We start from the raw sequence: 72,089 nt of genomic DNA on the forward strand, positions 1-72,089 counted from the left end.
AGGAGTGTAATGAATGACTTTGGTCTACTGGTAACTGGACTCAAAATGTTACTTCGTTAGTAAACTTCTTCCAGAAGCTCTCCAGACTTGATGCAAACCTGAGATATAATTTTGGTGTAAATATTTCAAGCCTAATAACTACAAAAAGCATTATCTTCATTGTGCTTTACAGCAAGCAAAGCTGCGCTGGGACTAGCCAAGTACAAAGCTTTCACGTAATATGGAAATAGAGTAACAAAACCTGTAGGATCAGGCTCTTCCTCTGGTCAGAAATCACAAAAAGCAAAGCAGTCTGCCTCTACAATGAAAATATTTTATATCTATATATTAAGCTATTTTAAAATATTTTTTTCCCAACACATTTCATTCAATATGGTTAGGAAAAACCTTTTCATTTTTTTTCTTAATGGATTGTATGTTAATTATTCATTTAGCCTGGCAAAAAAGCTTAATGAAATATGCTATTACAGTAAGACTATCTGTACCACATGCAATTGTTTCTAATTCATGTAATACATTACTGGAAGTGCCCTAATAGGTTTGGGATTTTTTTCTTCTTCTGGCTTTTTGTGATTAATTTGGGTTTTTTTTAATAGGCAACCAAGCTGCTGTTTGCAGAAAGAAAGTAGAGTTGTCAAATGAATGTTCTTCATCCAGATCTCTACAGTTACAAATTTCACCAAATACAATAACCGTACCCAGGCATCGACCTTCTCCACAACTGAATCAAACTTACTATGATAGTATCTTGGAAGAATACCAGTCTGCAGATGAGGAATGCTCCTGGAACAATGTAACTCTTGCAGACTTGTATCCAGTGATGGTAGAGATACTTACAAGGCTCATGACAAAGCAGTATCGGAGAAAAGAGTTAAAATACATATTTAGATACTTAAGGCACAAAAGATGGCGTTCCAGAAGACCAAAGTTCAATGTCACTGTAGACAAAATAAGAGGGTTTAGGCCTCCTAAACTGAAGCAAGCACTACTCAGCATATGCAGCAGCAGAAGTGAAGACATCCAGAATCAAACTTTTGGAAATGAGAACAGAGAACTTTGTGATGACAAATGTTCCACTGATAATTTATCTGGTCTGGCACCTTATTCTTACATTGATGCAAATGAAATCGAAATGGACTACTCTGACTCAAGTTTAGAACATCATTTGTTATCTGGAAAAGGCCAAAAAGTCTCCAAACAGACTGTTTTTCCTAGTGTTATGGCTAGAATGGGAGAGACATTTCTAGTTGAAGATGGGTTACAGACCACTGTCTCACCGAAGAATTCAAAATGCGAAGAAAGTGAAAAATTGGCTTACAAATGTTCCTCAGAGTATGGTTTTATAACATCTACTGCCAGTTCAGGGTCAACAGCACTTCATCTATTAAAAGAGAGTAAAACTCAAAAAACTGACTTTCCTGGTGGTGATACCTCAGAGTTGTGTTCATCTGCTTGCAGGTCCTACAGCAATAGTAACACTTTTACACTGGTCGCAAACTCTTCTCTTGCAAGATCATCAAATACTTTGCTCATAAATCCTGAAAAAAATTCTGAAAGACGAATTTCTTTGCAGCGCAAACACTCGTTTTCCTCATTGTATGTGAAGCAGAGTCCTTCAAAGATGCCTCAGAAATATGAAGATGCATTTGAAAAACTCTACTACAAACTGTGTTCCAAAGAAATCCAAAAGCCTTTGACATTGACAAGACCTCTTTCAAATTCACAAAGCCTTGAAGAGAAAGAAAGATTAGTGAAGAGTAATTTAAGTGATTCTGAGAGGTCTGATATACAGTATGATAGAGAATTTGACAGGATCTATGAGCAGTTGTGTAGTGAGGCTGTTCCAAAACTTCCTGGGTTTCAGAGAGCTTCAAATCTAAGGAAATATGAAGGAATACAGATGTCTGAAACTGTAAATGCTCTCGTTAACTCACCTGTTCGAACTTTATCTGCAATTCCCAGAGTTAAAAGACTAGGAAATTTTCAAAATGATTTTCTTTGTTCACCAGTAAAGCGACTGAAAAATATACCAGAACGTTATTTTCCGTCACCAAAATGTCAACAGATTTCTCACAGAAAAAATGTTAATCTTCAGACAGTTGGCATGGATTTTTTGAGCACATACAATGGCAGTAACACCAACTTTTTGACAGTCACAACTGTCAGAGTCAGGTACTTAAGGACCTTGTAAAAAAAGTGATTGTATACTTTTTGCTGGTATTTGGAGAAGGGCTTAAAAATGGAATAGAGCTGGAAGCTGTTAAAGCTAGTGACAGCACGCTTCTGGTGCTATTTGTTCAGTAGGGTTGGTTTACAGGTTTGGGGTCTTGGGGATTTTTGTTTACTAAAATATAAGTTGTATGAAGTCTCCTGGATCATATGAGGAAGCTCACTGTATTTAATAACCTTGAAAATGGTTATACAATACTCAATAAAAGATTTTGTTACGCTTTAATAGACTGTGTCACTGGTTAAAATAATCTCAAACTGTGACCCTGTTAATTAAGGTGGTGTCCTCCTGAAATAATGACTTTTTTTTTTTCATTTTATAGATGTACAAGGTGAGGCAAACAAGCTTTACTAAGTTCCATTGGAATCGTTAGACTTGTTGATTTAAATATTAAATCAGGCCCTTATGTCCAGGTTCTCAGTCACTTTTGAGGCAAGCTGTGAAATAATATGTGAGTTTTTTGCACCAATGTAATCTGGTGATTCTTTATTTTCAGGACTCTGGATTTCATGCCTCTTCAGATAAAACTTTTCTTGGTATTCCTGGTACTTTCCTGCAAGGTTAGTTTCAGAGACTTTCTGAATTACTACTTTAGCAATATCAAGCACTTCTTCAAAGGGTAAATCTACAGATGTCAATAGACCACTGTCTAGGTTACAGCTTTTCTTCCTCAGTAATAATTGGGTGTGTTTAAGTGTTCTTTAAGGAATCTATACAGAAAAGGGTTTCCTGAATCTCATGTTAACAGCTATTTAAGAAGCTTTTCTTTAGGTTAACTAGGACTTTTCCTACTAAAGTATTCCTTATTATCCAATGGTTTTCTCTCTTCCTTTTTTTTATTTTAAGTTTGCTGTTGCTTTTACTTTCTGTATCTAAATATTCAGCAGGAAATGCATAGTTTGTTAATCCTGCACTTCAATAACCAGATGCTTTTGTTTGGATTCTTCAGCTTTACAAAAACTTGCAACTGAGCTGTTGCATGGGTACTATTGCTTGCTTAGGTGAATTAGTTTATTAATCTGGATAATGAGGCATTTGCCAGTTCAGGACAGTAGAACTTTATTATTAAAAAAACACCAAAACTACATTAGTTTAAGACTTTAGATGCTACTTTTTAGATTTCCTTTTAAAAATCTGATTTTGGTTAAAGTATGTTTATAACATAACCTGAACTTTTTTCCTGCTAAGTAAAATCACCAATGTTTATTATCCATATTTTATTTTTATGAACCTTGTCATCAAGATAACTAATGTGTAAAGGAAAATACCGAAGAAGGTGACTTGAAATATTGTCAACTGGTATACAAGAAGAAAATGGCAAAAGCAATGCATTTGTTTGCATGGTTCTTGCCTTGTTGCATTTTCATTACCAATTAATTGTAGAGAATTTGATTATTTGAGGTAGACTTATCCCATCTGTCTTATTTTGTCTTCCTCAAATTTTAACTCATACTTTGTATTACGTTTTTTTGATATCAACAGTTTCTTCTACCTTTTTCCAATGTTGATAAATTGTAAGCATTTTGGAGAAACCTAGCTTATAGTTAAATATATTCAGTGTATAAAATGTATTTGAAATTTATTTTTGCCAGAACCTTTTGCATTAGAATATTTTCATAATTAAGTTTGCTCATTGAATTATGCCAATGAAGTATTACCAATGTCTTAGTAGGCTAATATTTTAACAACATACTGTAGTGTCCACGCTACTCAGCATTGTTCTTACACTCTTCATACTACTGTTTCTCATCACCAGAATCTGGGATTGCAGATGCCCACTGTGGTTGGGCTAGGGAGATGAAGAATTACAGCTCTTCTGGAAAGGCACAGAAGTGTCACCAAAGGTAAGTGCCTTTTGAGAAAAGAAATTTCAAAAGAAATTCTTGCTGCTCTACATATACATTAAAGTTATGGAGGTTGTCGCTTACATGCGTACTTCTAGAATGAAAATCAGCATGGATGCTTTAGAGAGCCCAAGCTAATCAAATCTGCTGACTTGAACACTGGGAGGCAAGAGTCTGTGGGCAAAACTAGCCAGATTCCAGCTTAGATGGCCAGTGAACACAAGCTAGTAAGATGGCCTAACAGAATAGTTACTCTAGTCCTTCATTTGTGTTCATTATAATCATTTGTTATTTAAATAAAAAGCAGCTGCATGATTTAAAAAAGTTTCAGTTTAAGCAAAGAGAGAATTAAAACTTAGAGGCTTGGCTTACAAATATATAGCAATATCGATAAAGATTGTATTTAGATCATTTTTGATATAATGGAGGATTGGAGGGAAGCTGATGAGTATACAAGGATGTTTCTGTGATGTTGAGTATTCCCATTTAGCTGAGTAAATTTCTGCTTGGTTCTTGGATTTCTACCTTTTCCCCTCACTTCTTTTTCCTGACTCCATACAAAATAGCCCTCCCTATGAGATTAGTAATTGTTCTGAAGGAGAAGGTTTACCTTTCCTTAATGCATGTAAGTAGAGAAGTTTGAGAGAGTAGGAAATCAGGATTTCACAGAGTGCTTTCTTGTCAAGCCATCTTTGTTCCTTAATTACACAAATGTATGTTTGCTGATTTGTAGCCGAAACGGACCCTCAGCTGGCAAGCTTCCTTAACTATGGTTCCCAGCAGTGTAGGTGCTCCTTAATGGCTTCAGAGCCCTCAGAAGCTTTATGCTTAAGCCATGTGGCAAAATGCTGTATGTTGTAATGAATCGTGGAAAGAAAAGGAATAGTGTCATCTTGTCTGGAACTTGATTGCCTTTATCTAGAAGATGATTATGAAAAAGATATTTCAGAAAAGGAAATGTTCATAGCTGATAAATTTTTCTTCAGCTCTGTGTAAATGCTGTCCTACAGCTATACTGCTATACTTAATTGTCAGATGTAAACCAAAAATAGTTTAAAATAGATGTTAAAAAATAAATTATGCCATTTCTAAGTAATACGCAAGGAAATAAGTGTATTCTCACTTGTATCTTTCATTTTTAGCTATTTGTGAATACATTCAAAGATTACATCTCAAAGTTTAATAGATATTTATATAATTTAGGTTAATGTACTAGCATTACTGAGACATTAAAATGACATAGGATGAAAAGCTTTTTCTCCAGCTGAAAGCCCATAGGAATGCAGACAGGGAGTCCTGCTGCTGTTCACACTCAAGATGTTCAGATACCTTGCTTTGGTAATTTGTTTAAATTTCTTTATATTCATCAGAGTTTCAGCAAGCATAGTATTTTTGAGTAATTTATCATCTAAACAATTCTTTTCTGTAGGGTATCCAGAAAACTAAGCTACAGTGATGGGAAAGACCAAAATCCTAGCAATCCCTTGAATGACTTCCTGGTCAAAACTCACCAATGAGCATTCATGGACAGCTACAGAGAAAACACCGTTTTATAAAGTTTCATTTTGTTTTGTTTTTCTTTGTTTTTCCAAGAATCAAGGATGTATTATATGTATGTAATATACAATTAATCCTGATTTATACTTCCTGTAATATAAATCTTCAGGAACTGCTTCGTCCCTTCTGACAGGGCATTTCTTACTCCTTTGGCTTCATCAGGTATCGCAGGGAATCAGGGTTCCTTTCTATGGTTAAGTTTAAATTACGTATTTAGTAGTATTTATAATAACAGAATGTGATCTGTATTATCATTTTATCTGCTGTGATAAGCTTTGGCTCTTAATGTATTAAGAATAAGATATATAACAAGCTCTTTCTGATGAATTTCTACCTATTCATGCTATATAGATGTATCAGTAAACTGGGCTGGATGGTCCAAATGCAGTATTATATGCTATGACTTGTAATATGCCTGCTATGTAATTTTAATGTTAAATTTTCTAAGTAACTCACCAAAGTTGATTATTCAATAAAATTTTATAACTTTTAGTGGAAATGATAGTTATATGCTGTGTTCTGACAAAATTCTACCTGACACAATATATATTCTAAATAAAAACCTGTTCTGAACAAATAACCTGCTTTCAACATTTTTTTTAGGTATGCAAATTCTCAGGAGTTTGTATACCTACAGCACATACATGAGAATGATGTGGCAGGGCTCCACAGATTTTTTCACTGCTGTGTTCTTTCTTGGCAAGGAGATTTAGTGGTATGTGTCAGGTCAAGTACACTCTGTTTTATCAGTATTGCCCTTTCTCAGCTTTCTGAGCTCCAGAAAAGGAAAAAATAATTTTCATAGAATGGTTTGGGTTGGAAGGAACCTCAAAGATATCTAGTTCCAACCCCCCTGCCATGGCTTTACTTCATTTACTTTGTTACTTTGGCTTTACTTCATTTCTGGGCACACAGGAGAGTTTTACGATACTTTAGCTCTTAAAACGAAGATCTTGTCTTAAGTCTTGTTCTTGAATGAAGCAAGAAGTCAGCTTCAGTGAGGTTTACTCCACAATAAGACAAAAACTTCTGCAATATACACACACATGTATTCTATCCCTCGTCATTTGTATATTATATTTTCTACAACAACAGCAACAACAGATCACCTTTTAGAAATGCTTTTGTGGCTCATTTTTCTTCCTGTTCCAGACATGGATGAACTGTAGGGAATATGCTACCTTCCCCTTGGATTGTTGAGGTAATTATTTCCCAGCATTTCTTGATACACCAGTACTGAGAGATTACATAAACTCCATTAATGTTTTCTGTTCTTAAAGGTAAACTGGAATTGGGCTTGGACATGCTCTGACTCTAGATGTGACTTCTACATGGCAACCTGAATGCAGGCTTACCCAAGTAGGAAGGTAAGTTTAGTTAAACAACATAGCAATAGTTCATTGTATCCATGAAAATTACTCTGAAAGAATTTTAAGAGGTAGTTCTTGAAAAACCTTGAGGCATTGGAAGATAAGCTCATCCCAATGCCACCTTTTTGATGCTAGCAGTAGCAAAAAATGGGAGAAAGTTACACATTTGTTTTTAGAGTTTGATCCTCCAGTATCCACTTGAGTCGGCAGACTCTTAAAAGTACGATACAACCAAAAGTCTGTGGTGTTTTTCCTGGCAATACTGTTTAAACAGATGTATCTGCAGTGATTGTCAGATGTTATAATGATTGCTGGAGTAGACTTACAAAGATTTTGTGGTGCTACTTGGCGTCTCCTCTGGTTTGAGCTCTCTTCTTCCCTTCCACCCAGTTTTTCTTCTTCCACCATATTTCTTGTTTACTCTTTCTTCATTGTTCCATTGAACTGGTACTTGAATGCTAAACTTACTGTTAATAAAAACAGCTTCACACTGCTTCCCTCTGCTTCAAAATTGTAAAGATCACTGGAAAAACAGGCTAGGTTACTGAGACAGTATAAACGTAAACCTAGTATCTCCTTTTATTTTCTTGTAATTAGTTGAAACTTTATGTATAAACTAATGTTATAACTTATGTTTAACTAATACATGATATTTATGTAGGTCTTTCTCTAGTGCCTTGAAGACAGTGCAATATTGAACATGCTCTTTCCTGTAAGAATTCAGTAGTCATTTAAAAACTATCCCAAAAAGTCATTAAAAAAATAGCTCATTCAGTTGCTTATTTAAGCAGGCAGAAGGTAAAGAGCTGGAGGAATAAAGCTAAATCTGGACTGTGGCAGCATTAGAAGTGCCTTGGAAACAGTTGATGGGCCATTAAAGATGGTCCTGAAGTGGAGTCTGTGAGAGCAGCAGTGAATAATGGAAGCAGCAATTAGATATAGAAAGGAAGTATATATTGAAGGAGAATATTTACAAAAGTACCCTTCTCTTTTAGCGAGCTATGTTGCAAGGGAAAGCAGCTGCTGAAAATTGGCGTAAATAAATAGCTGAACTAAACAATGAAGTCTAAGAATACAGAGGAAACTAGATGTACCTAAATCCCATGAAGTGGACTTATTGTTACACGTACATTCAATGAGAAGTGTGTACTTCATTTCCATTAAATTAATGATCAGGCTGAAATGACAGGTTGAATTTATGTAACTCAAAGTTCTTTGCCTTTGGAATTTTTAGAGGAAAGGTATAATCAAGAGTGAAAATGCTGTGAGAAAATTGGGAAATAGCAACTTTTGTACAAAGTGTACACAAATTGTATTCAATGAAAATACAACATCCCTTGTTTCATGTATAGTTTGGAAAATAGTAACAAATAGACTCTTGGGCCTGTGCTTATTTGGTTGAGAGATTGTTTAAGAAAGCTTTCTCTTTTAATCATCTCAGAGGGCTGAGTATGGCATCTGATTGGTGCCAGCTAAATTGAAAAAAATTATATAAATATTTTACGTATCAGTGTTATTCAAACAATTTTGATCTGTGAGTCTAAGAGTATGTTGATATGTATTTTATTACTTAATTTGTTCCTACAGTGGAACAAAGTATAATTCCTTCCAATCTAAATAAAGTAAATTAGTACTTCATGTGCTGATACCTTGGTGTTAGCTTTGGACCTTTGGCTTTGGATTTGCCTTCCTCCTTTCCCCCCATAGGATCTTAGGCAGGATCATCATTTAATGTGGTTCTCCATTGAAGTGATTTTTATCAATTCTTCAAGCAGTATTTATTTTTGCTTATCCAACAGTCTAAGACTGTGATAACACAGTCACTTTAATTCCAAGTCTGTCTTGTTTCTGGGATGCAACAGCCAAACATATGTTGACTTGATCTCTGCGCACAAAAGCAAGTGCTACCACAAGATAGGCAGTGACACTGGGCAGCTTTGGCTGCAGGGGTTGGCCCCTTCCTTTTGGTCTAGCATAGAAGTTAAGGCATGTTAAAGAGCCTCATTATTTAGGAGCTAAACTAAACATGAACCAGGCTGTCAAAGAGCTGTTTCTTTTACATTGGGTTTTTTTCTTCAATTTGTCCCATCTCTGGACATGTCCATCCACTTCTGCTTTTAGAAGAGCTTCTTTGTACTATGGACTTTTCATTTGTTTGGGGTTTTGTAACTGCTTTCAGTGCTATCTCCTTCAGGGCCCAAAACACTTGCAGGGCTCCATATGTGCTTGACAGTTTCAAGTTCCTTGACACTGTGCTTGGCGTGGATTTTAAAGGCACTAATACCATTTTTTTGAGAAGGCAGAACTGTCTGACACCTAGAGGTAGACGTATTACATCAACATGCCTTACTGTTCCCTGCTACTACTACTTAATGACTCCCAGAATATAAAAATAAATCCCCACTCTATAAAACCTTACCATCTGATGAGTTTAAAGTCTTAAGATGAATGTGCACACAGTATGTGAATTATTTGGGGAAATAAAAAGCTCTTTTTACTTTTGTAAAATAGTTGGTAACAACAGCAATGTAAAACCCAACAGAAATTTAAACATCACATAGAACATTAGAAGGAAAAAATCTTCCCTAGGAGACTTATTGTTACAGATCATTTGCCAATATTTTTGTGGACTCTTGAATACATCTGGATACAACATAACGTTAGTAGAGGCGTCGAGATTTGAGATGTATTCTGGTATTGCTCACAGAAGGAAAATAAAGATATATAAGGATATTGTTAAATCTTGTGAGATGTACAATCACTACTTTAAACAAGCTGTTAAATTATTCTCCATTTAGTTTTAGATATATTGTGTTATTACCATTGGCCAGTCACAGTGAGGAAGTACACAATGTTGAACAGCAGAACAGTTTTTAATTGGGAAAACAACTAAATCATTAAGTGTGCAAGCATGAAACACAATTTCCTTCCAAAAGTACCGTTAAAACCTATATAGAAGAATAGTTATACTCTGCTAGAGCTTTACAGACAACAGAGTGCGTCTTCTGGGACTGTTTGAAAGTTGATGGTTGTTTTAAACAAAGAATTAATTCTTACTGAAATCAACACTGTGTGAATGCTGAGATACTAGCTTCTACAAACCCCCTTTCAAAATGTCTTCAGAAGGGCAGATCCTTCAAAGTGGCACTCTGGATCTTAGTTCTTGCTTAGCTCATGAATGTGCTTGGAAGACACTTTGGAACACTTGTCCATTTTATACCATCGTTTGGTTTGTCAGTTTGCCAGGATATTATCTCTAATCATTCACTGTTCCACCAGAATGAACAAGCAGATCTCACTTTACAGATTACGTATTTGGCTCGTGAAGCCATTTCAAATATTCTCTCCTTTTGTAGTATGAATCAAACTTGTTTATCTGATGGGATCATCATGAATGGCTTCTACGTTTTCAGCAGCCAGCTGCTCGCTATTGAGGTAAATGCTAACTTTGGAAGCCATCGTGGTGGGGTTACATGATCTATCTTCTTCATCCTCCTCTAATGATGTGTCTTTCTTTCTCCTTGGTTTTCTGCGTTTTCCCTTGATGCTGTGATCAAGTGAGGCATAACACATCTGATTGGCAGACTCCACCTAGAAGGAAATTCACTGTATACTTAACATTCAGTAGTTATGCTTGCTTTAAAATTATGTCTAAGACTTTAAGTATGTCTACGCTGTAATCATAATAGTGGCTGAAGTTTACCCAAACTAGCTGTAAATGAGCTCATTAAAATTACAAATGATTAAGCTGTGGCAGCACAGAAAACAGACCAACATAACCTAATGGTAAAGGACTCATGGTTTTAGGATAATGGCAGTAAGGAAAAAATCATCAAGGTTATTATTGGAAAGATTCTCTATGGTATTGAGGGTAGCTTATATGCAGACCAAGTTCTTTGGGATGCAAGACATTATTTGATGTGGTTTTCTTCCCACTTGTTATTTTTTAAATTAGAGTCTGGTTATTAGTAACAACATTTTTCACAGGCTTTGTGCAAAAAACCAAAGATGGGTCATTCTTGTCTGTATATATAATCTCATTTCCAGTGCAAAATGTATACTTTGTGTGTTTTTTCCCCTACCTCTATTTGTGTTTTTCAAGCCAACTTATCACTTTTGACATGGGAATTTTTAAAGATTATTTTGTTTCCATATAAGTTAATGCTGAGGGGGAGGAGGTTGAAACCGGGAGTGAAGTTAAGCCCAGGAAGATAGGAGGGGTGGGGGGGAGGTGTTTTAAGATTTGATTTTATTTTCTCACTCCTCTACTCTGTTTTGCCTAGTAATAAATTAGATGAATTTTCTCTCTAAGTTTGGTCTGTTTTGCTTGTGACGATAATTCGTGAGTGATCTCTCCCTGTCCTTATCTCGACCCACAAGCATTTCGTTATGCCTTTTCTCCCCTGTATAGTAAAGGAGGGGGAGTGATAGAGCGGCTCTGGTGGGCACCTGGCCTCCAGACAGGATCAACCCACCACAGTATATTAATGATAATTCTTAAATATGTGATTCACAGAGGGGAGGGGTGGAATGTATTGGGTTTGCGGGGAAAGGTTTTGGTAGTGGGGGAAGGGGGGGTGGTGGGTTACAGGGGTGGCTTCTGTGAGAAGCTGCTAGAAGCTCCCCCTGTGTCTGACAGAGCCAATGCCAGCCGGCTCCAAGATGGACCCGCCGCTGGCCAAGGCCAAGCCCATCAGTAACTCTGTGGTAACATATTTAAGAAGGGAAAAAACAAGTTAGAGCTTTTGCAGCCAGAGAGAGTGAGAAGATGTAAGAAACTCTGCAGACACTCAGGTCAGTGCAGAAGGAGGGGGAGGAGGTGCTCCAGGCACCGGAGCAGAGATCCCCCTGCAGCCCGTGGTGAAGGCCATGGTGAAGCAGGCTGTCCCCCTGCAGCCCATGGAGGAAGGATGAGGGGGTGTAGAGATTCCACCTGCAGCCCGTGGAGGACCCCATGCCAGAGCAGGTTTGCTGGCAGGACTTGTGACCCCGTGGGGGATCCCACGCTGGAGCAGTCTGCTCCTGAAGGTCTGCACCCGTGGGAGAGACCCAGGCTGGAGCAGTTTGTGAAGGACTGTAGCCTGTGGGAAGGACTCATGTTGGAGCAGTTCATGAAGGACTGTCTCCTGTGAGAGGGACCCCATGCTGGAGCAGGGGAAGAGTGTGAGGAGTCCTCCCCCTGAGGATGAAGAAGCAGCAGAAACAACGTGTGATGAACTGACCGTAACCCCCATTCCCCGTCCCCCTGTGCCGCTGAGGGGGGAGGAGGTTGAAGCTCAGAGTGAAGTTGAGCCCGGGAAGATGGGAGGGGTGGGGGGAGGTGTTTTAAGAGTTGATTTTATTTCTCATTGCTCTACTCTGTTTTGTTTAGTAATAAATTAGATGAATTTTCTCTCTAAGTTCAGGCTGTTTTGCTTATGACAATAATTGGTGAGTGATCTCTCCCTGTCCTTATCTCGACCCACAAGCGTTTCATTATACCTTTTCTCCCCTGTCTAGTGAAGGAGGGGGAGTGAGAGAGCGGCTCTGGTGGGCACCTGGCCTCCAGACACGGTCAACCCACCACATCTAGATAAAAAAAAAAAAAAAAAAGATATTTCCACCCCCTGGAAGTATCCTGAGAGAGGCTGGAAATTGGTCCTTATGAAATACCTGGAAATCAACTCAGGAGATTGATGCTAGGAGTGCTTCAATTACAGACAAATTTCAGTTAAAGCTTGTATGCTTTTAGGCATCCAAGTAACTCAACAAAATACAAATCAATAGAAAAACAGTTGTCTTTCATTTGTTAAGGCAGATAGATTTTGTGCTGGGTAGGACAGAGTCAAACTCATGATTATCATGTGATCTTGTTTTTTCACTTGGTTGATGTCCAAAATAAATAAAACTAATTCTTTACATAAGCCTTAGCAGTAAACACAGGCTTAATTCAGCCTGATCTGCATGCCTGTGACTGAGCTTTATCCTGCCATATGGATGTGAATGAGCTGTCTATAATTCTCCTGCTCCCTCATTAATGACCCAGATTGAAGAAGGGTCAAGTCTGCTTAAATTCCCTGATGAACTGAGACACTAACGCATGGTAATTTTTTGTGATGAGCAATGTGAAGATTTTTCTTACATATTGTCATGGGCTAAACATGAGAACTCTGAGACCACATTACCCTAATACAGAAATCCAGAATTAAAATTAAAGATACCTGTAGTTGGTTAACTGGCCTTTGAGGCTGGGACTTCATCTGCTCGTAACAACATTCCTCTAGAATTTATCAAAGTAGAAAAATGTTTTAGTTAAGACATGCTACTGAGTCTTAAAAGATCAGATCAACAGATCCTCCCTGTTACAGTAGTAACTCCCCGCAGTTTACTTTGGTAGAAGTTTGTTTTGTTTTGAAATCACACACAGATCTCTCCTTCTATTCATAGAGGGGCAAACAGGTAAGAAATTCAGACACGCATACTGTGAAAAAGAAAATAATTTTCTGTTCATATGGAGGCTTCTCATTATTCACTAAGTGGGCATCCATTTAGACTCCTAGGAGGACATTTTGCAATTCGGGGGGTAACCACCTACCGATGTATTTTTTGGCATAGGCAATCTTTCCTTTGGCTGAGAAAGAGGCTGTGAGTTGCAGCAGCTGGTGATTAAATTCTATTCCTGATTCTACTTCCAGTTGTCTCTAAATTTGGTGCAAGTTATTTTCTCATTTTAACCGTCAGTAAAACAGATTACTTCCTTACAGTTTTTAGGCTTTTGTAGAGTCAATGCATTTGAGTGTTGGCTTACTTAAATTTATGCAAACTCTATATGAAAAAGTTGGGTTTGTGGTTTTTGTTCTCGCACAGTTCAAGTACTTTAGCTCAGTTTTGTTTAACCTCAAATAAGGCTAGCACAAAAGTTGTTTTCATGTTACTTAAATACTGCTTTAACACCATAAGGGCTTTGAGAGACGTACCCTCAGCATATCTAGCTCTAGCTGCAGTTATGTGATGTTACTGCCTTTAACGTGGTATTTCTCTGCCAAGGATTATTAACTTCAGCCCAGTAAAGCAGAGAAAAAGCCATGGTTGCCCACCATTCAGCCACTGGGCTTGTTTCAGCATATTTGTCAACTGCTGCTGATCTGTGGATAGCCACAGCAGAGAACTGGTATGTGGCTGTTTCTGCCAGCTTCTGTGGGAACATTGACTTTGGGCAGAGAGTAACGTGTGTCTTAGATTGCTTTAACACACATGGATCAAGCTGTTATTTCAATTGGTGCAGCTTTACATGTAGAAATGCTCTTGGTTTTGAGGGATTTGGCTGTACAGGACCATTTGGACTGTAAAAAATCAAATTTGGTATGAGATCTGGTCTTACAAATAGTAGAGCAGTATGATGGTTTGCAGTTCTACCCCAAGTAGGTATTAATACCATAAATGAAAAGGGGTAGATTCTCAAGCTTGCTATTGAGAAACACAAAGTATCAGTCAGTCAGCTTTTAACCATACACTTATTATAGCCTCTGAACAGACACATGTTCTTAAAGTGAAGCTTACCAAAAGTACCTTGATTGAGATTGCCATAAACTGGGTCATCTTCTGTGTAATAGTCATCGTAGCTAGAAGAGGAATGGAAAAATACTTTTAATTCACAGAATATGCTTTATTTAGGACACCACTATTCTACTTTAAACATTTTACACACATATAGCAATAGCGGATTGTATGTGATCTAAAAAAGATGACCAAAAATATCGGGGAGAGGGGGGAAATACCAGTTTAGCAGAAAGGGAAGAAATGGCAATATCCATGTTCTGAAGAGAGATTTGTTATCTAGCCAAGAATTGAACTCTTCTGTCCTGTAACTTACTTAAATATAAAACTAATCTCAAAACTACTAAGCTACTGTTTGATATAGTGCTGGAAATATTAACGATCATTGAAAGGAACCCAGTTCATGTCCTCGAGACCACTTTGCTATACAAACTAATGCACTAAAGGAGTCTTTTGGGGAGGTGTTCTTAAAAAGTCTGCTCTTGATTCAGCTAAAATGCTTAGGTCAACACAACTAGAGAAGACCAAAGAAAAGTTCAGCTTTGGATATTTAATGGTATTCTGTATTTCATTATCTGATGTTGCTTGAAAATGTTTTTAAGCATGTTTGTAAAGATGGTAATTGTTAGTGGGAAGCACTGTATAACCTTGTTCCTATTACATCCCTGTACTTTGCTTCATCAAGGGAATGACATGATGCAATTAACACCACTGTTTCAGTGGTATTTTTCAACTAAACAGGCAGTAATAGACAGACTTCCCAACTGCAGGTAAATTTGTAATTGAGGATTGGTTTTTGGGGAACAGGTGAAGGCTTCTACATTTTTATTTCAAGGGCCTTCTATATTTGGGCTGAGATGAGACTCTTTCAATCTTTCTAAAGTGTGGTTTGGGGTTTTTTTTATTTATTTATATGGAATAAGAGAAACAGACTTGTAACAGATCATGAGTTAACCAGCAGCTGTAAACAGGCTCCATTTTACTGCTTTTGAATGTCATGTATAAAAGAAAGGCATGAAATGTAAATACATATAAATTATTGCTCCAGAAGTATTAAATAGACTATAATTTATCATTGTTTTCTGAGAGTTGTTTTTAATTATTATAGATTTATTGAGTTTGAATGATAGTAAATACTGTTTTAGCTCAATATCTTGCAGTTCCTTCGGTATATAAAATTATGACATTAGCATGCAATTATTTCATTGTTGATAAAATGACTGGAGTACATCTCTCCCACATGATTTTTTTCCTGATTTTTTTTTTTGAAAACTTTTTTTGCATAACCAACCTGCTCTCTGACATTTCCATGCAGGCTGCATGAGATGTTGGATTTTCTTCTATGCTATTCCTCCAAAGCCGTCTGTTATTATTCATTGCTTATTTCACCCTTGCCAGAAGGAAACATTTTTTATCCAACTTACCTTGGACAGTTGTCTTCATAGTCTTTATACACTTTAGCTGGAAAATTTGTAAAAAAAAAAAAAAATAGTCAAGTGAAGAGAAAATGAAACGTGGTATTTTAGAACACTTCAGATAATTGTATTAACTGACATGCTTTTGATTTCACTGTAGAGAGTAAAATTTAAAGCTCTTGGCTGTCAGGACCATCAGTTGTCCCCCTGCTTTTCTCAAATCCTTTTGACTAATACAAGAAATGCTTGTGTTACGACTCTGCTGTGGCTTCGCGGTCTATGTCAGTTGACAAGACCCAAAAAATGTATTGTAACACATGGGATTTAATTCCTTATTTCACCCTCCTGCTTCTACCTCATCTTTTTCTCTGCCTAGTGAGGTGCATCATATGTTTATATTACAAGGCGAAGGGTTAATTTATTTAACTAGTTCTGTTGCTTGTATCTTTGAAAGAGAGATATCCTGTGAGCCACACAGATGAAGAAACTGAAGCAGGGAGGGAACGGCTACAAAGAGATTTATTGCTAGAGGCTGATTAATAACTCAGGAATGCCCAACTTTCTATCGTCAGCTCCAAGACTCCAGAATTTACCACGGTAAGCTCCAATTCCATGAACAAAGCAGCATCAGCCACTCTGACTGAAACTTTGCTCAAGGTTAGTTTTGTAAATGACTGCGATTTTTTCATCATAGAACTATCTGCCTAGTAGCACTAAAAGACAAAGTAAACCAAAAAAGGCCCACCCCCCTGCCATCCCACAACACTCCAGCAGCTCTTTTAATATCCTGTAATAATCTAATTCTCTTATACTTGCTGTAAGCATAGGCCCTCTGTTTATGTAGATTATGTACGTATGTGTGTTTAACATGGTTGAATCCACCAGTGTTTGCATGCCCACTCATACACATACAGCACAGGCGCAGTTTTCCCTGTGTAAAGGCTGGTTTTTTTCTGAATGGGAGTGGTGAGGATTGTATAACTTAATAATTATACAGGTCTATGCATAAGAGAAATTGCACTAATATAATGAATTCTGTTAAAGTCATAGTTAACTCTAACCAAAACCAGAGTATGACTGCAGTCGCCCTTTAACATAAATCAGTTCCTTATTGTGAGGGACACATTGGTTTAGGATCCCATGACGAAAAGAAATTAGAACTTTTTTGAAAATAAAGTGATTAAGAATAAAATGTGTATGAAATCTGAAATTTAAATAAGCATTCAGGAATTTTGGGAGGAGAACATTTTCTCAAATGTATTCTGTATTAGTACAGCTACGTAAAATAATTTTTACATTAAAGTACAAATGAGAACCAGTTACATGAAAAGTACACTTAAAAAAGGAAGTTACAGATGTTAAAAATATATTTTAAAAATAAAAATTTAGCCAGAACTAAATTCTTTACCTTGTACATGTTCTGTTGGTTTGTCTTCAGAGAGTGGAATTAGGTAGCTTTTAGCAGCAGATTGAGCAGCTAGCAATCATTTTGTAATCATACCTGACTCTTCTAAAAACTTTCAAAGTTACATCCTCTCAACTAGAATCATTCTTGCCAAAAGATATCTTTAAGATTGAAAAGAATCAATTTGTTGCCTTGAAATCTCCCCGCAGTGATAGCTTTCTCTACAGACACTTTAAACACGTCAACTCCATTCCTTACAGAGAATGTAAGAGAGACAATGTTACTTACCTTGTTTCTTTTGCATATAGTGTGAAATATTCAGTATCAATGAAACAACCAGAGCCAAACTCAGAAATGCCAAAACTCCCCAGACAGAATAATGGCACTCCATTTCTGTAACTGAAAGAAAATAATTTTATAGTTTGTGTTTTCTAACAGTTTTACTGTATTCTTTGTGGTTGGTTGATTTTTGCTTTCTGTAATTCAAGCTGCTATTTTGTTGTTTACTCCGTGACAGCCATTGCTATACAAGCTAAATAATTAGTATCAAAACCAGATGCTAAATAATAAGAAAGCAACATCAATAAAGCGTTAGCAGAACTACTGTTTCATAGCAATTCAGCCAAAGGATGACTATTGGTTTGCCTGTAAAATGCAGTAAAATCAGAAATTGCTAAAGAAAAAAGTCATTTACATTAATAGCTTTGAAATTATTTATGTAATTGTCTTTAACTTACTATTTGCAGTAAATTTTTGGCTAAATTCTAAAGTCCATGTATGTAGGTCTGAAGGTGAGTTCAGTCAAAACAACTTACTTCACTGGAAATGTCTCTGATTAATAGCTAAGACCATCAGGTTATAACAATCCCTGCAACAAATTTCAAAGGTTGGTTATGTGTTTTCTTGCATCTCCTATTAAATGACTTAATTTACTCATATTCTTGCTCTCCTTCCTGAGAAAGCAGAGGATGTAGTGGCGAAGGATGAGCACTAGCTGGGAACTGTCGAACCCCACAGATCTGCTGCAGAGAAAAACCCAAACAGCTCCTGAAGAAGCCCTTGGTAAAAGGTGGGTCAACCTAATTGAACAAAGCCCTTTGACCTGAACTTGCCTCTGAAGTTTGGACTCTTTGAATTAAAGCCTTGTCCAAAAAACTAACTCCACTAACACTGCACCAAAAAGTCTAGCCGGAGCAGAGCAGTCAAGGGGAGAGATTGGATGATACTGTCAGCAGGTCCAGAACGCTCTTGTTTGGGTTTGATGCAGCTGGGTTCCTTCAGGAGGCTGACATTTTATTCACTTCTTAAACAAAAGCCGAGGTAAAGGAGTACAGGAATAAACATTCGCATGTTGCCAGTCAGGAGTGTAGGGGTGGGGGGCAATGCATTTGCTCCCGCTGAGAAGAGTTTTGTTCCATGGCTGACCAGCTCCAACCCACCTTAGGAACTGCCCCTTATGGGTTTTGGTCCTTAATTATGCTGGTGTGGCCAAAGCTTTTTTAGTTTTGTTTTTTTTCAAGCCACAGATGCTTTTATGATGATGAAACAAGATAAGATAATCTTTGGTAGTAAAAAAATCACGAATCACATGGGCTTCTATGATGCAGTTTTCCTTCCTGATCAGCACTCTCTTTTAGAAGGAACAAAACAGAGCAAATAAGCTGTAACTTTCTGACAGACTTGTAACTGGTTTTTGCACATGGTAATTCCCATGGCCATTTATCCTTCCTTTAAACATCCAGTTTCCATTCCTTTCTTTTCTCCTACCTGAGTTCTCCCAAAGGTGTTTGAGGATTCTCCATCACTGCAATACTACTTTTCATGTTGAGAGGCACTTTTTTGCAATGAGATACAGACATTCATGAGGAGAGACAACCACCCCCTTGAGGCAGCTATATATTATTCCAATTTTTCAGAACAGGAATTAAAGGAAAGGGAGATCTCACCTTAAGAAGATGCTATCGGGCCACATCAAGAACCACCAGTGTTTGGAACCTGGTTACTCTACAATTAGTCACTCAACATTTGCATCCTATGCAACCTGTCCAAAACTACAAGAAGTCTGTGTCAAAGTCAAGAACTCTTAAGTCTCAATGTAGCACCTGAATAATAAGACTCATCCTTCCTTCTCCTGTCCTTTTATCTTTTCTGAAGTGATTCCTTTCCACTTTTCTTATGTTCATTTCATATTTCTTTTCCTACCAATTCTCTTTTTTTTTTTTTCTTCCCCCAGGGAGCGAAAGCAGTATTGTGACGTAAGAGAAGGGACACACACATAACTGTGACGATAGAAACTACAGCCCTGTGATTTGTTAGAATAAAAAGAGCGAGTAGGTATCTCAAGGACAGCAGGAACCTAAGTTTGTACCTTTTTTTGATACTGAATGCTGTTATTTATCTTTCTGATTAAGGAGTGCTATTTTTCCCTGGTGTTTTCAGAGTAGGAGGCAACTCTTAGTTTCAAATTAAATATTTTCAGCCCTTAAGTGAAGTGGAGGAAGCAACCAAATTTTTGATGTGTCGTGGTTTAACCCCAACTGGCAAATAAGCACCAGACAGCCACTCATTCATTTATCCCCGGTGGGATGGGGGAGAGAATCAGAAGCGTAAAAGTGAGAACACTCATGAATTGAGATAAAGGCAGTTTAACAGGTAAAGCAAAAGCTGTGCACACAAGCAAAGCAGAACAAGGAATTCATTCACCCCTTCCCATGGGCAGGCAGGTGTTCAGCCATCCCCAGGAAAGCAGGGCTCCATCATGCATGATGGTTACTTGGGAAGACAAACGCCATCACTCTGAATGTCCCTCCCTTCCTCCTCCTTCCCCCAGCTTTATATGCTGACCGTGATATCATATGGTATGGAATATCCCTTTGGTCAGTTGGGGTCAGCTGTCCTGGCTGTGTCCCCTCCCAACTTCTTGTGCACCCCAGCCTACTCACTTTTTACAGCACAAATCCAAACCATAGCTACTACCATACTAGCTACTATGAAGAAAATTAACTCTACCCCAGCCAAAACCAGTACTGATAACAATTTTGTGTGTGTGTTTCATCTTCTGATTTTAAATTGGAATTATTATCTGGAAAATAGTAAAGGTTGGAAAAAAGTTGTTTCCCTTTTCAATTTCAAGTTTAACTTCTATGGTATTTGAGCAATCCCACTTCACAACTTTAAAAATATTCTAGCTAAACAAAAGACATGAAACTTAGATTTCCAATAAAATGTACCAATTTTTTAAACCTCACAATCTATAGCTTTCTTAAACATGGTTTAGAAAACTGCATGGGTGTGAGGAGATTAAGAAAAAAAAATTTTAAATTATTCCTAGCTGAACACTACCTACTTGGTTTATTTTTAAATTTATTTTCCACAACTCTGATTTAAACATCTGCTTGTATTTCAGTAGAATGTATACAAACCTACATGTGACTTCAGTATCTATCTTTTTTTTTTTGTCTTTGCAATACCAGCTATTTGTCAGACAACACTACTTATATTTCAGAAACAACAGCCATTTTCATTTACCCCGTAAAACCATAGTAAAGGCCTTGATCAGAGAGATACAAGTGCTGCTCCGAGTGCTCTATGCTTTTCTAATGTCAGTTTCAAGTTAATCTTAATGTCCGGGTAGAAAATACGAGAGATTTTGATTTTATCTCTTAGCTTTACAGATATACAACTCCCAGATCTTTCCCAGGTGTTCTTGTACTACCCTTAGAGTTGTTGCCAATATGCTAGCTATTTACTTTTATAACTGCACTATTTAAATATTTATACTACTTTGACAACAGCAGCAGCAGAAGGAAAGCTGAATACCTGTGTGAAGAACAATTTGTCTCCTCAGATAACTACACTGCTGCCCCTATACGTATAATAGCAGATGCCACCTATGACAGCTAACTAGCTAAATGATTGTACTAAAGACAGAAAAAAGATAAGATGGCTGTGGATGGAGAGTGAGAAATAAACAGAAAGACCAGTCAATTAGACAAATTATAGTCTGTTCTGAAATATTGTCTTTTATTCTCTTCTCTAATTTTAATTCTCATTCAAGTAATCTACTGTCAAATGTAGCAAAACCAGATTTATTTTTTTTATATTGCAGATTTATTCCAAAGAACTCATAGCACTGTGTTCAGGGGCATTCATACTCAATTGCTGTCAAGCTGAATATTTTAAAAAGTATTGTTCTATCTTTGGGGGGGGGGGAGGGGGCGGGGGGGGGGAAGCCTCATGAAAATTTTGGCCCCTGGGAATAGTATGCTATGATTCTAGTAGGATAAGTTCAAATTTCATCAAGGCTTGCTGCAATAGTCTATCTGTGATGGGAAAAACTTAAGAGTGGTAGTAGTTTGTTCATAAGAAATCACATTGAAACTGTTCTTAATGTGCTGCTCTGTGCAGAAAAGAGTTCATTGTATAGCCAAAGGTTTCATGAGAAGGACAACAATTCTGATTTTATTTTTAGAAGACGTTGGGATGTGTGAGTCGGGGGAAGTACTATATTTAATCATTATAAAGATGACAGTATTTTGAACACCTAATACCATTCCTATTCTGTTGTTCTTTCATTTCTATTTGGAAACAGTGTCAAACTTGGAGTTGCATCCAAGTAGAACATCTACCTGAGGTAATTTACTCCATCTGGATGAAGTTTATACTTTTCTGACTTTAGGGATGGGGCTACTCGCCTCCTCTTAGTATGTTTTACACTGCTGTAAACTAAAGGTACTATATTCACACAACAAAACACAGGCAAACAAAAGACTTTCTAAAGAAAGTTAATTGTGGTTTTTCTCCTTTTTAAATCCATTAGCAACTTTCTCCAAAGAGACTAGGTTTTCTCCTTGCAGGATTCATTATACTGTAATTGGAGGGGAGCGGGGGTGGGGGGAGAAGCAAACAAACAACAACAAAAAACAAAACAAAAAAACCCCCAACAAAACCAAAATAACCCCAGAACAAATGCCCCCAAAACATTCTAATCCCTGGATGAATTTCTGCAATTCAATGTTATTGCAACTCAAAGGACTGGACCTAATCATGTACTTAACCTTTGGGGAAAGTGGCCAGATTTAACAATTCAGAGCTAGAAACAGGTGTTTCTCCTCCTAACAGCATAAGAATAGGTAGCAGAAGTACCAAGTTTCATTCCTTCTTGTTCTAACATATTTTGTTAAGGGAATCCATCACAAAGGATAACAGGATGATATTGTACATCTTCTAGTTTTTCCTACTGAAAAGTAACATGAGGTAGGGAATACAGATATCTGTCTAGCAAGAACTGGACATGCCATCTATGGTATCAACTCATCATTCATAGAAACAGATTAATTACTTTGGCAACTACAAGATTTAAGATGATGATCTGGAGCACAAAACGGTTTGTTTCCTGTTGTTTCTGTCTGCAAATTTGTCGAAGCTGAGTTCCTCCCCCCCATTAAATGGTGAGATAAAAAATATTATGTACTAATGACCCTTAAAAAAAGAAACCCGTGAAGAGACTGATGAATGTTAAATTAAAACATTAAAGATGCTTCCACCTGTGTGAGTTTTTGGAGAAGATTAATTCTCCGGAAAGGATTCCTTAAACTGCAAATAATTAGTGCACAGCTAATTGCTTTGTAAGATATCAACTTCATACTTCAGAAGGGAAGCAGCACACTGTAAAATAAGCAGCCCTCAGCACAGTATTTTAGTGGAAAACTAACACCAATGCTTAGTATTCACTAACAAACTTTAATGATGATTTAAGCTATTGATGATGACTTATCATCATCATGCTTATTATTATTATTAATAATTTTACTTCAGAGCCCTGAGCAACCTTCTTGGAAGACTGGTAATCTACCATAGTGTGGGTTTACTGCTCCTTTAGTTTACAAGTTCATAATACTGAAAAGAGAAGTCTTACCTGGTTTTGTTGTTTCTAGGAATATTCCCCTCCCCTTTTATCCAACAGGAAATCAAGTTGTGTTGGCAGACCTTGGATGCTCTTTTGTTCTGGACCTGGCAGCATGAATCTGTCTCTAGAGTTGTGGCCAATCTTAAAGGTCTCCAGTCGTCTTTTTCATCTGCTTTCTTACAAACAGGAAATGTGGTTCAGGCTTTTACAACCTCAATGACGCTCTCCTTCATTGTTTGCCTCCAAGAGAGGAATAAATTATTTGTGTGTGCACTTGCCTTTATTATCCACCTGTCTTGTCACAGAAGAGCACGTACAGGACTATTAGTTCCCTTTTATCTGATACAAACCTACTTTTGTAATATTCATGAGACTCTCATATTCTTAACACTGTTTGTGATGTTATGTTGAAGTCAACAAAAGTATTTAGATACCTCTTAAACTAAATTACAGAACTATTTTACCTAGGAATGCTATTTGACTCTTTATTGCTTCAGGTTTCTAAACTAAGTCTGAAAGTCCATCGCTGAGAGAGTCTCCAGTTTAGCTGAAACAGGATTCAGAGGTACGGTGCAGAAGTTATACCATTGCTAGCTCTAGAAGGTCAGGTTAGGATATCATAATATGCTTCCTCCATTCTTTTAAAGTCTATGAATCTGGGCCCACAATCCAGAACAGTTGCGAAAAGAGAGAGTAAATCGGTATGTGGCTTACTGTGTGTATTTGTCTTTAAAATATAATGAAACGTTCCTGTGTTCGGGTAGAGAAGCCATTTTATTCTCAGAATCAGAGTAGCTTCCTCCAGAGGAAACTTGCACTCTGAGCACTGTCAAAGCAGCTTTCTGTTAACTTCTGAGGGTTTGGGGTTGTGTTTTTTGGATTTTTTTTTTTTTTCATGACAAGCAGTTTTATTTCCAATTATGCATAATGCAGAAGCGGAAAGGGTTGCTTATGAGAAAAAGTGAATCACATGACTGCATTTGTCTTTTTGAAATATGTACATTGAAATAGTCCTCAGTGTAAAACATTGCTCTTTGAGAAAGGCTCTTATGTGAGAAAATGTCCTTTGCATTACATCTTTATTTGGGATGTTATTACTTTGGAATATTATTTTTATATTAACTACCTTAGATCAACGCTTAAGAAATAATTTACAGGATTAGTATCTTATTTGAACGCAAAGGAACAGGTTAGTCTTGATTAATACGCTATACCTTTCCATTTGAGTCCAAAGGTGAAATAGATTCTTAACTACTCGGAGCTTTATCATAATGAAGTGAATTAATGAGAAGAAATTAATTAAAAAATACTGAAAATTTTGGGAATTCTTACACTTTATACTGATTTTGAGGTTGTAATTATCATTACGAAAAATTGCATTAAAAACAACACTGTTTTAAAGTGGACATAGCTTTGGGGTTTGCCAGCAACTGAATTTGGACACCCCACTCATAAATAGGGGTAGAGTCAAATTTTCTCATTGTTAAACCAAAAAGCGTAGGTCCATCACATTTCACTGCAAACCAGGATAGAGAACTAGACCTCCTTTCAATGATACAGTCTATGATCATTAGTCTAAACTGTGGCTTTAAGCAAGGAAAAGATCCAATTTTGTGGAGACTGCAACTCATATGTTTGAAAGCAAAGAGTTCGTCGTGAGCCTAGGGAAGGACAAGGTCTTGACCAGTTGTGACGACTGGATTTAGCGGTTCCATGTTGTAGGCTCAAGTGAACACAAGAGTCCTGGGGCCATCTGATGAGAGTACGCATCTCAAGAGGAAGGCTCTTGTTAAGAAAAAGAAGGATCCCAAACTGAGAGAGAAGCTGGAGAGTGTGGATATGTATTGTAAAAAAGGAGACAGTTGCTTAGTTTCTCAGCTAAGAGCATGAGGAGTAAATCTGAGATCTGCAGAGGATTCGGAATGAAATGCTTATCAGCCTGAACAAGAAGCTTACAAGGAATAAACTTCTTTGGAGATAATTAGGAGCATAACGGAAAGGTGAACACTGAGAATGCAGCAGGGAATTTCTGGATTTGTAGTCCTGATGGTGCATTAATAAATCTGCTCTCCGAGAGCAAATCATTGTTGTACAGTATCAGCTTTGACTGGCTGCAGAAGCAGAGTCTATTGGATTGGACATGAGGTTGGTGTGCTATTTTGGGCAGCCTGCAACAGACTGAATGCTCTGTTAGATGGCAAGAAATTATTCGCTGCAGGCTTTAAAATCCATTGTGAATATAAAAGACTTCTTACTTTTCTTTCTTGTCCTTTATATCGGTGCTACATTAAAAAACTTAGTGAGGCAGTAGTCTGCTTAAAGTGCTGTTATTCGGGATGATAAAGACAAGAACAAATCGTGCCTAACTTTAGAAAGACAGGACATAAGGTAATGCTACTCCATCCACATCTATTGTGTACGAAGACATTTCCTCCTCTTTTGAAAGTCCCTGAGCAATAAACTGCTGGGTGCATATTCTAGGGAAGAATCTCTGCTTAGCTACTTATGTGATCTTTGGTAAGCATATTCTGCTGGTGTCTCCAAGATAAGAATCTCTGTCAAATGGACACCTGACTTGGCTGGGAATAGCTCTTGCTATTTGAGTTCTTGGAGAAGGTAAATGGGAGTACTGTTAAATAGTGACATGCACAGATGTATATGAAGAAGTAAGTCTGGGGTCAAATGGAGTCAGATAGTACTGGTTGGCAAAAGACTTGGATGATCAGGTGAAGCTGACTGAGAGATCACTTGGCAAAGTGAAAAAAAGAACTTATAGGCAAAGACAAGCAGAAAAATCCTAAAGTAGGCATAAAAGACAACTTTACATTTTGAAGGGAAGCCATACTTAGGAAGGGAGAGGGTGGATATCGAATTTCTTTCTTTGGGCTTGGCTGAGTCTTCCTAAGCTTGATATTAGTGTAGAGGAAAAAAAAAAAAAGCAGGACATTATGGATGTTGGGGGCGGGGGGTGTCTTAAAAATGCATGGTGCTATCTACAGAACAGAATAATTAGAAATCTTAGAAGTGCCAGTGTTAAGTACTGATGGTCTAGGAAAGGGTAACTCACACCATGTAGTTCCTTAAACTTGTAGGTTTATGCATACGTGGTATATATGGAATAGGAAGGTTTACACTCGTTTTTGAGGAAGGAGATATGTGGCAGCAGCCAAACATGTTGGATATCTGTATCTAACTTCTGTGATGAGACAGCAAACTGCTGCCACAAAGCACGGAGCTAAGGCAGTGGCTGACCAAAGAAAGATTATAATATTGCTAAGACCCCAACAGAGGAGGTCAGCAAGTTCCCAGAAGCAAGACCATTACTAGAATTTTTATATTTAAAGTGTTTTTCTGGTTCTGGATGAACCCTGGCAGGATGGAACGTTTTACTGTGGTTGCTTAAAAAGGTGACAATCCTTAACAGTTCTCAGCAATTTCTTCCAAGCCTGGAATTTGCTGTACATGACTGGAAACCTCAAGAGAAAAGGATTTTTCAGCCTTATTGACCTGAAAGTCACTTCAGAGTTTGTACTTTCCCTTTCCTCCACCCCAAGAAATCAAAAAGCCCTCTTCAATCTTCCTCTTTGTTTTCAAAGAAGAAAGTCTTTGCTATGCTACTAAAAGGCGGCTTCTGGGGACTGCCTTAACTTCTGAGAAAATGGATATTAAAACTAAATATTATATTTTTTCAACTGTAGTTGGAGAAAATGCAAATTTAACAAGCAGTTGGCACAAGGCTCCCATGCATTTAACTTGATAAACCTGCATCTCTTATTTACTTAAGAAGTCAATTAGTTCAGTACCTTTTTGCAATGCGTGCATGGTGCCAGTGAGCTGTACTTTTCTAAGACTGCAGAACGCATGCTTGTTCTAGCTTCCTGAAGAGGAAAGAAATTGTGCTGCTGACAACAGAATCAGGACTCAAATGCCTACTTTCTCTATCGCTACTCAAATTACAACCTTTCTTTGAAAAATTATGTCATTTTCAATGCTAAGTGGTGTAGCGGAAACCCCCTTGCAAAGAGTGAAAGAGAGACTGTTTGTAGTAAAAGTCTTGAAAGGTGCAGGTATTCCTGCAAGATGTAAATGACATTTCTGTTTGAAATGGGAAGATATTTTTAATCATGAATCTTTGAGCTTTTGCTGGGGAAAGTATCTACAGCAGAAATGCTCTGAGGGGAGCTTTTGCTGAAGTGGGGTCTGCTCTGGTTCTAATCTCACAAACATATCGGAGAAGTAGAACGACTGTTCTTTTAAGCTTATCACGTGGCTCTTTGCTTAGATTGCAGGTGCAGACTTGGTGCTCCTCGTGTAGTGAACATAAATGAGCAACAATGCTACAGAAGAGAGGTTGGCATAAAATACCTGCCAGAAAGAATGAGGCCTTTCAAGCCAGCCTCAAATGTTGCAGAGAGCTCTTCTAACTTCTACAGTGAATTTTGTAGTTGGTGATAAAATTGAAAAAACAATCAGTGTCATCTGTGCGTTGTAGACAAAGTCCTGCATTCCACTGTTTTACTTAATCCACTGTTAAGCACAATACTACCTCATTAACTGCCCCTGAAATTATGGCTGCTATTACAAGCAATATCACGGGTTTCCTGTGGGGAAACCACAGGGTTTTTTTTTTTTCCGAATGCTACAGAACTGTATTATCAAGGACTGCAAAGAGAAATCTTATCTTGGTAATTCTGCACTGTCAAAATTTCCATTGGAAGCTAACACTGCACACTTGTGCATCTTTGGGTGGGTTCTTTTGTGTTGCATGCTGTGAGATAGCTGAGCAGTCTCTGCATGACTAGCAAAGAGAAAACAGAACAGATGCCTTTTCATCCAAAACCTGTTGAAGTATGGCCTTTCCATTGACTTCAGCGGATTTTATTTTCTGTTCAGACAGATGCTGTATCCTATGAGAGATGTAATTTCTAGTGGTATTTCAATAGCCACAAAGAGAATGAGTTTTCTATTAAAGTTGCTATAATCTACTTACCTGGTTTAAGGATTTTTGTAATTCCCCCTTGACACACTTATACAAAGAGCGTGGGCAAATATTTATCCCTGGGCAGCCAAAGACCTGATCCTGCAAATGTTTCCCATGTGAGACATCCTAGTGAAGCCAGGGAGCCCCACTCTGTGCTTGACAGCAAGCTTGCAGACAATCTATCAACTTTGACCAAAGTGCAAGAAGAATTTGTGAGCAAGATAGGGTCCCTAAAATACTAAGCTTGTGCTTTTAAAAGTTACTTGGGACTACCACGAGCACGTCCATGTGGCTCAGTTGAAGCTAATGTAGAAAACTCAAATTCTCGTCTATGTGGCCTGGAGCCTATTGGAGAATCTCCCCAAACTGTGCTCATTGCTACAGTGATTAAGCCAATTCCAATTCTGCAGTGCGTCCTTTAACCAGTTTAGCCTTCACAGTGTACTTTCTCATCCATTGCTTCCAGCTTAAGTGTTTGACTGGGAGAATGTCAGAAGCTTGTCCTCTCTGTTGCAATGACTTAAACTTGCTCTGCTTTGAGTGAAGTATTCCCAATTACAATTTCGAATGAAAATAACCCTTACTTTGAGCAAAACAACACCTGCGCTCAAGTGATGACTGGCAAGCAGCTGATGAATTGTAGTAACTCAGGCTGCTCTTTCTGCATCTGAACTCTTAAGCCTCTGCCACCACTTCTCCAAGGCTGTGTTATCACAGCATGGTCCATGTCGGCTCTTAACTGGACTTTGGCCTATACCTGTTCTGGACACAACAGAAGTTCTGAGCTCTGGAGACCTCGGCTAGGCTAGGCTGTCTTCTTGGGAGTTTCTGTTAGAAATCAGACTCTGCTCCCACCTCCCTTTGCCATGACAATGCAGGTTAAAAGCATCTGAACTACTTCTTTTTCTCCTCTAACATCCTTCCTGCATCTTCTCCCTGACGGACACTGTTCCCCTAACGGGCAGCACTGGGAGTCAAGGGTTGTGTTCATGCACACATCTGCAAAGTCACAAACGGTGATGAGGAAATAAAAAAAATGGATGACCCTGCCTCAGCTTAATCTCTGTGATTGCATATATTTAGCGATAAGCCAAGGTATCTTTGCAGTGCAGCTGAATGACCACTTAGATCTAATTAGTATGCGTGTAGGTTAAGATGAAGATTTGAAATAATGACTCAAGCTAACTCTTGAAAAGTGGTCCATGATGCATTGGAGTAGTGAATTTGAACTGAATCACTCAACTACTGAACCTTTCAGCTTAACAGTGTTGTGGTTGCGTCTCTATTTAAAGAAATATCTGGTAAGCAGATAAAAGTGCTCGCCTCGCCACATTCACAGCTGTTAAGACATTGTTTTCTTACTTCCTGTTCAGCAGCACATTTGGGCACAGCAAAGTGTGTGCTAGTTTCCTTGTAGTATAAACTGTCGCTGACTTGTTAGCATTTGCAGAAAGTAAGAGCACAGGTGCATGGAAAATGGCTATCTTGTCCGACAAATTGTTTTAAGGCTATAAAGCGATTGGTCTACATTGATGTGGATATTTCGGTATTTCTCAGAGGCCAAAATAAATATATGCTTAAGGTGTTTTCTTGGGACACGACAGTCTTGGGTTAAAGTTTCTGCGTGGAGAAGGCAGGACATGGACTGAACTCCTGTCTCCATGTGATAGCTGAAAAATGCAGTCATGGACCCTGTTAGGTGTTGTGGGCGGCCTTACTCTGTCATGCACAAATGCTGCATCCTCAGTGGGAGGAAGTTTTCCCAACAGAAGTGTCGTGGCGCATCTCACTAAGCTTCCTCGCTAACAAGCTCATGTTCTCTCAGAAGTATGGCATTGCTGAAAAACTGATGGGCTCTAAGCAAGCTCTGTTGTTGCTGCTTCAGATGTATAAACTAGCAGAATAATCCCATTATTTTGATTTTTGCTTTGTTTCTAATCTAGTGTACTATAGTCTTTCTATTCATGTCCTGTGCTTAATAACTCTTATTTCAAGTCTACTTAAGAAAGGTGCTTTTCTCTTTTATGAAAATATGCTACTTAAGAGTATTTTTGTCTTCTTTTTTGTGTGCATGCAGCTCCCACTTCCATAATTGATGCTTAGGAAAGAGTTACTCTGCGTGCTATTATTGGTGCCAATAAATTCTTGCTATGCTGCTTAGTCAGTACTTTATTTGTAGCACTGTCCAGGGATGCAGAAATATTTGCATGAGTGGCTTTTCTCCTTTTATAATCTAAAGATCAAAATTACAAATTATTTAAAGATGATGGGCAATTGTGCGATTTGGTTGCTATTTAGAAATTTCTGCTCAGATGCTGATTTAACTGATGAATGAAAACCACCCGTCCTTCTACATCACCATTGATGTGCACATGCGTGTAGGTTCAGCTCTATAGGTCAGATGTGATCAAGGGGAGCAAAGACATTGTGTCTGGGATGGGAGTTGAATGACACCAAAGCAGCCAGCAGTGCTACCCCTCTGTGTGAGCACTGCAGAAACAGATGGCATTTCTGTCTTTAAAACTGGTTATCGTTTTAGCAGAAAGTGTGCTAAAACTACGTGGTTCCTAGAATGCTCCTTAGGCCAGACTCTGCAGCTGCTGAAAAGAAAAGTTTTTCTAAATGGAGTTCAGAAACTTGATGCCGTTCCCTTCAAGCGGAGGTGGCAGGTAGAGCAAGCCATTTTCCAACCTTACCTACACCTCCCCAACACAGAGGTGGCATATTATTAAGTAGTATAGGGGGGTAGAGAGGTATAGGGAGGTGGATTATACACTGTACCCACACCTTGGTGGGGAAAAAAATAAAAAGTACCAGTACCCCTGAAGCTTGAAAATTAAGTGGGGCAAGCAAGGGAATGGTGTTCTGTTACTATTTGATCTTTGTGCGCTGAGCTTTATTTTCTTCTCAGTACATGACTGAATACGTGCTTAAAACTGTTCATCTTTGCTGTGAGCCAAGCACCCTGGAGAAAGCATCGGGTTTATACCTCACTCTGCCCTTTACTTGAAGTGAAACTTTATGTCTGGAGTTATAGCACCATGCTAAAATGGAGAGAAGAGTGTAAATTATTTTCTGTCGGTCTTGGAAACAATTCTCTTTTTTAGCTGAACAGTCACAACCTGGGTATTGCAGCTGCTTGGAGAGAAAAAAATTGTGGTAAAGGCTGACCATTCTGGTTTGTGGCTTTCTCCTGAATGCTTTTATTCTGTGTTTGAAACACACACATTATGACTTTACATCGTGGGACAGTTCACAGAGGGTCATTGAATCACACAGAGATGGCAGGTTCTGATGTGCCTTGCACCAGTTTTCCTGGAGTTGTGCCACAACTCAGTAGCAGTAACAAAGCTGTGAAGTGTAAAGAAAAGCTGGAATTTTCTCCATATGTATATGACTGCTTTTCTTTTAACTGTTATTAACTAACTTCCAGAATACGTCAAAAATTTTCACTGTTAACACTGTTGAACAAACATGCAGTTTTGACATGCAAAACCCAGAGTTTCTTTCTCGGTAGCTAGAGGCTAAGGAGATTCTTTCAAAGAAACTATTGATAGCTTTTTTTATTTTTAATTGAGAGAAATAAACTCTGACTGAGGCCATTTGTAGCTCACAAAGGTTTCTATTTCACTGGTTAAACATGTTTAATTGGATGCATGATTCATATGCAAATGCTGTGACTTGTAGCTAATTTTTTTCCCTGCTGTCATAGCATTCTGTATTTTAACGTGCCCATCCGCTCAGCTTAGGCAATGCTGAAATCCAGAGACTAGCTACACAGAAATGGATTTGTACTGAAGTGCTTTTTAAAGCTTCATATAAAAGACTTCCTACAGGACTGTCTATCCTTGAAACATATCAAAACACTTTATAAAGTGAAATCAAAAAATGCCATGCATCATACACAGCATGATCATACACCCAACATTGAATTGAAGTCAGTTCTGATATAGAATACACCTCTTACCCAGCAGCAGCAGCTCTGTGAGATTGTTTAAAGCCATGATGGAAGGATGCCATCAAATGAGGAATGCAGGTTGGCTTCTCCTGAGTAGAGGTAGTAACACACCATTTCCTCCATATACTGGAGTAACTTTTTTCTCTTTGTGCAAACAGATCTGTGGTACATCTGCAGAGTCTTGGCTCTGAATTTCCCCTGAGCATTACTACCATATTTGCAAGTTCAGACTTCCAATGACTTGCTGAGAGCACTAATTCACCTATAATTTAACACAGGAGAAATATGGAGAATTAATGCATTTAAAGCTAAATGCGTCCAGGTTTTCAGGAAGGGCATTATACTCATACTTCTAAAATTCCTGGAGTGAGGGAGTTTCTACCCTACCTAGAAGGCTTGTGTTTTGTAACATGACTTGTGTGCCAACTCAGTAATATTTCCCTGTGGTTGTAGAGAGCCTGACAAAGTAATTATGAAATACTACCTGTACTTCTCACTTTGATTCCAGTGTTTTTAAAGATGTTGTATTGATGATTTAGATGGTTAAATTTTAAGTTTGGAGAAGTGAAGGAGGGGAGCAGAGCTCTATTATAAAGAATTTCACTAATGTGTGGCTAGCAGTACTTACAGTACTATCATAGAATCATAGAATGGTTTGGCTTGGAAGGGACCTTAAAGATCACGGAATCATAGAATCTTTAAGGTTGGAAAAGACCTCTAGGATCATCAAGTCCAACCGTCAACCCACCACCACCATGGCTACTAGACCAAGTGCCATGTCTACACGCTTTTTGAACACCTCCAGGGACGGTGACTCCACCACCTCTCTGGGGAGCCTGTTCCAATGTCTGACCACCCTTTCAGTGAAGAAATTTTTCCTAATATCCAACCTAAACCTCCCATGGAGCAATTTGAGATCATTTCTTCTTGTCCTATCACTTGTTGCTTGGGAGAAGAGACTAACACCTAATCATCTAGTTCCAAAACCCCCCATCCTTTTATGTCTCTGCTTTCCTGATGTGACACCTGCTGCTTTGACCATCCTGGTCCTGACGTGAGTGAGGGACTCCTGCCCTAGGCTGCAGACTTAGTAGTTTGCTATGGGCGTTTTGAGCACTGTCTTTCCTGACGTGACCTGCATCCCTAGCTACCGCGCAGGGCTGGAATGTCTCTCCTGCACTGATTCACGAGGAAAAGCTCTAACAACAGTGAAGCATGCAATGGGAGACAATTGGGCAAGGTTGTCTTAGCCCATATGAGAGACCTGACAGCACTAACAGGAGAAAGAACAGAGGCTTGTTGGCATGCATGAGCCTTTAGCAGCATGTCACTGAAGTCTCCTATTAAGAGGCAGAGGGGAGGGCATGCAAATCTTTAAAACTTTAAAATGCTGGCCAAGTAATCAGATGTCATTATGCAATTGCACTTCTTAGAGTGAACTAGTTTCTTCAGTGGTCAGAGAGATCCTGTATTACCGTACTGCAGGGTTATTTTGTACAGATCAGCCATATCGCGCTCCCCTCTCACCAGCACCCTGGGCTGCCAGTTAGTTGGCAGCTGCCTTGCTGTAGCTCAAAGATGAAGATGTTTGTTATCCTGGGGCGGGATCAATAACTGTTCTGCTTTACATCCAATGTCTGTGATTGCTGGCAAGCATAAAGACTTTGCTGCTATCTTAACCCAAACTACAATTTAATTAGAGGATTTTAAAATGGTCAATACATCCATCTGTCTTGTGCAAAGACTTTCTTCTGATGATAAGCTGAGCAGCCAGAACTTTAGATCCTTCCAGCAGCCACCTGTGTTAATTTGGAGAGCTTTTCAAACTCCTTCCTTTCCGGCCAGGTCTGTTCTGGTTTGTTCTCATCTTTCTGCCTCTAAACGCAGAACCAGCCCTGTGCCCGGAGCAGGAGCTACAGTCTTTTCCCAGTGCCAGTGAATTGTCTCATCCTCCTTTGTTTCCATGTCCTTCTCCATCTCCGTTCAAACGGTGGCTTATCTTGAGAGAGCAGAGCATGGAGTGAAAACAAACCAATATATAGGTACAGTAAATGTCAGGTCAAGATACATAATTCAGTTTACCACAGCATGGTGGCATTTCTGAGACAGAAGTTTAAGGTACAGAAGGGGATTTTCTGGGCTATCAGATACATGTCTTCCATTGGGAGAAAAGTACTGGGGTTTGTGTTGCTTCATTAGAATGACAAACGAAAAAGCGGAGAGCACTGAGTGCCAAAGCTGTATTTATCTTCGTGTCGTATTCAGTGCTTTCTCAAGGCGAATGTTCTAGCACAGAAAGAAATTGTGAAAATGCAAACCAAGACAGTGAGTTCCTGTCTCTCTACAGGCTTTTCAGCAGCATGTTTTGAAGCTGAATTCCTTTGCTCTCAGGAAATTCCTCAGGTTATGGATACTTGAGTTTCACGATGAACCTGTTACATCAAAGGTTGAAAGGGAGCATGTGTCTTGCTGGAAAGGGCAACTGGGTAATACTGCAGGGAAAAGAGAGGCAAGATTTAGGAATAAAGAGAGAGATGTGGGAGAAAGACACAGAGCAGAACTCGAATCATTTCAGTAAGTACAGATAACAAAGGTTCCCATGATGCAGGCCATGCTTCTTTAAAGTAGCCGGAGGCATTGAGCCTTGGGTGGTGGTGCGAACCTGTCCTTCTTGATATCTTTGGGAGGCCTGCTGCAAGAGCAAAACTGAGTCCTTACACAAGGACTGTGCCGGGGCGGGGGCAGGAGGTTGGAAACAGGTAATGGGCATATGAACCTGATCCATTTATGTGGAAAAATCTCTGGAAGTGTTGCACCTTGCCACACGGGAAAGAGACTGATTTTCCAGCTAGTTGCTTCTCCCCCTCGCCTGCTCTGGGGAAATACTCCACCTGCAGCCGAGGGCACAGAGCAGGCTCTGTACGCAAGGGCAAAAGACTAACAACTAACAAAAAATCAGGGAGGCTTTTCTAGGTTTAAAAAGGGAGCAGCTGTGGAGGAGCTAATTCTTGAGGAAGTCTTAGTTCTCTCCATGTGGTTCCTTGTGGGTTACCTTCACTGCCAGAGATTTAAAAGACTCAGTCTCAGGCCTCTGAAAAGTAACACCCTGAGCAGGTTTGCTATGGAATTAAGGCAGTAGTAAATGTAACAGATACCTCCTCGGGGCTTGGGGGCAATTTTTGGGTTGGCTTTGTTGTTGGTTTTTTTTTTTCTCTGATGGGAGAGCTGATTGACAAACATTGTAGAGGTGTCGGTGCCACGGTTTGTGGTTTGTGGTCTCACTGTCGTGGGCTGGATGCATTTTGTGCTATAGCTTAATTCCTTTTTAATAAATCCAGGTCACTTCATAAAACACATTTTCTTTAGAGCAACTTGTAGTGCCAGATTCAGTAGGAAGCCATGAAAAAATGAATGCCAGTTGTGGAAGGCCGTAGACTTAAAAGGCAGCTAGGAAAGGACAAAGAGTCCTGCACAGTACTGCATTATTTATAGCACTTTTATGTAAGCGTGCCAACTTGCTTGATTTATGTGTGTGTATATTTGGACTTATTTTCCTCCTATTATCCCAGAAATTGATTCTGTTTCGTCATGCCTCTCAGGCTATTTAAAGACTGCGTGATATTCCATCACCTGCCTGAGTTCCAGTGAGTCCACTGGAACAAATGCCCAGATGCTCCATTTCCAGAGGACAAGGGCATCTGTACCTGCGTGTGGAGATGAGGACAGCTGGTTCTGCTACTGGCTGGACCATGGAAGCCTCTGTTCTGGGGATCAGAGAAGGGGCTGGTATTTGTGTGGGTTTCCCAGGATGTGTCCTCGCTCATGCTGCACTTGGAAATTTTATCTGAATGTGACGATTTAGGGTGTTTGGCATTCCGGTAGCCTAATAGGAGTAAGCGGTGTTACAGAAGCGTGCAGGGTGGTTTTGATGTGTCTCCGATGTGTCAAATTTGTATGCTGGCTCTAAACACTGTGCACCCACAAGCGCTGTCATTTGGGCTTTGTCAGACGTGGTGTCACTCTGCCGCTCAGCACATTCCTGCCAGGACAACCACGGACGGAAGCGTGGAGAGTCGCCTTTAGCAGCACTTACAAAGGAAGGACCACATTAGTATTTACTGAGTGGTAGCCTTCCGGAGGGGCATAGATATCCTACATGTTCCCTGACTCCTTTAGTTATTTACCGTGACAGATTAATCTAAAGTTCCTGGTTGAACCCATTGAGCACTAATATGATTAGTGTCCAGCCACTTTAGAGGGAAGAAGGTCTGGCAATTTAAGGAGATGAAGAAGAGTGTGTGGATAAAGATTTCACCCCCAGACATGCAAGCGCCATTTCTCGGAAGTAACCTGCAATAGAATATAAAGAGCACCATCTACTGATGCAGAAGAAAATGAACCATTTGTATGCAAAGCTTCTTTTTTCTTTTCCTTCTCCTTAGTCAAGATGTTGGTGGCTTTCTTGAATGCGGGCTTAATCTGGATTTTGGTTGTCAGTAGCAAGATGTTTTAACTATTGATTTCCCTTGGTAATGGTGCTGATAGAGAAGACGGTGCGTTTTATCTGTACACCGTCTGTTCTGTCCCTCAGCAATCCCAGCAAAGAAGGGGCCTAATTAGCACCCTCAATATGCATAGATGTGCCTGCTGAATATATCAGCTGCCTGCCTAATTCTTATTGTCATGGCAGTTTCTTTCAGTATCAGCTTCGAAAAGCATGTCGGGCTTCCACAGACTGTCATGGTCTCTTTCGAGTGCCAGCTCCCCTCAGCCTCCTGCCTGAAAGCTGAGTGATTTGTGACAACCTCACCCGACAGCTTTATGTGCTCCATGCTGGAAACACTCCACAAACTTCAGGGACTTCATATTGACATCATTTGTTGTGCATGGGAGTGGGTTATGAGGGCCCTCTTGCTGTCAGCTCCTAGGCACTGTGTTCACCTTAGAAATTTGGCATCATCTTAAAATGAGAAAAGTGTTTCTAGAGTACTCATTGCCTCTCTGGATCTGTCAGCCTGACATGCCCCACTCTGTTATGGAGGAGTATCTGTATTTTCAATTTTGTGTCCTCATCGCTGGCTGGTTCTCCATCATCAGAGCATTTTGTTCAGTGCCAGAATGCGCATGAAGTTGAATCATTCATAATCCCTAATTCCTGAATTTAAAGCATTTGCCTGAGTACTCTCTTTTGGGGAAGAGAGTGAGTACCTCACCCTTGGTCTAAAAAAGTTCATATTTAAATATGTTAGAAGTTTCCTTAATCTTTCTGATTGAAAAGTTTGCCTTAAGTGAGCTCTGACAAGAGTGACGAGACCTTCACAGATACTTGGGTCTCGTATGTTGTACTATCTCTATCCTGTTACTGCTTGATGGTACATGAAGAAGGAGCATGGCCTCGCTTCCTATTTTACAGAAGCACACGGCTGCCTCTTTTGTTGTACACCAGCACCACTTAGTGCTGAGTTGTTCCAGAGGTCACTAATGGAAAAATAAGTTTATACACGATGGTATTCAGTTTCTGAGTGAAGTGCAAGTTCATGGGCTATAGGCTAAGGTATAGGTAAGTTTGTGGGAGCACCTAACTATTTGTTGTTCTATCTTTGCTCTCTTTTCTCTCTCCACCCCCACTTCATACAGCTTGCAGCATCTTTTTGTACTGTTAGCAGTACATCTATCAAGTACACAGTTTATGCACTAGAATCTAGGATACAATTCATTTCTTGGGCCACCCCTTGCCAGTCAATTCCAAAATTATAGATCCAGCAACCATCACAGTTACAAATTTAAAGATTCTGGATGTTCTCCACCCCTACGTTTCTGTGATCTCTAATGGATATGGACAGATTGAATAAAGTCAGAACATAAACAAGGGAGAGAAAATCTTAGACTGGTTATTGTGGTTGGGGGAAAAACCCAAAAGTGAACTTCTGGATAGTGAAGTGCTACCAGCCTGGGGTTTTCCTCCCTCCATTAATCATCTGGTTGAGTCAGAGGGATTTTCTTCTTACAAACCTTGTTTCACAGAAACAGAACAATCTATTGGGTTCAGTTTAATGCAGAGGATTCGAAAGAGAGACTGGGGGGGTTGTTTGTTTATTGTTTTCCTGCTTATATCTATTATCTCTAAACTAGGAAAAAATCAGATCTAGAACCATGGTAATATTAAGCATGTCCTTTCCTGGGAGGAAGGGAGGAAAAGGGACAAGTAAAACTATTCTGAATCATTCAGCTATTCTGAACATGTTCTTCCTGATGACAGGGGAGTATAAGATTGGAATGAAAGTACTGCTGCCTTACCTTGCTCTGACTCATAAACAAACATGAGCAAAAGGAAACGCATGAGACTTTTATGCATCGTAAGCTTATACCAGCTGACATTTCCATCACCTTACGTGTTTAAATATGACCCTTTCAATACAAGCACAAAATGTTTCATAGCTGATTATTTCCTATATTGTAGATAGCATTTGATGGTTGCTTCTTGACTAAGTGCAGATCAACTAATGCTCATTCGCAAACAGTAGTCCCCAAAGCAGGACTGGAGGAGTGCACACAGACCACCCGAACGGAGCTCTCCTACATAATACTAGGGAATGGAAAGTGTTGATTGTGGCACATGAGGTTCTAAATGTTTGAACAACATCTAAATGTTTTGATTGCTTTTTTTTTTTTTTTTGAGTGCAAATAATCTTCATCTTCCTCTCCAAAACCTCTTTGGCCTGGTACCCATGTGTAGCAGCAAAGAGCGGAGTACAGAGGTGGCAGCTGCAGAAAGACACCACGGCCTTTGGGATCAGGGCATAGGGGAAATGGAGGCTCCTCTCGCCTAACGTGCAGAGCAGCCATGTATCAGTGAGGGACTAGGGCCCAAATACCTTCAGCTGGTATGAAAATCTATGGAGCCGATGAAAGCACTGGCTCTTTTTATTCCATTGTGAAGGGAAGGATGTTTAATACTTAACATCTTATTATGGAGCAGCCCTTATGCTTATATAATTCTCTCTTTAGACCTGTTTTTCACTATCAACATACCCTTTGTTTTTCATCCAAGAGTGGGGAAGTGTGGAAATACAACTGTGTCAAGTTTCTAAGTTTGTCACAGATATCTGCCAAAGCCTGGCAGACAAAGGCATCGCTTGTTTGCTCTATGCTCTATTTAGGCTATTTTCTTATTTCATTGTAAGACTTTGTTGCAGCTTCCTGTTCACTTAGCAAGTGAATTGAAAGAAGACGTGGGTAGGTAAAAAAAAAAAAAAAAAAGCATGTTTGTTACGGGGTTTTCACTTTGTGTTTGAAATTTGTGCCTCTTTCTTCAGGTGTGAAGCTCAGGCATGTCTTGCAGCAGAGATTATGCTTTAGGCACGGAAGTGTGAAACAGTTTGCTTTGTGACACTTTTTCTTTTCCGGTAGAATTTGGAGGTTTGGTTTTGAACTGCAAGGAAAGATTTACCCTGGAAGATCTAACACTCTAACGAAGTAAAGCTAATCAGAAATACAAAAGTCTTCTAGCTGTGTATTTGTCATTTGCTCCATGCCAATGAGTCCACAAGACTTAAAATTTTGTCTTTAAACTTGAGTTTCCTCTAGGAAATACTTTTTTTGTATTGTAATTCTAGTCCTGGGAAGTTTTGGGAACATGTAGGATAGTGAGACTTCACGTGTTGTCTTGGTTCCAAAGTTGTTTGTTTGTTTAGTAGTAATTATAATATTTTAATGTACATTTTCATTTGTATCTAAGGCCAAAAAAGCCATCTAGATAAAATGAGCCCTGTCTCAAAGAATTCCCGGTTGCTGCCACGCATGGAGTTTGTGGAAGACTGATTCTTTAGTTGGATCCCTGCGCTGCCGGCGCAGGCACAAAGGTGGTGATGGTGGGGGAACAGCGGGGGCCCTGGCAGATGAAGCAGAGATGAAATCGCTGCACCTGAAGTCAGCAGCTGATCAGTAGCAGCGTGGGGGAGGCAGGACCCCAAGTGCCTGTGTTTTGCATGAATGCCGGTACCTTAGTTAGCCTGTATAAACCACTGGCATTGAACAACCGCCAGCTCTTTCTGTACCGCTGCAGTGACACATCCTTCATTTCTGCCCCATGTGTCCCCGGTGGGGACGGTTTGACCTTCCCCTGGGGGCCTGAACTCCTCTGGCAGCCCCGGTCAGAGCCCCGTGGCCACGTCCAGGGCAGGCTGACAGCATGGGTGCTGCAGGGGACACAACCGTGCTCTGCCTGGGACCAGTCACTGGTGCCCTGCAGCCCGTCCTTGCTCTTGCCGGTCCTCCACAACCTTTGATGGAACATGAAGGCAGCAACAGCTCATTTCCTGGCTGGCAGAGTCGGAGCAGAGCCATTTGCCTCTCACGTCTAGCACAAATGACCTTTATAGATGTGTGTACCCACAAAAATGCCATTCTTTTTTGATGCTGAATTTTATATTTGCCAATTTAATTTACCTGATGACTGTATGAAAGGTAATATACACCTTTTCCTCTTTGAGTAACTTACCTAGAAAGCTCACAATTAGAGTTGGTAACAACATTTATAGTAAGAGTTTTCTACCAGAAAGTCACTTCAAATAAGATCTAAAATTTTCATTAAAAACTGTTTTGATGTTTCATTTTGGAAAAGCTTGAAGAAATATTTCTTGAAAGCTCTTCTGTTTCAGCATCACTTCACAACATATTTCTTCCCTTAACAATTGTGGATAAATCCTACTTACTTTTCAGAATCTCATTTTAAACGCTTTACTTTTTGTCCCCTTTCGGGTCAATGCTTTTACAAACCTTGAACTTCTTCAAAGGACAAAGTGTCTTGTGACTACAAGTAGTCAGACTAATGTGCCTTTACAGTGCTTAGCACAATAGAAACCCTCATTTCTGTGGCATCCTCTGGCTGCTACTGCAACAAGTGCATAATGTGTTTTTAGCAAAAGGAGTTGGGAAGAAAAAGTGAAATGCTCTTCTGAGTTAATTATCAAACCAAGTATTTATTACTCGGAGCAGGTCTACAAGGGAAAATGAAAACACTAAATGGAAGAAGGACTGAAGAGATAGGAGGCTATGAAATGAAAATAATACATAAATGTAAAGGAAGTGGAAAAATATGTGGCAAGGAGCAGTAATTGGGGCAACAAAGATATATAGCCAAGCAACGAAGAGCACCGAAGTTACCTGGATGAAAAGGGACACTTCTATAAAAAAAGAGGGCCCAGAAGTAAAGGGAAAGAAGGATTTGTATTGTTGTTGAAATGAGATGTGAGGAGATGCAGGGAAAGAGAAGTGTGGTGAATTGAATAGGAAAGTGGAGGAAGCAAAGGGAAAACTGTTGGTGCTTTAAGCAGGCTCAGGCAAGTTCTCCAGGGGCTGGAATATTTCCTTTCCTTACCTGTAGCAAGCAGCTAGCACGTACTGCAACTGGTTAGCCCCTGCTGAGATGTTAAGTGACTTGCTGAAGACTTCAGTGAACTGGTGCCAGCTGCCTCCTCTCTGTCCAAAATGCTGCCTGCCTCTGTATGGTAGTATTTCTCCACAAGCCTGAGAGCACTCTAGTGGAAGATACTTTTTGGGGGGGGCATTAAGTAATGTGGCTAGCGGTCAGCTTCTGGAGAACAGCTCTGGGACTGTCAGGGGGCATGAAAGGTGTCTCGGAAATCACGAAGGGATTTGTGAGGCCGGATTCTGCGTGACTTGTTGAACGCAGGTAAGTAATTTAGAGAACTTAGATAACAGTTAAGAAGATAAATGCCAAAGATATCAGAAAAGGTCGTTGACCTTTCATGATATCCAACCCTTGTTAGCAGCACTGCCGCATGGTGAATAATCTAGTTTCTTCATCTTGGCTGCCTGACTAGCTGATAAGCCTGTTTAAACCTTTGTAATTCAAGCTGATATAATCCACCATATCCTCTTCAAATCTTAATTCAGTCCTCTACTCCTATCCCCTATTTCAGCTCTGTTAGAAATAAGTGATGCTAAAGCCTATATTTGTTTCCTGCACAAATTAAAGGCTAGCTAACCTTACTGTGCAGACTCCTTGTAGCAGTAGTTGAGCAGTCTTTTTGAGAGCAAAAGCACTGTGTGGCTGGAGATGTCGTGTCCTGGAAAATTAGTTTCCTCCTGAGGGTCTCAGCAGGATGGTTCCTATGGGGACAGGCCCCACATTAATACCTCTCAGCCAGTATCTTGCACCTTATTATTTCTCCTTTTAATTCTTAGGAATAATTTACGTCAGGGAAGAGAGCGAGAAACCATCTCCCTTTTGAGGGTCAGTCGGGAAGAAAACAACCTGTAGGAGCTCCAAGTCAAGCAAGCTCAGACTCATTAACCAGGAGCTGCACAAACGATTTAGGGAGTTGCTCGGTGGGTGCATAAACTAACTGCTGGAGGAGATACCGGCAACCTCCATACAGAGTAGGGTTAACACGGCAATTCTAGGCTAAAAAAGGGACTTCACTACCGGGGGTTGTGAGAACAGTATGTGAACCCTGCTTCCTCCTTCCCCCACACTTTCATTTTGAATGACAATTTCTAATGAAGTAGTGAACTGCCTTGTGGCGAACAGAACAGACTCCAGGAGGACTGATGTCGGGACACCCTTCGCCTCAATGGTTTTAGCGGGACATAGCAGGGCAAATGAATCTCTCCTTCAGTGAGCTGTTTCGAACCCAGAAAAGGTGGGATGTGATCCACTGAAATGCCATATACTAGGGCAGGTATTACAATTTCAAGTGAACTCAGCCATTAAGAGTTCTCAGCGTTTGGTCAGTGCTGGCAACCCAGGGCCTAATTATTCTTGAAACAGTTCTGTATATTCTTGTAGCTACACTTCCAGCTCTGCTGCTCTTGGCTCTAGCACTTGCTTCATTACTGTGTCTCTGTAAGAGGGATCACGAAAAGCAAACTCTCGCTTTTTACCATCAAGTGATCTTGAAATGGAGTTGCATTTGGAAATTGCTTGGGTTTACTTCTAGAATTTGTCTGAAGCCTAATCGTACGTGGAAAAGGAGATGCGGGAGGCGGGGGAATGCATGCAGATCACATGAATACTATAATCTGGTGTTAAAATGACAGTACTAGATAAATTCTGGATATTGTGCAAATCCATAACCCAAGCAGAGACATAGTTTGGAAATTCTCTGGCTGAAGGAAACAGCTTGTTTACCTAATCTGCTCCCTTTCTGCTTTGCAGGAAATACCTGCCTTGTAACTGAAAATTTAAGTAGGTAACACAACCTGTTTCTTCCTGTGTCTTTTATTCCTTCTCATGCAAGGCTGTCCGAAGAAAAAGTGAAAACCCGGGTGAATTCTCCATATGCACGTATCCGTATTTGTTTTGAATACTTATCTTTTGTAAGGTACTTCAACACAGAACTAGCTTACCAAACCAGTTTACAAACACAAATTAGCTTAAAAACCAATCAGATATGTATGTGGCTTTGGGTTGGCGGGGGGGGGGTTCTCACTTCAGCAAAACCACTGCAAATCGGAGAATGCCACTGTGCTGAAAATGACTGTGAGAAAGACTTGGGTTTGGTGACCATCTGGCTTCAAAATGTTCTATGAAAAATCCTGTTTCAATATTCTTGCCTATGTTTTAAGCTTTGGTGCAAAAGAATTTTATTTCAGAGTTTTCGCTACCTTGGATTAAAAGCTTCGGGAAGTTTCCTAGGACTGACAAACTTCGCCATCATTTTCTTCTTATTTGCTACATTTTTGTGTCACCCTGAGTTTTCTGAAAGTCTTCCTATCCTAAATAGAAAATTTTCACAGAGTCTAGTAAAATGCAGTTCCATGCAGAGCTATCTTTTCAGTAGGTTGTTCATGCTAGCAACAGTAGATTGTTGTACCTGTTAAATTCAAATCCTTCCACAGATGAGGGAGACATAACTCCTGTTTCACTGCAGGGACAGAAATGAAACAGATCCATAAGAGTTGTCTGTCTCTTGCTCTGTCGGCTGTTACCGTGCTAGATGGTATGCGATGTGTCTAGGCTGTCACGGCTCCTGGTCAAGTGACTGAGAATCAGGCATTGCTCTGGCACATCCAAGAGCAAACCTGCATGGAAGATGATCGTATGGAGTACAGTCCATGGAATGTGCATGGTAGCTCCATCGAGTCCAGGTAAGTATAAAAATTCCTGACTATTTTTGCAAATGCTGGCTAATGAAACTAACAGGAATTATAGGAGCTGGTTGTTATTTCTGGTGCTAGTGAACAACAACATACTATTTTAACAGGAGGGGAAAGAAAAAACAGTGGTTTGTGGTGTTCAGTGACTATTGCATATTAATGGATTATCCTACCAGGAGCTATGAGGTTGGTCCATAATTGCTGAGTATTTTTCTTGGGTTTTTAGCTATCTCTATGAGCAGTAATACCTTCACAGAAGTACTGCATATTGTTTGACGTGAAATGGAAAAGAACATAGCATCTAATCAAAAGCATTAATGAACATACTGAAGGCAAACATCCAGCTAGTACTTGACCTGAATGGTAGATCTAAAAAAATACGCTGCTGTGAGAAGTGCCCACTAGATCAGCTGGGTGGTCGGTGAAGCTTGCACATGATATTTGCACCCTTAGTGCTTGAGGAGGTCAACATTTGCAATAAAATAACTAGTGCCTTTATATCCATAAGACTTGGGGGTCACCTTAATTCCAGGAAACTGAAGTATCCTGTTGGCTCTGAGCCTGGCTGGCAAGTTGCTATACAAAATTAAATTCTAAGGGTCTCAAGAAAAAACAAGTGCAGCTTATGCTACTTGTATGCAGTGCTAAATCAGTACATTTTTCAATATAAAATGCACTATGCCTACTGGCAAGGTACAGGAAGAATAAGAGGAGAACATAATTATTTTTTTTTTTTAGTTTGAGGTCATTCATCTTTCACTCTTGGTACTCAGCCTTCTAATGTTCCTGTCCACAGATATCAGGGTATCTCTTGATGGCTGTGACTGTAATCTAGCAGACGGAGATTTTCTTTGAAGCTGGAAAGAACAAAAAGGAAATATTGAGTTATTTAATGCATTATTTTGTACTTGCGGTGGTAAACGTACATCTTAAAAGACTCAGAGTTAGATTTTCTCATAACTAAGTTATTACATCTAAAGTTGAGGCAAGGATGTTAAAGTTCCTGGGATGCCAGAAAGAGGTGTGCTGTTTCAAAAACTAGATGCTGTACATAAGTGACCATTAGTATTACATTGTTTGCCAAACATTACTACAAAAACATGGAGAGGAATAAAGAACAAATTTTTTATATATTATAAATATTGGACAATCTACCAATGTGACTATTTTGCACTTAAAGTGTTCTGGACTAAGATACATTTGCATATATACATATGCATGTATACGCACATATGCATTTCTTTACATTCTAGTTCTCAGTGTCAGGCTCCCAGAGTAACTCAGCTGTTTACATGCACAACTGCTATAATATTTATGTAAAATCTTGTCACTGTTACGATTTATGGCTTTTTCTGCCCAGCAGTCTCCTTTCTCTGAGGGCAGAAAGCATCCTGGAGGAGGGACTATGTGTATCTGTGGTTGCAGAGTGTCAGGGACACAGTAGGTACAGCTAAAAATGAACTGAGACTAGAGAAGGCCTTTGTGTGTTCTGCCCCCCTACTAAGTAAAGGTTTTGGGTTCATGGAGCTCATAGGCAATATCTACTAAGCTATTTTCAAGTGCTCTTCTTTTGGGAAAGCATTAAGCTGAAGTATCTTTTAGTTACCTTTGTCTTCTTCAGCAGCACAGCTACCGAGCCTATAAATGGTGCCTTTTTCCCCCCCTCATGTTTAAACATTTCCTAAAATTTGAATACACCAATGTCCAAACCTGGTGATGTTCCCTCTCCAGCACTTAGAATGCAAATGCTGTGAAATAGTTTTGCATTAGAAAGTGCTAATTAGCTGAACATGAAACATTAAAATGAAGAGAGGGTAGGTAGGTTATCTTCACCAACCTACTAGATTTTTCCCAATAACTCATTGATTTAGAAATACTTCTTCTAGTCTTTCATGGCTATTGAATGACTCCTACAATAGTTAAATAATATGAAAAGACTGAATGCTTTGCAGATCTCTAAATGGCCACTTGAAGTTATTTAAATCTTATAGCTGCTTTTCTTAGATAATATCTTCTGATAATAAAACAACTCTAAGCATTTTGAAAGCTCATCTTTCTTCCTTTTGAATATAAAAGGAGATCAAAACATAGTCTTTAATGGGAACACAGTAAAAGCTTAAATTATGGAAAGTTCCTGCCTCCCATTAATAAACCAGAGATTGCAACAGGCTCGGAGGGGAGCGTGCTGGGTATTTGCCACTGAGACCCTCCCTGCTTCGGTGGTAGGAGGGGAAGAGTGATTCAGAACCATTCTGAGTAGCCTCACATCAAAAGGGAATCTCTTCCCCCATTTTCACCATCAGCAGTCAACAGGAAACATTCCCATTTGGATATTTTAAGATTTGAGATGGACCCAGAACTTTTCGACCATTTTCCTAAACCTGTCTTAAAATACTACTTCACGTTTTGGTGGAACATTAGAATAACAGGGTTAACGAGAAAGTTGAGTCACAGAAAAACTTGAGGCGATCAAGTTCAACATCTTAGGGTTGAGTGGTTTATAATGATAAACTGCCTGAACTTTCTTCCAGTTTCCCTGTTTCCCAGATCAGAATAACACTGCAAAACAGTTGTTTTCACACTGAAGTTTTAAGACACAACTTTCATTATGTAGCATACTTCCTTCACATTTAGGTAACAAGGACAGCAAGAGAGAATGCAGTATCATGTCATGCATGAACATTGCTGGAGCATCTTTTTGTTCAGATAATCAGGATTTTGGCAAAGCAACAGGATGGGAAATGCGACAAATTCAGAACAAAAGAAAAAAAAGGGACCTGTAGCAAGAACTAGAGCAATACAGAGTTTGAGTTCATTCACCAAATCTGGTGTTGCTTGCAAGTGGTCACCTCCGTGCATTCAATCAAATTTTCCATAATTTACACATGGGAGATGCATGTAAGAGACGTTTAAAAACGTATTTTAGAGGAAAAAAAGCAGCTATTTCTTAGCAATATGTGACTTGTGTGGGAAAATAATGTAAGATTGGCGAGGATGATTGCAAATACGCTTAAGTGACTGGCAGCTGGGGTGTAGAAAAACACATATATCATACTAATCATTGTTTTAGTCTTGTGTGCTTGATGAGTAGAACATCTGTGTTTAGATAACATAGGCCTGTGGTAGAGGCATCCTATCGAACATGCTTGAGATTCCTGCCGTGGGAAAGATCAAAGCACAATGGCAAAACGTGCCTGCGTGAATCCCTGATACACGGGTGAAAGCAGTAGGCTGGAAAACTCTCTCTAGCAAGGACCGAGCTCCGCCGTGCCTGCGTTCCCGCTTGTGTGCCTCTGCCCGGGTGCTGCTTCTGACATCTCCCAGTTGGCAAGGTAACGGAAATAAATTTCCTCTTTGCATTTCATCCATGGTTTTGTGGTTGTTCCTGCATGCTGCCTGTGTTGGCTCGCACAACTTGTTTTCTTCAGCTTAAAAAAGTATTGTTCGGGTCTACCAAGAGGGTTCAGAAATACTTTGTTAAAGACTCTTTTCTTTATCTCAACCTTTATTTTTCAGACTATTTTGGGCCAAAGGAAGGAGCATGCATTTTGTCATGACTGAGAACAGCTGTTGCAGGTGCTGTGCCTCAGAATTTGTGGGATCTTAACGTCGGTTACGGCACGAGAAAGGAATTGCTCTGGAAATTAAGCTACCTATGTCCATATAAAAAAAGCCATTGCTCAAATTTAATTGGGTAGGATTACAAGTTAAAAATGGCTTTCATTAGCATAATGCTATTTCCAGGATACTGTTAGGGATTAGGAGTTTCTCCAGAGAACGCGCAGACCACATTCATCAACAGAAAGCAACGGCAATTCTCACTTCAAGAAAAACTTCTGATTTACATAACTAGCCTTGACTCATGTCGCAGGTTTTATAAATGACTTTGTCAATCTAAAAGATGCTTGCCATTCAAATTATGAAGGCTATGTGAGTACAGGCCCATTACTCTGAACAGAGAGGCCATAAAAACATCAGTGGCTCTGACATAGAACTGATGTATTATGTAATAATGTTTCACGTAGAACTTGGAGCTTCATTTATCAGCGATGTCTGTAGCTGGGTTTTGTAGAGGTTATGAATGAAACCACGAATGCTTCAGTCATGTCACAGATGCTAATAAAATATATGGCATAATAGAGAGGCTGAGCGAGATGGATTCGGGATGTAATGACTCTTTCAAGCCAAATGCTCCCAAAGATTAGTGGAGGAGGATGGATGGGAATCTCTAGAGTGACACTGAGCATCTTCCTACTGATAGCAAATTGAGCTATCTGCTGTGGGAGCTGCTGAAGTAAATAAGTGAAAGGCAGGTTTCTTACCTAACTGTCAGCTTGCACAACTCGGCTCATTCCAGCAGCTTTGACTTTTCACTAGTTGCTGTTCTTGACCATTAAATTTCCCCACATGTAGATCAAAATTATAACTGGGAAAGTAAGAAGTTAAAATCCAGCAGAATGCATATTTGGAAGGAAAGGTGAAACCAGGTAGAGAACAGGAAAGAAAGGGTGAAAGAGCCAGGATTCAGAAAAGTCTAAGGAGGATAAATTTAAAGCTAAAATGCAAAGCAACCCGTATAACTGAGAGCTGCTCTTTTTCTCTTACAGTAATCGGTGTGTGCATTAACAGATTCAGTGACTTAGAGGGTAAAGAGTTAAGCCTTCTTGAACACAACCTGGACCTGGAACTCTTCTGACCAAGCACTTGAGGTTTAGTTTCACTTCTTTAAGAGCTCTTGGCATGTGTCTGCAGTGTGGGAATAACACTGCTTCCTAATAGCACTGACTTGTGTCATGTGTAACAGTAAGAGCCTCCTGCATGCAGCAGAATCATACAGTGATTTGGGTTGGAAGGGACCTTAAAGATCATCTAGTTCCAACCCCCCTGCCATGGGCAGGGACACCCTCCACTAGACCACGTTGCCCAAAGCCCCATCCAACCTGGCCTTGAACACTTCCAGGGATGGGGCATCCACAACCTCTCTGGGCAACCTGTTCCAGTGCCTCACCACCCTCACAGTAAAGAATTTCTTCCTAACATCTAATCTAAATCGACCCTCCTTCAGCTTAAACCCATTACCCCTTGTCCTGTCACTACACCCCCTGATAAACGGTCCCTCACCAGCTTTCCTGTAGGCCCCTTCAGGTACTGGGAAGCCACAATTAGATCTCCCCGGAGCCTTCTCTTCTCCAGGCTGAACAACCCCAACTCTCTCAGCCTGTCCTCATGGGAGAGGTGCTCCAGCCCTCTGATCAGCTTCGTGGCCCTCCTCTGGACTCTCTCCAACAGCTCCATGTCTCTCCTGTACTGGGGCCCCCAGAGCTGGATGCAGTACTCCAGGTGGGGTCTCACAAGAGCGGAGTAGAGGGGCAGGATCACCTCCCTCGACCTGCTGGTCACACCTCTTTTGATGCAGCCCAGGACACGGGTGGCTTTCTGGGCTGCAAGTGCACACTGCCGGCTCATGTTGAGCTTTTCATCAATCAATACCCCCAAGTCTTTCTTCTCCTCAGGGCTGCTCTCAATCCATTCCTCGCCCAGCCTATAGTCATGCTTGGGGTTGTGCCGACCCACGTGCAGGACCTTGCACTTGGCCTTGTTGAACTTCATGCGGTTCGCACTGGCCCACCTCTCAAGCCTGTCAAGGTCCCTCTGGAGGGCATCCCTTCCCTCCAGCATTGTCGACCACACCACACAGCTTGGTGTTGTCAGCAAACTTGCTGAGGATGCACTCAATCCCACTGTCCATGTCGCTGACGAAGATGTCAATGCCTCCTGTGAAGTGCACCTGCCGTGGCCTTTATGTCTATTTAAATATTCCACTCCCTGATCTTTCTTCCTCTCCAAATGCTCTGCTCAGGGAAGGGATGAAGGCTTTCAGAGGTATCTGTTACAGCAGTATGTCCTTACCTAGAGCAATATCTTATATCTGCTGTCACTTAGATTGCATTCAGACATAGGAATGTGAACAAGGCTATTAACAGGATTGTTAGGTAATACATCTTAATTTCTATATAAGGTTGTGTAGATGGATCTATGGCCTCCTGTGCCAGTATGCTTCTAATTAACTGGAAGGCAGTGGGGTTTCTTAATATCTCACTATTCAACTTGTTGGAAACTATTTATTCTTAGAATAAAGGGAAGTAGTTACAAAAACCGCAGAATTCTTGCAAAGGTATCAGGTTCCTTTTGAATTGTTTCTGAGATACAATGATAAATCTTACCTGATGTTTTTGTCGCTATCATTCTAAGGAGAAAACTAGTTTTACTTTTAACAAGAATGTAGAAGAGCATACAGTTTCATTACTTCTCATATCGAAATCTGAGATTATAGTTAATCCTGTGCTTTTGAGATTTACGCTTTTGATTCCCACAGGATCACAAATCCACTCCTGAAAGCTTTTCTCTCCCGCTTCTCTCATCTAGATTCCACATACTGTTTTTCAAGGTGACACACCACTCTTCAAACATAGGAGGAGGTGGGGAAGGAAGGGAGGGGAGAAATCATTCTATTATAAATTGGTGCAAAATGAAATAAGACTTTAAAATGTTACAAAGAAAACATTTAATCTCCCAAAGTATTACAGGAGCGGTGCATCCTCACCTTCTGCATCCCCCTAATCCTATTAGATAACACCAGGAATAAGTAGCTGGCACAATAAAAAAAATGCTAAAAAAATGCTTTTGAACTGCTTTCAAAAGTATGAGCAAAAAAACTTGAGATGGATATAAAGCACTGGGAGTGGGACAAGAAGCTGGGAGTGTATGACCTCTGCTCTCTTCATAATGGCCGTCACTCAAACGTGTCCGCTTGAGACTTGAGAAGAGTCTCCCAATGGTACTAAATCCACTGAAGACTTTTTGATCTGGGTATCATTTTGCATGAAAGTTTTTAAGAATTTCTGCTTTCTTTCGGTATTTTGATGATGTTTCTTTCTCAGCTAAATGAAGAAAAGCATCTGAGCTCTGCCATTGGAATACTTTTTCAAGTAATATGATCACCTGAGTGCATATCTCTGTTTTTCAATGTGTCCTGTAATTCACTAGGCAAGAAGGAGGAGGTGGTGAGGTGCTGCTGTTACCTGGGTGCCCCCGTTCCTTGGAACACCCTGTGCAGCACAATGCTCTGGTGAGTGGCCTGGTAACTGCTGGGGTTTTCTTGGTTTTCTTTTTTAATTTGATGCCTCTCTGTTCGTGCAGTTCAAAGTATTTGCAAAGCTGTCATTTCTGCCTCTCATTCCACAGAGGAAACTGAGGCAGAGAAGAGAGGAATTAATTGCACTCAAGGAGACAACGTTAATGCAGAAATACAGTTTACATATTAGTGCCTGTCTTTCCAGCACATTTTTAATTGAAAAATAGCTAAAGATTTCTTCACCAAAAGTTGAGAGCCTACAGAACTATCTGAGAGGTAATTCAGGTATCTTGGGAGAACACACAACCAAGGAAGGGGATCAAAATCACTCTCTTTTTGCAAGTTTATCCATAATAATCACTGCAATGAGCGACACGTGATTTTTAGGTTAGGACTGTGGAAAGCAGCTGGCTGGATGTGGAACAGGCCTAAGAGTATATTAATACTTCTGCAGAACAGATAAAATTCAATTTGCCCTTTTAATGTTCATAGTCAAAACAATCACCACATTATTGTGCAAGAGGCATTGAAGAAGAAGTAGGCGGAGAAAAGATGGAGCATTTCAGCTAACTTAAGAGAACTGAGGTTTAAATGTAAATTCTTGCTTTTGTAATCAAGACGGGTATATCTCCTAAGAGGAAAACAAGATTTATTTCTTCTTCCCTTTTTAATCAGTACACTTTTCAAAAATTGGGCATCATAATTAACCTGAAAGCTTTATGGAATAAGAAATGTAAACTTCTATCATATAATATTTAATTACAAATGTCATGCTTCCATTTTTTAAATTGCCTTTTATTTATAAGGTTCTGCAGATCACTTTAATGGCTTTTCAATTATTTTTCAATTAATTGGTTTTGGTTTCTATGCTCTCTTATTATGGATGTCTGCAAATTACTTTGTGGATGAGTGAGGAGGAGTGTTCCAGAAGGTTCTGCTTCCATTTCTTTTTCTGAAAAACAAGCTGGTGAAATAGAGTCAAGCATTCAGCATAAATTAAAAGCTCACACACATGAAATTTGGAAAGTAGTTTGTAACTATAATTTTAGCTGTTATGATAGAACTGAATTTATGCCCTAGAAACAATACACTTGGTAAGTACTTGAAGTTTATAGAAAATGCCTTGCTGCCAGGGAATGGCTTGAAGTACAGGGGCTTCAGATCGAGCCCAAGAATCCCACCCAGCTCCTGCACTCTATGTGTTTTATCAAAAAAACAAACCAGCAAAAACAAAACAAAGTGTAAATGGAGTTTTTAAAAGATTTGAGACAAAAATTCAGAGGTAAACTGCCTTAATTTGCTCCAAGTCTAAAACGGCTTCCCAGAAAAGGTACGGCCTGTGATGGCAGCAAGGATACAGTATGCAGTTATTCAGCAGAAGGTGCTTGTGATGCCGCATTGCCTTTTGAGCTGCTCAATTAATTTTTTTAATTATTGAAGTGCTGTGTCTGAAGACAGCCAATATTAAATGTTCCAAGACCTGATAAACATTTCCTGTGACCCATAAAACTGTGGGGTTTCTCTGATGTTGCAAACAGCCTGGGGAAAAAAAAGAACAAAAACAAAAACAAAAACCAGGCATTTATTTTCCTAGGTGGTGAGAAAGAATCTGCATCCCATTGGTAATATGTAAACCATTTACTTTGATTATTTCTGGTGTTTGGCTTCCTCCATTGAACTGCATTACTCCTACATGGAATAACAATGTGCTTCTGCGCTAGAGAACAGTAAATGGCAGGTGGGAAGGGGTAGCTGTTCAACACTCTGCAAAATGTGTACAAAAATGATCAAAAGTCTTGAAAGTCATTAGGGTCTTCTGAAATAGCTGGAGGTTCACTAAGCAGAACCACAAGCCACAAGCAGTGACCTGATGGAGGCACTCTTATGCACAGATCAATTTTAATAAGTATCTGTTCTCCTTCAGAGGCAGACAGCCCAAAAGCCAAGCTGATTATAATTAAATAGACTCCAAAGGTAACAAGAAGTCTTGATTTGGCCTGTGAAAGTATAGGAGGGTTACCAAATTTTAGATTCCTCTTACAAAATTGAATGTCTGGTTAAGAACGAGCATTTTGCATAAAACTGGGACAAATGCAGATGTTCATCAAGAATTCTGCAAGTTCAAATGTGCCTCATCCTCAGAACATAAAATGTATCAATATTGCAGTTGTTTTTATAAAGAAAGGCCAGTCTTTCCCATTATAAATGAAAAGGTGCTTTTCTTTAATTTCAGGTCTGGAAATGGAGAAAGCACAACCTCCTAGCAGCATAACAGGAAAAACGTGACGATTCCTTGAAGACTGAAATACAGAATCTCAGACTAAGTTTGAGGTCATAAAAGGTGTTGTTGAAAACTAAAGTTTTTAAGAAAGCAAGGCTAATGCAGAGATTATTTCAAATTCAGATGAGATCAATTTGCTGTAATTTTGTATGCATAGTAAGTAGTAAGACAATTTGGCGGGGAGGGGGACAGGGAGGAGGTAGGAGCAAGTGAAACATATTCAGTTGAAGACTAATACATCCCACGTTTCGCTAAATCAAGGAGAAAAAGGAGCAAGCTGGTATGGACTTTGAGCATTGCCTGCCTACAGCAGATGGGCAAGCTGCTCAGGAGGAGCCTTGTGTGTTTCATGCTTTGCATATGGTACTTTAATATAAACTACTAAGAAAGTATGACTTAATGACTAGAAGTGGGGCCTGTCCCTGAAATCTGACAGTGATGGAGATGGTTCAGAGCCATGTCAGGAGCTGCTATGCAGACAGACTTGAGAGGACAGATTGCAGTCCATGCATGAAGCAGGTTACCTCCCAAGTCCTACACATACCCAGGAGTGTGGGTTTGGTCTTTTTTCACTGCAGTATCCAGGTCTTAAAGTGTGTATATAGATATGATGTTCTTATGATACAGAGAAGAGACAGCATCTCTGTTTTATAGATAGAAACTGAAATGCAGAATAGTTTTCTGCTCACTCCACCGCTAACAAATGCCTTCAGAGCCTAAGTTCAACCCTGCTATACCTCATACCTCAAATAGCAGCATCTCTGAGTGTGTGAGAAGGTTGAGAATTGATTTTAGTTTTTTCGAGAAATACGGCAGAAATTTCAGCTCTTAATAGTGTCAGTGAGATGTGAGGGTATGTTTTGAGGACTGCAGTCTTGAATTAGAGTATTAACTGAATGTAATTCCTGTGTCTAAAGATATACATGATACATAGTGTGTTCCTCTACTGCAGTCCTCTGAGGATTTGATGTAATAGGTGTGTCCTGGCAGCTGTCTTTCCTACGGAGCATGATAACTTCTATTAAATTTAACTAAAGCCTGGTTAATTAAAAATGACTGAGAGATGCTTGTAAACATCCCCTGAGTGACAGCATAGCAGCTATTGGGAGATTTGCAGCTGGAGGGACTGAAGCCGTCTTGCACTTTGGCAAGTGATTGCACTACAGCCTCGGTGGTCTGGGTGATGGATACTTCACCTTGCCTGCTGCATCTTGCCTCCCGTGTCATGCTGGCCTGCTGCTGGGCCAGAGAAATGCAGCGTGGCTGCCTTAAACCAGCGATCAAGAAGCTTCAATAAAAAGGCCAGACTGCTGTAAATGCTGTGGCATTTCCTGCTCCGCTGTAAAGAGCGCTGCTCCTGCGAGCTGTTCTCTGTAAGGGACCTTTGGGAGCCACAGCCTTCAAAAGGGACTTTAAGTAGAGGTGTAGTATGAACTGCAGAGATTTGGGGCAGACCTCTCTGGCTTCCTAAAGAACAAAGATTTCTTTAAGTTGGAGAGCCCTCAGGTTTGGTAAATTATACCCTGCATGTCTTGGCTCTTCTTTAGCTTATCTCCCACCCTCTTTATAGACTTGTTAGGGTTATGAGGTGAGTAAGAGAGCGGCTGGCTGTATGTGGTTTAGCTCCCATCAGCAAGCTGTCTGCTTAGTGTCACCTGATCTGTCACTTCTAATCTGATATTCACCCCTACCCAGCAAAGCAAATGGCCAGTAACTCTTGTATCAGCACTGCTATCAGCTCCTGAGACTACACGATTGCTCTAGCCTCTGTCTGTTTAGTTGACTATTGCCTGAGCTAATGTTAGCCTAGGACACCAGAACAAAACACTACTGACTCCATTTGAGCAACTCGTAAATAACCATGTTTGCTCCAACCTTGGTAAGTATATCGCACTGCACTGGGTCTGGCTGAGGTGGAGTTAATTTTCCCCACAGCAGCCCTCGCAGCGCTGTGCTGCATACGGGCACCAGCAAGGTGTTGGTAACGCACTGGTGTTTTGGGTGCTGCCGAGCAGCGCTGGCACAGCACCACGGCTGTGTCTCTCCAACAGCCCCCTCACCAGCAGGCTGGGGGTGGGCAAGGTCTTGGGAGGGGACACAGCCAGGAGAGCTGACCCCAACTGACCACAGGGATGTTCCATACCATATCACGTCTGCTCAGCAATAGAAGCTAAGAGAAAGGAGGAAGAAGGGACGGCTTTTGTTATTTACATTTGTCTTCCGGAGTAACCGCTGTGAGGAGTACTGAAGCCCTGCTTCCCAGGAAGCGGTTGGACATGGTCTGCTGATGGGAAGTAAAGAATAAATACTTTCTTCCCCCCCTCCCCTCGCTTCCATGCATGGCCTTTTACTTCTTTTTCTTTTGCTTTATTAAACTGCCTTTATCTTGACCCACAAGTTTTGTTGTGGGTTTTTCTTTTTCTTATTTTTCTCCCTTCCCTGTCCTGCTGAGGAGGGGAGTGATAGAGCAGCTCGGTGGGCACCTGGCCTCCAGACAGGGTCAACTCACCACAGACTTCAGCGGTCAGCACTGAAGTGCTTTTATGTGCTACAGCTTGTGCTGGGCTAATCCATTAATATAGATAGTGAAGGGAAATAAATACCTACCTATTTACTTCTCTCCATCCTCAGAGAAGAAAACTCTGTCTAAACTAGGTGGTATGAAATCCTCTTTTCCACAGAGTAAAATTTTTTTTAGTTAGTGGGGAAGTTAACCTGTGTGAATGCTTTGAGGTATCATCTTGTTGATTATCTCCTAGAAGCAGCAGGATTTTTAAAAGTTCATTTCCTGGCTAGTGTGCACTTCTTGGCTGAAAGAAAGCATGCCTGGAACCAAGCAGTGTGCATCTTGTTGCATCTCACCACTTCAATACATCTTAATTCCTCTCTCTCTCCACCAACCCCAAGATACTTCAGACTGCTTCACCAAATAGCTTTGCCTTTTGGGGGCGGGGGGGGGGGGGGGGGGGGGGTTGGGTTGGGGTTTTTTTTGTTTCTTTTTTTCTCACTAGCAAATTTTCTCATGCCCAGGAAAATATGAAAGAGCAAATTGGCAGGTGAGGTGACAAGTCATTGCAAAAGCAAGACAAATTAATTCACTGAAACCCTAACCATGTTTCAGTAAATGAGCAGAAGAAAGGTTTGAGTGTTCCCATGGTAAGTTAAGCTCATTTATCAGTTTCAGTTATCTCTTGCCAAAATCTGTAGACCACTCTTAACTGAGGGAAGAAGGCCAAAGGGAAGAACAGGAGACATAAAGTACTGGTGGATGGAAATGTTAAGTGTTCCCTTTGGTAAGGCCATCTTTTCCCACTTTGGTTGCTGAGAGACCAGAAGACCTTTAGAGCCTTTTCTCCAACATACGTGCTTTTCCACCTAGGACTCATGATGGCCACCTCAGTCAGCACGGGAACCTGTCTCTCTGGCACCCAATTTGAGTGGATCCAGACATCTTTGTTAATGACACAATTCAGTCAAGCTACCTCTGGCTGGAAGGAAATTCCAAACACAGGGTAGGTTGGGCTGTGCAGGGGTTTTGGGGTGTCTCTGCAAAAGCTGCTGCAGGGATTAGGAGTCCAATTTAGGCCTCCTCTAATTGCACCTCTACTCTTTCCTGCTTAAAATCTTGTTCAGTCTCTTCCCACCCACCTCAACTGATGAATTTCTCTTCTGCACTCCTGCAAAAGCCTAGAAGAGAAAACGAAAAGCTACTGTGTAAGCAGTAGAGACCCTCAGAACATGTACGGGATGGCAAAGGTATCAGAAAATTGAGGGACAATTTAGACCAAATAAATCTCTTCTATTTACTAGATTAACTGCAGAATCTCTGACCTACAGCTGAATACAAAATATATCCCAGCTCCCACTGAGACACAGAATATGGCGGGCAGTGTTTGTGCCAATACAAATGGCTCTGCAAATAGTTGCACATGTGAAAACACTTTGCACCACTGAAGTAGTTGTAATTATGCCCTTCACCTTCCAAGTTGAGCCATGAAAAGTACTTAAAATTAAGGCCCGTCCATGACTGTAGCCATGGGGATTGATTTGGTACTTACTGAATCTCAAGGATCCAGAGATAGGCTGTCTGTGGGGAATGAACTTGCTACAGAGAAGGTGATGCAAGAGCCTGGCCACATCAAGATCTTGCTTTTAGCCCTATGTCTGTCTTGTGACAGGAGCCTGAAATCCTTTTCTTTTGAAATGGTCACTGACCGTTTCTGTCACTACTGCACTGGAAGAGTCTAAAACAGGCTGGACAGGTTCCTACCCACTATGGCATTCTTCATGGTTTTAAAGCTGTGAGTACCAGAAGAAGAAAGAGTAGATATGTATTTCTGAATCAATAGCGAAATGAATTCTGTCATAGTTCTATAACCATATCAAGTCTGTAATAGATGCGCTTGTCAAACAAATGACTATAATTTGTTTTGTCAAGTACAAGTAGATCTCTGACTATGCTATTTCTGTAGAGATCACCAAAAAACCAAAATAAAAGTTCAGGTTGGAAAGAATACTATCCAGCTGCATGTAAAAGCAATTTTCTGTCTGGGATTGTTGTTCTAAAATGTAAAATCCCACTTTCTCTATGTATGTTTCCTAGTGGCAAAACATGCAATATACAGTCTGTTGAAATTTTATATTACTTAATTTCTTAGACTAAATTGTTATACTTTTCAGCCTGTAATGGCCTTAAAAGTGATATTCCCATAATTATCAGTAGAAGTATTAAGGGCAACGGAAATAAGCCCTGTGTGATGTAATCCTGCAGGTTTCGTGCATTCTAGTCACGATTCAGCAAAGCACTTAGTAGCATATATTTTGTTTTACATGCATGTATTGATCTCAGCAGGAGTATTTGCATATTTAAAGGTAAGGTTGCATTGAGCACTCTGCTGGATTAGATTCAGAGTCATTCTGACCTGTCAAGGTCCTGTTTACTGTAAATAATGTAGCAGATTTTGCAATACTGAAACACTCAGGTTGCTCTGGAAAGCGTTGTTTTACTCTTCAGAAACCACCAAAGTAACTACATACATATAACCACAGTTCAGTTACGAGTGCTCATCCCAGGCTATAAATATGTACTTAACAAACAGGGGAGTGTTTATGTACAGAACAGTGCCATACAACTAACCACTTAATTCTCAGTCTTGAATGTTGTTACAATAAAGATTAATTTCAAAAGAAAACTTTCTACCTACTGAAATCCACCTAGTGTTGAGAACAGAGAGAATGATTCTAAACAAATGCATATGTATGACCAGACTTGGACCAGTTCTTTGAGAACTGGATTAAAAGATCACTGTTACCTAAATGAAGGTGTCTCCAGCCACTATCCTGACCCACCTAAATCTGGATAGATTTTCTTCTGTTAGCATGTCACTACTAATCACTGTATTTCTCTTAAAGAACTCATTCTATCCTTTGTGAATCGGTAAAGTTTGTTTCTAGATCTTATATTCTTGACTTGCACGCAATTCACAGCAAAATATTTACTTCATTCTAAAAACATTATCTTCCTCAAAAAAGTGAAAGGGGAAACATTTTTCAGACAAAACATTAGGCAAATCTTTAATCAACTACCGTATCAGGCTTTGTTTTATAAAATATTGTTTAGCTTTGATGATATTTTTATATGATCAATCTCATGAAACATCAAGTCTTCTCAGTCTGTTATTCTCAAAGTTTAAATATACCGCATTGATCAGGAGCATTCAACTAGCCTAATGACTCCTACTAATAAATAAACAAACTTGTGATATAAGAATCCTGAAAAATCTCCCCTTTCACTGAAGAAAAAGCCCAAATACTCTTAAAGATGACAAGCATGCAAGTTAAGTTTGCCCCTGACTATTAGTAATATAAAAAACAACTAATGATACTTTGTTCTTGATGAGATCTGAAATCATCTTTGTGCAAATGGGAAACATCTGACTTGAAGTTAGGACAGCCGCACAGCTTCACAGTCTGGTGGTGAGTGGCAGAACAGCTTAGGACTCTTTGGTATGTGACCACAAAGAATTTGTTATTTTTACTTGATAACTTTATTCCTACCGTTATGTCTTTATTACAACATTTGTCTATATCTCCTGTTGAAACATAGTGCGCTCACATAATGATAACACGTACCACTATTTAAACATTGTATTTATTACAGATGAGAAAGGATTATATAATACACTGGTCTTCTCAGTGAATTGGAACAGATTAAGCTGCTTTGCAGAAAACTGTGTTCTCTCATCCTAACTCTGTAACATCCTTAGAGCTGATATCCAACTGCAGCCCAAACACACAGAATAATTATCCAAAATGCTGAGTTTGATCTTTCATTATGACAGCTATCATGCTGCTTTTCATTAAGGAAATAATGTTAGAAGTTTTTATCAATATAAATCAGAGGGTGACTAAATTCCAGTCTCTCTGATAATATAGGAGATGCCTGTGATCTTGAACCTGCTTTTAGTTTGTGCATCACCCACTACCTACACCAGTGTTTCTGCAAGTAGCAATTCTGAATAGTAATATAGATTGGAAAGTTGATTTATCTTTTTCTACTTTTAAAAGGTGTTCATTTCCACTCTGGAAGCAGAAAAAATATTATCTCTACTGATTTAAGACATTGGATTGTGTATCTGTCTATGCCTTTAGCAAGATGATGGCTAGCAGTGAATTCACTAACAATGATTGATCACACAGATACCCAACAGTTGTGAACAGCCAATTAACCCTTCAGTTAAGTGTTTGTAATCAGACATAACAACCTGGCTCTAGATACTACATCCTGAGAGTACAGGGACTGAATGGTAGTCAAGTGAGTCCCTAATTAGCTAATTCACTTTACTTAGGAAAGAACATGTAACAGTACCCAGCTAGCTGTGTTTGCAGTATTAACTGTGAACGAACTGAAGAGGATATCTTGTGAAGCACAAGCTTGTGTTGTGACCCAAGAAGTAATTAAGCAGTATAAATACAGCTATTATTACATGTCTGATATATAAAGAACTGGAAGCTAGTCACTTGGCAGCTGTGAATTCTTACCCAATTGGCAATGCAAATGCTTTTTTAACAGGGCTGTTCATTGTAGATTAATTGTTATATAGAGTCACAGTGCCATCCAGAGACCGCATACAGATTTTGAGCAGCTTTCAGATCTGATTTTAGAGGAACAGAGAAGCCTTTGTTAGCCTACTTAGGTTTAATACATTACTCCTTGAAACCAGTGCTTTTCACTGAGACAATGGCTTGCTTTGTAGTTGTTATTATTATTCAGTTTTGTACATGGGCTTATCACTTGTCTTTGTGGGTTTTGTTTGTTTTTTTTTTTTGTAAATCTGATCTTAAATATGAAAATGCAAAGACGACTGGGGGCTGGTGGAAGTAGGCTTGAACAAAACTAACCCAATGATCAAACCCAGCCCCTGAAGTATTTGCAACCTGAACTGCACCTGTGTAAAGACACACCAGAAGGCACTATGCACTCGCAAGATAATCCTTGTGAACTTCCAAGCTAATGCAGGTGGTATATGCCTTCCCTTGACATACTTATCGGGGTGGGGGGTAAGGTTCAGATAGGAAGTACTTTGCATTTCCATCCTTCCCAGTAATGGTTGTGTTGGGAAGCCTGTCTGCTTGGCACTGGCTAACGCGCCATTTTCAAGCTCGGGGCTTCACAGCTACAAGGAAGGGAACGCTGCAGGCATGGCGGGGCGAGTGTCTGGGGAGCGACACTTCTGCTCTGCCCTATAATCCATGGGGAACAAACGCTTGGCAAAAGCTACTCACCAGAAGGACCAAGGTAAACAATCTGGGATGAGCAATAGAGAGAAGTAACATTTATTTTTTTTCAGTTAAACCCAAGAGATGTAATTCATGTCCTGTAATGAAAAGGACCCAGTCTGAATTCTCCTGAGACCTGAAGTGTAAGTTGAGATCTGCCCCTGAATATAATCACCTGCAGCTGTGATTGAAACTTTGGGATTCAGGTGGCCCCAGGGTGAAGAGGGAGTGTGAGGAGCTGGGAAATGTGGCTCTGTAGATCTTCCATGGCCATAGTTTGTGTAATTCAGTCAGGCATCCAAAATTGCTTGGGTTACATCTCCTGCCTCTGTGGAGAAGATACAAACAATTCATGTAAACCTCAGAAGGGCAGTCAGGACCCACAGAGGTGCTGTCATTTGTGCTTACACTTCATATGTGTACAAAGCACACTGGTGCTTTGAAGGAAAAGGGAGAGGAAAGTTTGAGGCTTGGGGCTGCTTTATTGATAATTTAGGGAAGTCCAGCTACTCCACTCTACTGGAAATCCCACACTCAGCCCTTCTCAGTGACTGTAAATCTATTCCAAAGCTGAGATGATAGCTACCTCCCAACTTGTTAGTTTACACTAGATGCTTGAATACATGTGTCATCTTTGCATACCATGCACGTTTAAACTTTTTTTTTTTTCTCTCCAAGCTGGGTGTAAATGGAGGTTGGATAACTGAATGATAACAATACTGTGTAGGTTGCAGAAAAATCACTGGCAGGCAACGCTGTGCCTATCTGGACCCTCATGCCTCCTAAAAGTATGTTTCTACATCTTCTTGAAAGAAATTGCTCTGCCCCTGTGTGTTGGGTTTGCGTGGCAAGGTTTTGGTAATGGGGCACTGGCTACAGGGGTGGCTTCTGTGAGAAGCTGCTAGAAGCTCCCCCTGTGTCTGACAGAGCCAATGCCAGCTGGCTCCAAGATGGACCCGCCGCTGGCCAAGGCCAAGCCCATCAGCGCCTCTGTGATAACATAGTTAAGAAGGGAAAAAACAAGTTAGAGGGAGCTTTTGCAGCCAGAGAGAGGAGTGAGAAGATGTAAGAAACTCTGCAGACACCCAGGTCAGTGCAGAAGGAGGGGCAGGAGGAGCTCCAGGCACCGGAGCAGAGATCCCCCTGCAGCCCCTGGTGAAGGCCATGGTGAGGCAGGCTGTCCCCCTGCAGCCCATGGAGGAAGGATGAGGGGGTGTAGAGATTCCACCTGCAGCCCGTGGAGGACCCCACGCCGGAGCAGGTGGAGGCACCTGAAGGAGGCTGTGGCCCGTGGGAAGCCCAGGCTGGAGCAGGCTCCTGGCAGGACCTGTGGCCCCGTGGAGAGAGGAGCCCAGGCTGGAGCAGGTTTGCTGGCAGGACTTGTGACCCCATGGGGGACCCACGCTGGAGCAGTCTGCTCCTGAAGGTCTGCACCCCATGGGACAGACTACGCTGGGGCAGTTCATGAAGGACTGCAGCCTGTGGGAAGGACTCATGTTGGAGAAGTTCGTGAAGGACTGTCTCCTGTGAGAGGGACTCCATGCTGGAGCAGGGGAATGATGAGAGGAGTCCTCCCCCTGAGGATGAAGAAGCGGCACAAACACCGTGAGATGAACTGACCGTAACCCCCATTCCCCGTCCCCCTGTGCTGCTGAGTGGGGAGGAGGTTGAAGCCGGGAGTGAAGTTAAGCCCGGGAAGATGGGAGGGGTGGGGGGAGGTGTTTTAAGATTTGATTTTATTTCTCATTGCTCTACTCTGTTTTGCTTAGTAATAAATTAGATGAATTTTCTAAGTTCAGTCTGTTTTGCTCATGATGATAATTAGTGAGTGATCTCTCCCTGTCCTTATCTCAACCCACAAGCTTTTCGTTGTACTTTTTTCTCCCCTGTCTAGTGAAGGAGGGGGAGTGATAGAGCAGCTCTGGTGGGCACCTGGCCCCCAGCCAGGGTCAACCCACCACACACTGGCAGAGGGAGACCCTGCTTTTTGTTGCTCAGGGCTGAGCATGTGACAGTGTTTAGCCATCATATCTGGATCTCACTATGTTGTTTTTGTCTCATGAAAGGGTTTTTTCTCTTCTGAAAATGAAGACAAAACGGTGAGAGAAGCTTCATGACTTTCACAATCAATCCTGGATTACCCTTCTGCAGGAAAAGCAATTGCGCATACCTGCATCCAGGGTCTGCCAGGTGATCACTACGCTAAGTCTCAACCCTTCCTGAGACAGCTGATAGTGTCTGTGTTGGGGGCATCTAGGATTTTGGAGCCAAGGAAGTCCTTGAGAAAGGACACACCACTGCTTTTTGCTCATGCAGTTGGTGTGCAGCCCGTGGGGCAGCCCTGCTGCTCCTGCACCCTCACAGTGATGGCTCTGAAGAAAGCGGGGTAGTCCCATGCTGAGGTGGATGTGCACAACTCTGCCTTCTTTTTCTGTTCTTTAACACATAAGAAATTATTTAAATTTTTTTTCACCTTATACAGGAGTGGTATGGGTCCGTGAAAATGGGGCATATTAAAACTTGCAGGCTGGCCTCAGGATCCTGCTGCAGGCCTCAATCCAGGGAGTAAAGTCAAAGCGAAAGGGATGCAGTGTATTTGCGGCTGTCAGTCCCTACGGGACGCATAGTGCCGTGCACCCATCAGCCTTACTCTTTCCCATGATGAGGAAAAAGAGCCTTCCTTTTTTATTCTGACTCAGCTGAGTGAAATGTAAAAAGGGGAAAGAAAATGACAGCATGTCCCAATCAAAAGTATTTACGCAAGGGAACCCTGAGGAAGTCTCTTGAGCTCAGTCTAGTTTACAGATCCCATTTCCTCATACTCCTTCATAGGACCAGTCGTAGAATGGCAGAAAACCCCCTTCTACCTTTCTTTAGATAGCTACATAGATAGATGTGTAATGCTTAACTATAATAGAGTAATACAGGCAGAGGATCTCTTTGTTTTGCTGGTTTATACCAGTTACCTTCTTGGTTCCTTCTTAGTTTATATACATAATTTAGTTATAGTTTAAAAGAACTGGACAAATTCTGTAACATAACCCAGAAATCTGTTTTCTTTCCTACAATGAGAGGAATTTCTTGCATGTTTTGGGGGTCTAAAGTATAACAGTTCAGCACCTTTCTAAAGCCAAAGTCTACAGCCAAAGTCTACCTGCTGCTTGCCCAATATTAAATGTAACCATTGCGTATTTGTCTGTAACAAGCCAAGTGAGATGCTATTTTAAGTTAGCTGTTGAGGAAACCTACAGAGCTCCTTTCAGTTTGACAAGGCAATTTGTTAAATCACTTCAATGTGACAAATCAGCATGACAGACCTTCCATATTTTTCAGCAGTCAGAAAATAACTCCAAGCTAAAACAAAACGGCCAGCATGTAGTAAAGAGTGAGGGCTGCGGAGCAGAGGGGTCTAATCGGGCTCTCTCAGAGGGTGCTGAAACCAGATCTACTAGTTTGCTGATAGCTCTGTTAAAAATAGCTTTTTAGTTTGAGATAAATAACCTTCAAATTTGCAAGGAAGCCTGTGGGTAAAACCTGTTTTTTGCTGTAAATCCAGATGTTCCGCTTGTATGGTTTTACAGCCATGTCCAGGGCTTTCTCCGTGGGGACAGGGATGGGCTGGAACCCACAGCTGGGATCAGCCAGATCCTGCTGGGACCAGGGTTTCCTGCAGGGCCTTGACTGAAAGCAGCTCCTGGGTCCAGCTCGCACCCCCCTGGGGGCACCCAGGGCCCCCCGCAGCCATGCCAGCTGCACCCATGGGGGGCTGCGCTCGGGGTCCTTGCAGTTTGTAACCAAAGAGTTTCTGGATTGCATTTTCTTTCTCTTTGTCCTAATTAATGGTGCAGCATTTGGAGATTTTTTTGTGTGTATTTTAAGTGCTGTCCTATAACAAGTTTTTTCTTGGCAGGTGAGAAATAAGGTCCGTGTGAATTCATATCCAAACATGTGTCTTCTCTAGATCACAGGAAAGAGGCAGTGAGCTGCAAGTAGGACGGACTCAACAAAACAAAACAGTGAGCACTTGCCACGCTTTTAGTACCAGCATGTCAGGTTGCAGAGCTAAGAGCTGAGACGCTGGGAAAACTGTACAGTAAGGTTTATTTTGCTGCTTTTTAATGGACCACATCTGTATACATAGATTACAACAGTCTTTATGTGATCACATACTCTTATCCTTCTCTCCTCTACAGGACTTAAGTGAGCTTTGTTAATAAACTCCTAGATTTCCAAAGAAAAATGGAAGTGTTCATGCCGCTAATTTTCATTCCTACTTCATTATGATTAATTCAACCAGTGCAGTGGAGTTATTTTCAGAGACACCAAGTCAGAGAATCATTTCACACAGCTTTCACGCTGTGAGATGGAGCATTTGGGTTTGAATATGAATTTGATAGTAGCAACAGTAGCAGCGGGAAGCTTTATCTGCCAAAGGGAGTCAAAATGAAGCAGAACTGGGAACTCCATCAGCGAGAGTCAGTGAGTAATAGCTGTGCTGCCATAGTTCAAGTCCCTTCCTCCTTCCCACTTAATCAAGCGACAGAAAATGTGTTCCTGTCTGGCTCAGCAGTTCTAATCCAAGCATGCTGTAAAAACGTAAAGCCCTTGATAAATGTTGGCCTCTACTAATTTGTGTCAAAAAGAACAGAGGCTTGCTAACTAGCCTGGGGATCTAGAAGAGCTAATTTTGGCTGAAGAGCTAAACTATAATCTAGTTTCTGAAATCACAATCTAATTCTTTGCAAAATAATGAAAACTAGTAGAAGACCAGTTAGGGGTTAGACTGTTTCTCACTGAGACAGGGAGCTGCCTTCGCAGGTGAGCAGTAAGCTGCCAACATGATGCTCTTTGGCTCTGAAATCCACAAAACAGGTGGGAACCCTCACATGGCCTCCGCTCAGGTCACACTTAGAAATTGTCCTTGAAAAAGAGAAAAGTTCCCCTGCTCAAATACAGCTGTGCCAGAAAAGATCGAAACTAGCCAAGAGAATTTGATCAGAGAAGTTGAAACAGTGCAGGAAAACCATATCGCAGTGCAGTTCATGGGTGACGTTCACATGAAAGTCACAGTTCTAACTCTTCATACTGCTCTAATGAATCACTTGTTGAATGATCAGTGTCTGCTCATAAGTCTTTAAACAAAATAAGGTTAAATGGTCTTTAGATATTTTCCCCCTTTATCTTATTCTCTTCAGCCTTTGACTGGTTTTAAGGAAAACTGGATTTTGTCTCACTCACCCATGCTTTTTTCCTAGTTCCCCTCCTTTTCCTCCTCTAGTGGCTTGCCTCCACCTTTCCCTTCACCTGTGGCTTACCTCATCCACTGACCTGTTACATGGCTGTAGCTGTCTTTGAGCCACGTGTCTCTCTTCCCATGGTTGTAGTGTCCCCTACCTTCAGGACTCCTCCCAGGATCTCACTTACGCTTCCAATTGCATCCTGTTCCTTCTGTGCCCCGTTTGTCAATCTCTGTTCCTTCTATCCTGTGATTTCCTCTGTTGTGATTTGCGGTCTTCTCAAGGGATTCCCTTTGCCTCTATCTGGCTTTTCTTTAAGGAATCCCAGCGGATTCCGACTGAGATTTTTCTCCTGCTTCTTTTTGCTGCAGTCACAAATGCATCCACAAGTTGTTAACAACTCACTGGCAGACCCTCAGAGATTAAATCCCTCTAAGTTAAGTGATGCATTCTCTGGAATCTCTGGCTATCAAACCAGCCTTCCTTACAACCACGGAGCACAACAAAAGGGACACAAAGCTGAATGCTGCCTTCAGTGGGGCATCTCTGGGCTCTCATATTCAGTCTTCATCTGAACTTTGCAGATTCTGTCTACCAACCCCAGGGCATGTCCTTTCCTACTCATCTTCACAGCTCGTCCCAGCTGTCCTTCCATGGTTTTTATCCTCTCTTGTACAAAAACTGTATTTACTTCCGTACAAAGAAGTGTATTTCTGTTGTGGTTTAGGCCCAGCCGGCAGCAGAGCACCACGTGGCCACTTGCTCACCCCTCCCCCAGCGGGATGGGGAGGAGAAGTATAACGAAAAGCTTGGGCCGAGATAAGGACAGGGAGAGATCACTCACTAATTATCGTCATGAGCAAACCAGACTGAACTTAGAGAGAAAATTAATCTAATTTATTACTAAACAAAACAGAGTAGAGCAATGAGAAATAAAATCAAATCTTAACACACCTCCCCCCACCCCTCCCATCTTCCCAGGCTCAACTTCACTCCCAGCTTCAACCTCCTCCCCCTCAACAGCACAGGGGGACGGGGAATGGGGGTTACGGTCAGTTCATCACACGTCGTTTCTGCTGCTGCTTCATCCTCAGGGGGAGGACTCCTCTCATGGTTCCCCTGCTCCAATACGGAGACTCTTCCATGGGCTACAGTCCTTCACGAACCGCTCCAGTGTGGTCTCTCCCACAGGGTGCAGGCCTTCAGGAGCAGACTGCTCCAGCATGGGTCCCCCACGGGGTCACAAGTCCTGCCAGCAAACCTGCTCCAGCCTGGGCTCCTCTCTCCACGGGTCCACAGGTCCTGCCAGGAGCCTGCTCCAGCCTGGGCTTCCCATGGGGTCACAGCCTCCTTCAGGTGCCTCCACCTGCTCCGGCGTGGGGTCCTCCATGGACTGCAGGTGGAATCTCTACACCCCCTCATCCTTCCTCCATGGGCTGCAGGGGGACAGCCTGCCTCACCATGGTTTTCACCAGGGGCTGGAGGGGGATCTCTGCTCCGGTGCCTGGAGCTCCTCCTGCCCCTCCTTCTGCACTGACCTGGGTGTCTGCAGAGTTTCTTACATCTTCTCACTCCTCTCTCTGGCTGCAAAAGCGCTCTCTAACTTGTTTTTTTCCTTCTTAACTATGTTATCACAGAGGTGCTGATTGGCTTGGGCTTGGCCAGGGGCGGGTCCATCTTGGAGCCAACTGGCATTGGCTCTGTCAGACACAGGGGGAGCTTCTAGCAGCTTCTCACAGAAGCCACCCCTGTAGCCAGTGCCCCATTACCAAAACCTTGCCACGCAAACCCAACACAATTTCTTACACTTTTTTTTTTTTCCGTATCTGCTAGTGGCCATTGTTGGAGGTGGGATATAAAAATGGCTTTGGTTCAAATCAGGTGAGCCGTTTTAATGCTTTCTTTGCCTTTGATATGCTCCACAAATTCTGCTTTAAACAGTTCTCCTAGCCTATTCTTTTGACCTCATTATTTCTATGTCTAAGATTTAAGCTCCCATTTGAGTTTTAGCCTAGTTGATACTCTCAAGCATAAGCCTCCGTACGGGGATTCAAGTCTGCCTGCCTTGCTTGAAGACATGGATTCAAGCCCAGGCTCCGTGTCAATTTGTCTTGTAAACTCTTGAGAGTTTGGACCATCATTTTGTCCTGTGCATGCACTGCATCATGTACTTGGAGAGCCTGGTTCTCTGATCACCTCTCCATAGTGGTGCCCAGATAACCAGTAAAGGAATAGGAATATGTGAAGGAAGTTTGGTAGTTGAAGGATAATAATTAAATGCTGGCATCAAAGTCGTTCAGAAAATTATGCAAAAGCCCTCTGTAGTTTGCTTGTTGTCATCCTGTTTGTTTTGCTTTACAATATGCAGTGCCTAATTACTACAGGAAAAAGTGTTGTTTTCAAGATTATGCAAAGATGAAAAACCAGCGGCACTATGACAAGCCACTTCCAAAGTGGCAAGCCGTAGTTGCCGGGTACACAGCGCTCCGGACAGGACAGTGGCAACTTAGTGACTAGGAAAATATTAGTAAGGGTAAAAATATCTATTAGTAAGAGTAAATAAGAAAGTAAAAACGATGTCACTGTTGATATTGCAGTAGATGCGAAGGACAGATGAACACCCTACTCAGAGTCTTGTTGTCAAATAGTAAGACAAAAGCTACAAAAGAGAGTTTTATGGTGAAGTTATATTGGATGTAGTATGCAGAAGTATAGAAATGTGATTAAGTGTAAGTGGGTTTTGTCATCTCCCACAGCTTATTTGCCCGTTTCTTTAACAGGAAGGCTTTGGGGACATTGTGATGTGAACTGACTTCTTACTGCATTTCATTAATTGTTTTATCTGATATTTGAGACCAGTGATGTCTTAGGAGCTGAATTTTCAGGGTGTATAACAGTTAACGTGAATCAGGACTGTCAAACTGGAGGAGGGAGCTGCTTTTGTGAAAACAAAGCTGAAGAAGTGCTTTCTAGGTCTTGAAGACCACGTTATTGTAGTAGTGTAGATTTGTTACAGGAACGTCTAAGCGTACTTCTTACAAAGATCTGTGCTGTTTAGGATGGGTTGAATGAACTTCAAGTAAATAATTTTCTTGGTGGAACTGGTGTTTTGCTGAAGTCTACAGAGGAATTTTGGTGGCATCTAGCACCTGGAATGTGTTTCCAGTCAGGCGGAATTGTTCCTCTGTATTTGCGCAGCAGCTGAAGTGCTCCGGTGCCAGTGGGATTCCACATCCCTCCAGGATCTGTTCCCAGACGACTTTTGGCTGGCCAAAGTCTTTTAGGAGGCACCAAGGTCTCTTTGAGGGGCCACTTTATGCCATGAGTTTCTTCAGTTTAAAGACAATGAAACCTCTTATGTCAATGGAATTTTTTTTTTCATCTCTCAGTTCCTCTGATTTTTCTTTTTTTTTTTTTTTAATACAAAAATTGGGAATATTATATGCTCAGGGAGTAATTGAATATGAATCACTGAGAACCCTGACAACAGGGTTGCCAGTGAGAAGGAAAATGTTAATTTGTGACTATCTTGCAAGTAAATTTTTAGGCAAAATTCTAGACAATTTGAAGACCAAAACCCACTACTTACACATACGAATGTATTTTATAGATATGTAGCCTTCTTTAATTGTTTGGTTCTATGACTTTTTAATTCTAATTTTAGCACAGAGAAGTTTGCATTTTGAAGGATCGTTTTCGATTTACTTCTATTATAAAAAGTAAGAGGGTTATAAGTCAGGCTTTTCCTCCTAGGTTTACGTTTGATTAGAAAGCTAACAGTAGAGTTCTGGAGCCTTGGGGAATTATTCTGGCACTGCACAGACAGGTCCAGCAGCAATCCGCAAGTAATAGACACACTAAAATTTTCTTTTTGAATTTACATCATAATGATTTTTCTTTTGGTCTAAAGTAAATCTTGCTAAAAAACAAATATAAAAACCCCAAACCTTTGTATCCAGGCACAATACATTACAAAAGTACAGACTGATGTAGATACCATGCTACAGTTGTGAATTTTGCAAAATCAAATGTAATTTGTTACTATAATGGTACTTCTTGCAAAAACCTTTATTGGCTCAGTTTGTACAGTAAAACACAGTATTGTGACTGCCTAGAGACATAGCTCAATGAGAACTCAAATTTTCAGGAGACTTAGCTAGAATTCAGCTTTCTTTCTGTTTTCTTATATTGTGTTTTTTGCTGTCTGGTGAAACAGCAAAGGACCGTTCATCCTCCCGCTTACTCACACCAGTTGTCATGCACACTGGCTTTGCTTTTAGCCACTTTTGACCACAACTTCCAATTTAACCTTGATGTCCCACACCCTCCCCAATTATTCACTGAAGCCTTAACTCTTGATGTTGTCAAGCAACCTAGCCCTTCCTCAGATTTCCTATTCTTACAAGAGGCACTAGCGAGAGCTTTGCTGTGTTAGAGCTGCAGCCAGGAGAGGTGATAGAACCGGAGCTCCAAATGCGCTCGATAATATGAGATGTCACTATGAAAAGGCTCCACTAAGTTTTAAACTAACGGAAGGAAAAAGTGAAAATGGGTAAAGGCAGCAATATGGCAGGAAACAAATTAGCATTATTGTCACCCAGGACTTGGTGCTGCTGCAAAAAACGTTGCAGGTCTTGTTTCTGTAACAGCTGTTCTGCATAAAGAAGAGTAGCCAACTATCCTGCTCTTGTAATCAAAACATTTCTTCACTTAGAGGCATGAAATTTTATAGAAGTACTAGCCGGAGTGGTGTCAGAGAAAAACAAAGAGAACAATTGCAAGAAAATGTGACTTCTGGGAAAGACTGAAGGAAGTGATTGCACACAGGTAAGAAAACACAAGACTGACTAAAGAATGTGTTCTCATGTAGAGAAGATTTTTAGGAAGTGAAAATCTAGCTATTTTTTTTCCATGTAGGGGTAGAAGCAGGCCAAGAGGCAGTCCCTCAGGAAAAAGAGCTTCACTTTTCCCCTGTCTCTAACATCTGAAAGGCTAGTTAGTCGCTGCGGGAGGCTATCCTAGGAACTGTGGATGAGGAGAAAACAAAAACCTAATCCTATTCTGGAGCAGAGTAAGATGATTTTAAGAGCAGATTCACAACAGCCACAGCTTGGTTTGGTGTAGCTAAGATTTGAGCGCTAACGCCCAGAGGCTCAGCCTGGCGTGACTGCCTCAGCCACCCAAGCCCCACTGCTTTGAGGCATCACTGCCAGTTTACAGGCTTCTCATCATGAACTACACAGAACTTGGACCAACTTGGAGTTGGTCTTTTTTTTGCCTCTGAAACAAAAAGCCCTTATTGTCACAAACTGTCCACAGCATGAATTAGA

At 40.6% G+C, this 72,089-nt stretch overlaps 2 protein-coding genes across 5 annotated transcripts; one reads left to right on the forward strand and one right to left on the reverse strand.

Moving 5' to 3' along the window:
- Positions 1 to 596: 596 nt before the first annotated feature.
- LOC129200345 (uncharacterized) lies at positions 597 to 6,204 on the forward strand (the record flags this gene model as incomplete). The annotated part of the gene is given in 5 exon segments (XM_054811671.1): positions 597 to 2,138; positions 2,141 to 2,172; positions 2,727 to 2,790; positions 3,987 to 4,074; positions 5,504 to 6,204. Coding segments are annotated over 5 exon segments (1,814 nt in total), but the record flags the coding sequence as incomplete, so codon positions are not given.
- Positions 6,205 to 9,829: 3,625 nt separating this feature from the next.
- Positions 9,830 to 23,413, reverse strand: LOC129200346 (T-cell receptor-associated transmembrane adapter 1-like). Of its 4 annotated transcripts, none has more exons than XM_054811675.1 (6): positions 23,275 to 23,413; positions 17,646 to 17,756; positions 15,962 to 15,998; positions 14,550 to 14,602; positions 13,202 to 13,260; positions 9,830 to 10,592 (listed from the first exon to the last, which is right to left on the reverse strand). In XM_054811675.1, the coding sequence occupies exons 2-6, from the start codon at positions 17,746 to 17,748 to the stop codon at positions 10,374 to 10,376; spliced, it is 471 nt and encodes a 156-aa protein (XP_054667650.1). In that variant the 5' UTR covers positions 17,749 to 17,756; positions 23,275 to 23,413; the 3' UTR covers positions 9,830 to 10,373. The 4 variants fall into 4 exon arrangements, with proteins under 4 accessions (XP_054667650.1, XP_054667647.1, XP_054667648.1 ...); XM_054811672.1 differs by having other exon boundaries at positions 14,541 to 14,602; XM_054811673.1 differs by lacking the exon at positions 23,275 to 23,413 and adding an exon at positions 19,304 to 19,524 and having other exon boundaries at positions 14,541 to 14,602.
- Between the last annotated feature and the right edge of the window lie 48,676 nt (positions 23,414 to 72,089).

The sequence above is a fragment of the Grus americana genome, unplaced genomic scaffold (genome assembly GCF_028858705.1).
Source record: "Grus americana isolate bGruAme1 unplaced genomic scaffold, bGruAme1.mat H_6, whole genome shotgun sequence".
Taxonomy (NCBI): domain Eukaryota; kingdom Metazoa; phylum Chordata; class Aves; order Gruiformes; family Gruidae; genus Grus; species Grus americana.

What these genes read in the sequence shown, in the direction of transcription:
- LOC129200346 (XM_054811672.1), bottom strand. Translation starts at nt 17,748, where the DNA reads ATGGAGTGCCATTATTCTGTCTGGGGAGTTTTGGCATTTCTGAGTTTG. An exon ending in CTATATGCAAAAGAAACAAG is followed by an intron (nt 15,999 to 17,645) that starts GTAAGTAACATT and finishes CAAATTTTCCAG; the next exon opens with CTAAAGTGTATAAAGACTAT. An exon ending in TATGAAGACAACTGTCCAAG is followed by an intron (nt 14,603 to 15,961) that starts GTAAGTTGGATA and finishes TTCCTCTTCTAG; the next exon opens with CTACGATGACTATTACACAG.